The sequence below is a fragment of the Coptis chinensis genome, chromosome 9, assembly GCF_015680905.1.
Source record: "Coptis chinensis isolate HL-2020 chromosome 9, ASM1568090v1, whole genome shotgun sequence".
Classification (NCBI taxonomy): Eukaryota; Viridiplantae; Streptophyta; class Magnoliopsida; order Ranunculales; family Ranunculaceae; genus Coptis; species Coptis chinensis.
This window is the reverse complement of record NC_141464.1, coordinates 75,600,283-75,672,371: the sequence shown is the minus strand read 5'-3', so window position 1 is coordinate 75,672,371 and position 72,089 is coordinate 75,600,283. Positions and strand designations below refer to the sequence as shown.

The window sequence follows — 72,089 nt, the reverse complement described above, 5'->3', positions numbered from 1 at the left end:
GGTTTACATGGGTCATGCATGAATTGACTCACGACACTAACTGCATACGTAATATCTAGCCTAGTATGAGATAAATAGATCAGTTTTCCTACAAGTCTCTGGTATCTCCCCTTATTGATTGGAGTTGTATTCAAACACAGAAACAACTTGTGGTTATGCTCAATGGGAGTATCACCACCATATCATAAACATAGATAATCAAAGCAGTGATTTTACCTCTTCTATGTTTTAAAAACAAAGTGTGATTTGAGTTGCTATGTTTGTAGCCGAACTTCTTCATAGACTTGGTGAACCTGCCAAACCAAGCTCTTGGGGACTGTTTCAACCCATACAATGCCTTCTTTAGTTTACAAACCATTGTTGTACCCAAGTATTCTAGTATACCTGGGGGAGGATCCATATATACTTCTTCAATAAGATCTCCATGCAAGAAAGCATTTTTCACATCAAACTAAAGAAGAGGCCAATCTTTATTAGCTGTTAACGACAAAAGTACTCTCACAGTATTGAGTTTGGCAACCGGTGGAAAAGTTTTTTGATAATCTACACCATAAGATTGTGTATACCCTTTTGCAACTAGCCGAGCTTTGTATCTCTCAATACTCCCATCTGCTTTGAGCTTGACTATAAATACCCATCTGCACCCCACGTTCTTCTTTCCTTTTGGTAAGATTACAAGTTCCCAAGTAGCATTCTTTTTCAGTGCTGCCATTTCTTCTACCATAGCTTTGGTCCATCTAGAATCTGCTAAAGCTTCCTGCATTTTACTAGAAATAGAGACAGATGATAACTGAAATACATAAGATGCATATGACTTGGACAACTTGTGAGATGACACATGGTTGCAAATGGGATATTTCACTTTAGCTTTAAAATCAGGTTCATATTTAATTGGTGGTTGGCCACGGTTAGATCGAGGTGGAAGATGATATTGAACTAGTTCAGAATCAAGATTAGGTATATTCACAACATCATTAATATTAGAATCAACAATATTATGAATATTGGAATCATCAATAATAGTGTTAGGCGATACCTCTAATGGGTCCTCTGGAGAAGATTGGATAAGTGGATCCGTTGTAGGAGGTAATGTACTATCATGGGTTTGATCTTCACATCCTTCACCTAAGCACTCAGGAGAGGCTGCATCGACTTCTTCTATTGAAATTTTATCATTCGGTGATCGTGGTCTCGATAAATCAAAGACCATTATATCATCATGATTATGAATTTCATTTCTATTCTCCCTCTAAAGTGAAGAATCAGTGATCTCTGTGATATAAAAAAAGTTTGTGTTCATGGAAAATGACATCCATGGAGACATAAAATTTCTTAGAAGATGGATGATAACACTTATAACCCTTCTAAGTTGAGCCATACCCAACAAATACACACTTCAACACACGTGAGTCAAGTTTGGTGCGTTGTTGTGCATGTAAGTGAACATACACTACACACCCGAACATATGAGGTGCTAAATGAACGATGGGAGGAAGTGTATAGTGGTCAGAAAGCACATCTAAGGGTCTCTGAAATTTTACAACACTAGAAGGTGTACAATTAATCAAGTAAATAGCAGAGTTTAAAGCTTCACCCCATAAGTGAGATGGGACATGACCACCAATTAATAGAGACCGAGTGACCTCCAAAAGGTGTCTGTTTTTTCATTTTGCAACCCCATTCTGTTGAGGTGAATAAGAACAAGATGTTTGATGGAGAATACCAGTTGAATGCCTAAATCCAGTCAATTCTTTCTTGAAATACTCACCCCCATTATCAGAGCGAACAACCTTTATAGAGATACCAAACTGTGTGCGCACCATCTTATGGAAAAGGGGAAAAACTGTACATACATCACTTTTATGTCTTAGAAAGTATACCCAGGTCATCCGGGTGCAATCATCAACAAATGTAATGAACCATTTCATTCCATTATGTGTAGGACGTGTTGGGTAATCTGATATCAATCGATCCCCACTACACAGATAACTTGTATTTGAACTCACTTCAACTCCAGACAAATTCAAAATATCAACTACAACCTAGCTAACATGCCCAACTCTCTAAACAACTATTAACAACAGATAATAATGTAAAGAAGTAAAACGCATACCACAACACAAAGATATACCGTGGTTCGGCCAATGGTGCATACTTCCACAAGAGCTAATCTTTTTATAAAGTGGGAAGGAAGATTACAATCACTCCTTTTAGTCTCTCACCTTACTAGATCACTCCTATCTCTTTACAGGCTTGTCTCTCTATAAAGGTTATCTCTCAATCTTGATTGCTTTCAAGATTGGGTTTTCTCTCTCTTGTGTTGCCTTGGTTCGTGTTGGTTCTGTATTTTCGTGTGTTAGGTTTGGCCAAACACCCAAACATTATACTGCAAACTAGCGGTTTTGCAAAAATAGAAATCCTGACGAAAATAGGCATGGGCGCGGGCATGCCTTGGGCAAGGCCAAAGTCGAGCGCGTGCGCCCTCAAAACACTGTAAGTTGTCCACGGCATGGCCGCGTGCGCACCTTGAGCAAGACCAAACTGAAGGCGCGCCTTCGGCTTTCACGCCAGAACTTCTTTTCCTCCTCATGTGAGGGATAACTCCAACAATCTCCCCCTCTCGAACAGTGAGGGGGGATACCTCCATGCAATTTCCAAATCAACAGGAGGAGTCTGCTACCATTCCAGCGATAGCACATCAAACATAAAACTTACCTTTCGGTAAGACTTTGGTCATCATATCTGACCCGTTCTTGTCGGTATGGATCTTCTCAATACACAAATGTTTGTCTTCGAGTACTTCTCTAATCTAATGATAATGCACATGTATGTGCTTGGATCTAGAATAAAAACTCGAATTCTTGCTCAAATGGATGGCGCTCTGACTATCACATAGAACTACAAACTGTTTCTGCTTTCGTCCTAGTTCATCAAAGAACCTCTTCGTCCATAGCATCTCTTTGCAACACTCAGTGGTTGCAATATACTTAGCTTCTGTAGTGGAGAGGGCAACACACTTTTGCAACTTAGATTGCCAAGAAACTGCTCCCCCTGCAAAAGTAACTAGATAACCGGAGGTGGACTTTATCGAGTCAACATCACCTGCCATGTCTGCATCAGTGTAGCCTTCAAGTAAGGGTTTACTTCCACCAAAGCACAAAAATGATTTGGAAGTGCCATTGAGATATCTCAATATCCACTTAACACCTTCCCAACGCTCTTTACCTAGATTTGACAGAAATTGGCTTACAATACCAACAGCGAAAGCAATATCCGATCTTGTACACACCATTGCATACATCAAGCTACCCATTACGGATGCATAAGGAATATTTTCCATGTGACTCTGCTCATGCTCACCCTTTGGACATATCTCTTTGGTCATGCGGAACTGACCACCAAGCGGACAACTGGCTGGCTTCACTTGATCCATGTTGAATCTCTTCAACACCTTCTCAATGTAGCTTTCTTAAGAAAGCCACGCACAACTTCCCACTCTTTCTGTCACGAGTGATCCACATCCCAAGTATCTGCTTTGCTTGACCCAAATCCTTCATCTCAAAGGACTTACTCAAGCCTTTCTTTAGTTTGGATATTTTGTTGATGTTTGGGCCAACTATCAATATATCATCCACATACAACAAGAGCACTATGAAATCCCTGTCTTGAAATTTCTGAACAAACACACAGTGATCGGAAGCAGACTTCTTGTATCATTGCTTCACCATAAAGGAATCAAACTTTATGTACCACTGTCTTGGTGCCTGCTTCAACCTATACAAGCTCTTTATCAGCTTGTATACTAGGTGCTCCTTACCTTTGACCTCAAACCCCTATGGCTGGTCCATGTAGACATCTTCTTCAAGGTCTCCATGAAGAAAAGTTGTCTTAACATCTAGCTGCTCAACCTCCAGGTTCATACTTGCAGTAATACCCAATACCACCCGGATAGAAGTCATCTTCACTACAGGAGAGAAAATCTCATCAAAGTCAATACCTTTCCTTTGACCAAATCCCTTCACAACAAAGCGAGCTTTGTGCCTTGGGTGTGGATTATTCTTCTCATACTTGACTTTGTAGATCCACTTATTCTTGAGAATTTTTCTTCCTTATGGTTTCTCAACTAACTCATAAGTGTAAGAACTAGAACAACTAATAGATTAGATCCTCCAGAGCAAATGCAATCGCCCCACAATGGGAGTAATGGAGCGCATCAAGATAAAGTTTGCCCAGAGATGCAATTAGAAAAATAGATCCAACACTTTTCAGGAGATGGCAGTCCCAGTTTAATGATAATATATCAAAGATGTTATGCTACACATTAGCTAGCTTAATGATGACCTCATTATCTTATATCTTTACTATATAGAAAAATATGGGATCGATGAATATTAGATTGAGAAAATCTACTGTACGTAGGCCGTCAAAGATATTTGAATGAATATTTATGATTATCTTTATTGATATATCAAGTGGGTATATATACAAGAAGGATTCTATAAATACATAAGATCTCTCATTATTATAGGAGATCTATATATCTAGAGAAAGATTACGATACATTTGCTAAAATTACAATATACTTTCTAAGTATACTACATACTATAATATATTGTTACTCCAACATAGGCTGTAGGTGTGCACGAGAATCGAGGCCACTCACCACGGCAAGAGGTGCGTGTGTATTAGATTCATGCACTTTGCAATGGCCACTCACGAGAATCGAGGCCACTCACGAAGCACTTTGCAATGGCCCAGATTCATGCATACTGGTGCGCAGGCGAACTCTAGAATTGCTATATTAGATTCACGTACATCACAGGGGTAGTTTTGTCATTTCACATTTTTTAAATATTTTTTTTATTTTTTTGAAGGGTAAAATGGTAAAGGTTAACTAGTATTGCCCCCCTAGATGAGCTAATTAGGATTTAATTGATTTTTTTTTTGTGTGTACTTAGGGGGAGACCCTAATTTCCCCATATAGTGGGGGGAAATCCTAATTGGCTCATCTAGTGGGTTGGGGGTGATAAACACCCAAAACTGTAATGGTAAACCCCGAGAGACGTAGCATTTTGGTCGATTATGTGTTTAATAATCATGTAATAATTATATTTTCGTACTTTTGCAGGATTCCGCAATTAAAATAAATATAGTGATAAAACATGCATCGAGTACGGAATACGGGAATAATTGAAGTTTCCCACTCGACCCGCGAAGCCGAAGTTTCCAAAAGAATGAACCGGTCTTGAACGGGTCCACATATAAAGAAGCAAAGAAACTTCCGGCTCAAATCGGATAATTCTAGATGCCGACGTTGGCTAGTGAAGGCTGCCAAGTACTGAATACGAGAATATTTGGAATTCCCACTCAATCCCCCCGCGAAGCCCAACAAAGCCCGACTAGAGACGAAGTTTCCAAAAGAACGTAACCGGTCAAGCGGGCCCACATATAAAGAAGCGGAAACTTCCGCTCAAATCGGATAAATCTAGGTGCCGACGTTGGTTAGTGAAGCTTGCCATAGCGACGGGCGGCGAACTTCTGCGCCAAGGACAAAAAGTCGTAAAAATGCCAAAATCAATCATAATTGGACACACTAAGTGGACACACTCTGGCGGGCCGAAGGCATGATGAGTCGATAAGCGGTGGCAAATGATGGTTTCAATTTGATACCACCTGGCAAGAGAGAAGAGATCGCACCAATTCAAACCAGGTGGTTTGAATTGAAATGAGCTACAAGACGAAACTTAAAACAGCAAAAAGACGAAAAGTTAAAACAGTTAAAACAAAACTTTGATTCTCAAAGTTTCGAACCATTCAATTAGCATAAGGCCAAAAGCCAATTAAATCATTCACGGATACTCATCCTATGATGCCTATAAATATGAGGGGGTGGCCTTCATATATCCTCCTTCAGCATATTAATGCTTTAGCTACGCTTAGTTTTTTTTTTTTTTTCAGTACTTACCTTCCGCCATTTCCATTTCAGCAGCTTAATACTGTAAGTTATTTTACCTTTAATAACAGTCACTTCTTTTCTAGTTTAATTTCTGTCCCCCGCATTTATTTACTTAATGTATACAAAGAAGTTTTATTATTCCTTCTATGATGATGAGCTAATCCCCTCGGGGAGGGTTATCTTTGCTTCGTAAAATCCGGATTGACTTGTTAATATTCTAGAATCACTACTTAGGAATTAGGCATAGAATTAACATCCGTCCCAAAATGATCGAGATTGCATAAAGTTGGATCATTGATGCCAGATGCTCCAGACCATGACTCGTAAAATGTCGATGTCGGGCCGACTCTCCAACTCGTCCAGCTGATGTGAAATCGAGCTAGGAGCTTAAATAATATACCAGAGATGAGGTATTATTGAAACTCCTTATGCTAGTGAAATGCGACCTAGAGATGTGGGCATGCACTAGGGATCAATACTCGACGTCGTCTCCGAAACGAGACGAATTAGAGATGTAGTGATTTGGTAATAAAAACTGTTGAAAAATGATTCTTGCATGAGCATGATTAACTCTCTCCCTGTTTCTCTACTTTTGTTTACCTACATATAATCGCCGTAGTAATTTATATTATTTGCATTACCGTTATTTTAATTAAAAACCAACTAAAAAGAAACCTAAAAATCCTACTCACCAAGTTGTAATTCCAGTTGTGAACCTATCCGAGCCCTAAGGTTTGGACGATCCCTTACTCGACCTATCCTACCAAACCCACGTGAGTAAGGTAACTTGACTAAAACATACGACTATACGGACGTTGGACTTTGGACTGTGGACCTCGGACTTAAGAAATTAAGTAACTGAAAGCCAATAAACGGACTGTAAATTAAGTTTTATCAAATGGCGCCGCTGCACGCCGAAGGACTCTGGACTTAACGTAATAACTGGAATACATCCATAAAAACCCCCCTCCCCTATCTCCTCATCTTTTTAATTTTCATTTCTGTTACAATACTAACTCTTTACCATAATTTTTTCTACTAACAAATATTTGTGAGCCAAGTTTTGTTTATTTTCATTAGCACAGTCTAAGTACTCCGTAGGAATTTGAAGTACTAAACAGACAAAAGAGTCTAGTAAGCAAGCGAAACTAACCTGGAGTATCAACACTCCGGTTTTCAGGTACATGCCACTTTCCTTTTCAGTACTCTTTTGGGCTCTTTGGTCCTATTTTTCTAGTAAGCATAAGTTTGGGAGTAGTCGATCGCTATACGAGGAATCGCGGGACGCCAGGTTTCAAACTCTTAAACTCCTCAAACTTTGTCGAGGATATTATTTGCTATAACCTGTTTTTTCCTCAGATAATGATATGTTGGCATGAGAACTCAAAGCATGTAAAGATGGTTCGTCATTACATATTCACGTAACACAATTAATATGATTCAAATATATTTTGATATATCGTGAAGGTCAAACCACCTGCTTAGAATATTTTTGTATGTGTATGTTACATCAATTCACGCATTAACGGTATTCAATTGCATGAGTTCGTTTCTTGACATCCCCTAGCTCACATATAACTTACATATAGTTGCACGATAGGTAATATAGATTTGCATGGGTAGACTTTCAAGGAAATTAGTATATGATTAGTTAGTTCTATTTTGGCATCTATCGCTTTTAATTGCATATTTCAGTAATCACGCCTCCATAATACCCTAATTACGTAAATTAAAATAAAAAATAAAAATAAAAAATAAAAAATAAAAAAAAATCATAGTAATTAAAAATTTCATCTAAATCATCTTAATAACACCCCGCATAATACACCATCATAAATCATCATCCTATTCCATCAGTGCCTAGGAAACTTGAAAAAAAATTGAGGTTGCCTAATTAAGGAACGTGCTAGCACGAACAACCTCCCTCAATTCTCTCAGGTAACCTGGCTGCTGGAATATTCACACGTTATCCTAGCTTCCCCGCGCCGAAGTTAGCAATGTTTCGGAAGACGCGTGCTTCAACTCCTCCTTCCTAACTTCTAAAATCTCCAAATTATTCGTTCCTTATGAGCACTAAATTAAAATTCATATTTGTATGAGACTACGGTCTGGTAAACATAAGGAATTAGAACTTACATATCATCGTCGAAAATACAAGAAACAACTGTTTATGTTATCTCCTAGGCATAGTTCCTCCTCCTCCGTAAATCAACCTCGTCAAACATCTCCGCTTCCATTATCTCCTTTAATTATGGGTGAAGAAAATCTCACAATGAAAACCCTTTCGGTTTCTATATCGCCCTACAGAAAGGACCTCGCTTCTGCATTAAACTCGATCGCGATTGTAGGTGATTTTCAGATTCCGCCAAACATTTTCGGTTTGTTACCTGCTTTACCATGGTTTAGACCATGAAAAACCGTAGATAATCATCTTCGTCGAATGCAACAAGTAGTCACCACTTTCCGCCATCCGACCGCTACCAACGAACAAGTCTTGCTTAGGTTGTTTCCCTTCACCTTAGCCGATAAAAGCTTCAGTTTGGCTCGCCGGACAAGCGCCGCCATCCATTGACACATGGGCCAAACTTGTTCAAGCATTCATGATAAAGTTCTATACTCGAAGAAAACTACGAAATGCTTCAAAAGATTCAATTCTTTTCGCCAAAGACACCCCGTGAATCCTTTTCGGAAGCGTGGAGCAGATTTATCGATCTACTTCTCGAATGTCCCCATCATCAACTCGACACCACCAGATTAGTCCGTTTCATTCTTTAATGGTCTCTCTCGACCATCAAAAGGAAACATTAGATATCATGAACGGCAGTTGTTTCATGGACAAGGGCGCCATCAAGCATACACTTTTCTTGAGAAACAGGCCTCACGAAGCACCCATTGGGAAACACCGATTCTTCTAGATCTTCTAAAGACACTCCTACCAAAGTTACGCCTATGTTCGAGGTCAAACCCGATCCGAATTAAAACTCTAATCGAGTCCCTAAACAAAAAGGTCGATGCTCTTTCGGTACAAGTAAATGAACAAAACCCAAACAGTCATGGCTGCCAACGCTTCCCCATGCCCTCTTTGCTTAAGTCCCGAAAGCACCCGATTCTTATTGTCCTTTGGTATACGAAAGTGTTCTCCCCAACCTTCTGAAGAGGCTTGTGCTTTCAACATCCCTAATGCACCTTGGCGACAACATCCGAATTTAGCTTGGGCAACCCCTGTCCAACAACAAGCTCCTTCAGGTGGCAACAACGCTCTCAGTTTAACCACCCGCGAACTACAATTCCTATCGTCAAGGAAATCCTCCGCAATTTCAGCAAGGGCAAAGTAATTTTCCCAACAACGCAAATATGGGATACCAAAACAACTGCAACCTTGTTCCCGCTAACCAAGGATATGGCTACCAAAATCAACCCATGAATAATAACCGTGAACTAGTTCCCCGCCGCTCCTTGCGTATAATCCACACCGATAAAACGGCCAAACTTTCCCCGACATACATGAATCAACAGAATCAAATCCTAGCTTCTATCCAATGCGGTCTCTTCACCGTTAGCTCGGATAAAAGTCAAAGGCGCGTGTTCCCCCGCCAAGCAGCTTCCAAACCCTAAGCCTACAAACACCGCCTTTGAACTCAACAATGCACCGTGACCTAGTAATCCAAGCGGTAGAGGTAAATGCCGTTACCACTCTTCGTTCTGGCCGAACCATCGACAATAATATACGTATGCCAGACGAGGAATCGACGGAAGCCACGACTAACGTCCTTCCAACTCCTACCTCGCAACCTATAACGGACGAAGTTGTACCATCAAAATCTACACCTACGTCCCTAGGAAAAGATACCATTGATCCTTGTATGCGATTCCGTCCAAAAGCTCCGTTCCCTGCCCGTTTGGTAAAGAACAAACATGACTTAACATTTTGATGAGATCCGTGAAACCTTCAAAAATTTGACCATAAACTTACCTTTCCTAGATCGCTAAAGCATTTGCCCAAGCATGCCAAGTTTTTGAAGGACATGTGCACCACCAAACGACGCATCGAATGTACCTCAACAAAGCATTCCTCATCGAAAGCGGTTTCCCTCGATTACCACTACCAATGGTGTGGTAAAGTACAGGACCGTGTCGTCGAACCGCCGTTACCATGCGCGTTAAAGTTACAAATATACCGCTATCGCGACTTTTAGACCTAGGTGCCGTGTTAACCTACTTCCCTACTACTTATTTAAGCGGTTAGGCCTTCATGAATTGAAACCTACCAATATGACTCTGCGAACTCGCGGATCGCTCCATCAAGTACCCAAAAGGCATAGTAGAGAACGCGTTATAGTAAAGGTCCAAGATTTTTACTATCCAGTTGATTTTGTCATTCTAGATAATCAAGTAGCCTCGTGACTTCATCCCTATCATCTTGGGGCGCCCTTTCCTTGCAACCGCCAACGCCTCATAAATTGTCGACGGTTTAATGACATTGTCTTTTCGAACCTTTTCTCATTTAACTCAACGTGTTCAAATTAATGAAACAGCTTTCGATCCTATAATGGAGGGCTTAGATTAGCTTGGTTGATAGTCCGAACATGATTATTTCACAAACTCTTTTCCCCCAGACGAGATACACCAATTTCTTTCTTTTGATAATCCGGAGTTTGACGATGACTCGTACATAAGGGATGTCCATGCATTATTAAAGTCAGTACCACTATTTGACCCTAATGCTTCGGTGCAAACTAATTCAGAAGAACCGGATTCACTCTTTTCCATTGAAGAGATGATCCCTCACGAATCCTTGATCCCCAATCCTCCAACTCCGGATTTAAAACCTCTACCCCCTGATTTGAAGTACGTACATCTCGATCCCGATGGTAATCACCCTATAATAATTTCTTCTCACTTGACTACAGAAGAAGAGACACGTTTGATTCATGTCATTCGTGAATACCGCTCCGCTATCGGATGGTCCTTAGATGATATCAAGGGAATAGACCCTAGCATATGCACGCATCGTATACATCTTGATGGCACACAAAGACATCATGAGAACCACAACGCCGCCTTAATCTCGCCATGAAGGAAGTAGTGAGAGAGGAAGTTCTACGTTTACTTGATGCGGGTATCATATACCCTATCTCGATAGTGACCGGGTTAGTCCCGGCCCATATTGTTCCCAAAAAGTCCGGCATTCAAGTTGTGCAAAATGAAAATGGTGAGTGCATCTCCACTCGCATTCCTTTGAAATGGAGAATTTGCATTGACTATCGCAAACTTAATGCCGTAACCCGTAAAGATCACTTCCCTCTCCCATTCATTGACCCGGATGCTAGAAGCGTTTAGCGGTCATGCCTACTACTGTTTTCTTGATGGCTATTCCGGATACTTCCAAATTGTCATCGATCCCTACCGATTAAGAAAAGACAACTTTCACGGTCCCTTTGGAACCTTTGCATACGCATCGAATGCCTTTTGGTCTTTGTAATGCCCCGTGCACTTTCCAACGCTGCATGCTTCACATTTTTAGTGATATGGTGGAACGTTATATGGAAGTCTTCATGGACGACTTTTCCATTTACGGAAATTCCTTTGACGACGTTTATCCAACCTTTCTAAAGTATTAACGCAGCGTTGAGAGAAAAATCTGGTACTCAATTGGGAGAAGTGTCATTTCATGGTTACCAAAGGACTTGTTCTAGGTCATATTGTTTCAAAAGACAGGATAGAGGTTGATAAAGCTAAAATTGTTAAAATTTCTTCGCTACCCTTCCCACGTACAGTTCGGGATATCCGTGCCTTTTTAGGCCACGCTGGGTTTTACAGGAGATTCATTCAGGATTTTTCTAAAGTTGCTCGACCCTTAACCAATCTCCTACTTAAGGATGCAGTATTCGATTTCAATTTCAATTGCAAACAAGCTTTTGATACTCTAAAAACCGCTCTGACTACCGCTCCTATCATTCAACCCCCTGATTGGTCTCAACGTAATCTCCTACTTAACGACGCTCAACGTAATTATACCACAACTGAGAAAGAGTTCCTAGCTGTTGTCTATGCTTTGGATAAGTTTTGCCCCTACCTAGTTGGAACATCGACCATAGTATATACTGACCATGCAGCAATTCGGTACTTACTACCGCGAAAAAGGACGAAAAACAACGATTGTTCCACTGATCCTTCTCTTACAAGAATTCACCCCGAAATCAAAGACAAGAAAGGAACCGAAAATATCGTAGCCGACCATTTATCATGGCTGGTTGGTGACATCGATAGTGATTCTGAAGCTATCGGTGATTCCTTCCCAGACGAATACTTGTATTCTATTTTCTCATCTCCATGGTACGCAGATATCGTTAACTACCTAGTTACTGAGGAAGTCCCCTCCTTTTGGTCACGTCCTGATCATAAAAAGTTCTTATCCACTGTAAAACATTATTTCTGGGATGAACCCTACCTCTTTAAGTATTCTTCCGACCAACTCATTCGTCGCTGCATTCCCGACTGGGAACACACCGACGTATTATCCTTTTGCCATGAACAATCTTGTGGAGGTCATTTCAGTGGAAAGAAAACTGCGGCCAAGGTGTTACAATGTGGTTTTTACTGGCCTACCCTTTTTCGCGATGCACACAAACATTGCGTAGCTTGCATTCGTTGTCAACACCTAGGTCGAATTACCAAACGAAATATGATGCCCCTAAATCCTATCTTAATTGTGGAAATTTTTGATGTTTGGGGCATTGATTTTATGGGACCCTTCCCTATTTCTCAAGGTTTTCTATACATTTTAGTCGCTGTAGACTATGTGTCCAAATGGATTGAGGCACTCGCGATGTCACTCAAATGACCATAAGACCGCCGTGAGATTTGTAAAAGAAAACATTTTCTCTCGCTTTGGTGTTCCCAAAGCTATCATCGATGATGGGGTACACATTTTTGTAACAAAATTTTTGGGTTTTAATGAAGAAATATGGAGTTACTCACAAGGTAGCTACTCCATACCACCCACAAACAAGTGGCCAAGTGGAAGTCTCCAATAGAGATAAAGTCTATTCGAGAAAACTCGCCAACCCATCAAGAAAGGATCGGTCTCTCCTTTTATCGGATGCCTTGTGGGCATACCGAACAAAGATTTAAGACACCTATAGGGATGTCTCCTTACTGCATTATTTTTGAAAACCTTGTCATCCGCCAAATAACTTGAGCACCGTGCCTTTTGGGCCATCAAAAGCCTCAATTACAATATCATCGAGGCAAAGCGAGAAGCTTAAAACCGCAATTAAATGAGCCGGAGGAGATTCGAGTGATGCTTATGATCTCTCAAAATCCTACAAAGCTAATATGAAAAGAGTGCACGACAAGCACATTTTGGTGTAAGGATTTCAAAATTAGCCAAAAAGTTTTACTATACAACTCCGTGATTACACATCTTTCCCCGTAAATTGAAAACACGATGGTCCGGTCCTTTCATCAGGTCACCGTGAAACATTATGGGGCAATCTCTTTGCTTAATCCAAAAGATAATAGCTTAATTTCAAGTCAATGGACAACACCTAAAACATTACCACCTAATTACGCCACCGGATGTTGAACGGACTCTTTCTTCGTAATCCAGTTTACAATCGACTAGATGTTTCATTTCATTCGTGCTCAATCTTGTTTCTATAGAGGGTACGCATTTTTGGTAGCCGGGCTATCTTCTATCTTATGATCTCCAAAGTTCTTTGAAGTGTGTGGTTGCAAGCCGGAACCTTAGTCCACGAAAACTCTTTTACTAACCGAGTATAAATGTCTTCGTAGAATACGAGCAAACGTGCTTTTTTTCAAACGATGGGTACCTAAAATTTCACCTCCTTCCTTCTCTTCCCTTTTCTACTCTCTACCTCGCGAACTTCAGCTAATCATTTGGTGTAAGTCTCACTCATCACAAATAGGAAATGGTCGTAGTTCTTTTTGCTCAAAAACGACATCTTGCTTGAAGGATGGGCCGGTGTATGCATTGCCAAACACCCTTCTCGTCTAGGCCCGGACTTCCTATCCGATACTAGCCGGTTTAAGGTATACTTTTGTCTAACACCACCGCGCAGATAATCTTCATCGCCGCGCCGTTTCTCCCACAGGATGGGATTCGTCTTGAGAATCTGACGTTAAAAGACTCGATTCGTCTTGAGGATCTGACGTTAAAAGACTCACCTTGTAAATATGTTTATTTTGTTACCTTTTCCCTTTGCATTAAGTTTTGCACAAGGGATTCGTGTCAAACCTCAGATGTTGCATACTTAGAACACAAACGGGCAATGGATTCCACCAGACCAACCCTAGAATTGGTTACTTTGAGTCCCTTTGGGCGGTTTGAGGATAGCCGTATGTAAAAAGGGCAATTTTATTAGACCGTAGCCAAGACGGGTCCAGATGGTACCGCCCTGCCCTAACCCCATAATACATAGAGGTGAAGCCACAGTCTGGCTGGATTGGGTTCGCTCTAGAGCCGACATGACAATTGTCTATGATTTAAGATGGTGACTCCCCTGAACATCTAGTGTTTTTCACGTATATCTCCCTTGTATGTAAATAAAACCTTTACACTCTCCTTCTCTAACAAAAAAAAAATGTGACTTTCAAGAATGACTCATACAATTGGATAGAATTTTTCGTGCCAATCGTTTCGATATCTCATTCGCCCAATTCGGAGTCCAAACGAGTCGTGGGTACGCATTTAGATTTTTAGGTTTAAATCAGGTTATAGGCTTGATTTGGGCTTCGAGAAATTTTTGGCCCAACCAAAATATCGATTTCTCGGTCCATTTAAACCCAAAAAACCCGATAACACACGTCACAAATACACGATTCGTCTTCCTAAAAAACCGGATCTTGCCCCCTCTCGAATTAGTCTCGCACGAGACAGGCCCACACTAAAACCAGGTCTCGCGCGAGACCCTCACAGCTCCGATCAAGAATTCCTTCCGTCAGATCATCCCAATTCTCCCCCTCATCAGTAATCAATATCCATCCTCTCTATACAACCAGAAATGGCCCGAAACAGGCGAATTTGTGTTGAAAAAAAATTTGGACATTTGTTTGAAAACGGGATGTTTGCACCATTCTTTGATCACGAAATTCACTCTAGAGAATGGGAGAGTTTGTTATATGCCAATGGAGGGCTTTATTCCAAGGATTTGGTGATGAAATTCTACGACAATGGGAGCTTTAATGGCGACCATTTTTGGTCACCGTCGAGGGTGTGTTTAAGTCAGTCACACCGTGTTGCTCTCCCGGGATCACGGGCATTCCACTCGGTTGACCCACGACGCATCGACTTCGGCAGAGTCCGCGTACCCACGGACTTTTACCTAATGCTCGACACGCTTAATCGAGGGAGAGTACAACATCGACGGAAATGCGCATATCAACGCCGGGTCGCGATGGAACCAGCTAGCAAAGACTCAATGGTGGGACCAACGCCATTGGCACCTCGAAGCCTTCCGACATCAACAAGACCTTCCTCCACCTTCTCTCGATCCTCCAGAGTGAAAGGGTAACTTCTGCATCGTTACCTTTCTTTTGATATTATCACACATGCCACTCTTAGGTCAGCCCCCTTGCCATTCTAGTAACGCAAGTCATGATTAATCTGGGGATTTTATGCGCCACCCCACTACTCCCTATACCACAATATGAGAATATGTTGGTCTTTAAGAAATGCATACAAGACCCTTGGGAACCCACAAAGACCTAGGGCTGTCGAGCACGCTTAGCGGATCCTCTCACCCACCATACTTTGATGAGACTGCCATGAGTAAGATCACCCAACCCATAGAGGCCCTACGTCTTTGTGAACGGTGGTCCGAGAGACATGTACACTTTCGCCCGGTATCGATGAGACGCACTTTGGGCGAAGTTAAGGACAGATATGACCACTCGCCACGAAGTCGATGACGCATGATGGGCTTAATTCCAGCAGGAAAATGAGAGCCTCCATGATCTGCATTTCAAGACAATATGCTTACTCGCCGAACCAGTTCGTGGAATGATCATGGCGAGCCAAAGATCGATTTGAGCTCGTGATGGATACTCTTGGTGATATCCAGAGCGTTTAGCCTCCACGGAGCTCGTATTGCACGACGTCGCCAGGACTCCTGGTTCTTCTTCGCAGCCCGAGGATTACTCGCTCTGACACTGAGGATCATCAAGAGCTAGATTTATTTTTCCTGGTCTTGTATAATATTTTTATTAGATACTTTATTTACGTGTTTGCATTTTCCAAATTAATAGTAGATGGTTCCTAAATATTTCTATCTTAATATATTAGCTATATCTAATATTTTAGTATATAGGTAGGAACATATATTGGTAATAATAAATTATATATATAAATATATATTTTAAATGTCATACTTAAACAACAAATTTTAACGTAAACTAACGCTTTTATAAAACATTCAGAAACCGATAATGAAAACGATAAAAAAACGGTCGAAAACGGTCATGAACCACATCGAAAAAAACGTCGAAAACGGTCATGAACCACATCTAAAAACGGTCGAAAAAGCGGAAATTTTCTTTCTATAAATAAGTTCAACCCTTCCTCCATATTCACTCATTTCATATTCTTCCCTCTACACTTCTTATTCTAAAAATCGTTTTTGGATCACTCCAAGCTCAAGATTCATGGATGCACTAGAAAAGTTTGAGCAGCCAGCCAGATTGAATATGCTACTCAAGTCTTCATGCTTTCGGTTGTTTTATTATAGTTATGTTGTTCATGTGGCATATAGTTCTATCTAACATTTAGGTTTGTATTTAAGTTATCGTATCATTATGTTGTGTTTCCATACCGTTGTACGTTCTTACATCTTTTTGTAATCATATATCTACAGTTTCCTTGTCCTTCTACTTACGTTTTTCTAAAAAAAAAAAAAAAAAACAAAGGGGCACTCCTTGTCACATGCCCCATTCTTCTCATCCACACTACATCCACTTTTTAAGATAGCTTAGAAGATACACGTGGTCTAACTACCCTGTGACACCTCGAAACGTATCTTTTACATTTCGGATGGGTGCCTATTTATAACAAGGATAGGCACCTCAAAAATTTAACTTCCTTTCAAAAATAACTTTCACCACTCCATCTTTAATGGCCCTCACTTGAAGTTTCGTGCTCGAGCAAAATTTTATGGAAAATTTTCAAAATGGTCTTTTTCATCCCTTTTTTGACATTGAAATATTACGTCGAGGATGGTACCCTCTTTTGCACCACAAGCAAGCATTTTATTCCAGAGAATTGGTCTTGTTATTTTATAAAAGCGGTTATTTCCAAAACGGACAATTCTTTGTCCGTGCTAACGGATGCGAAAATGAATTGACTATGGAAATCATCTCTGAGGTACTTCAAATTCCTATTACAAACCAAGGAGTTCACCTTCAGGATTCACCTTTCGATAATATCCGGCATCTGATGTTTGCAACTATCCTTCACGGCGAATACAACCGGAAAAACCGTATTGTTTATCAGAGATCTTTACAAAAGAACCAATTATCTGTGATCCAATGGGTAGCTCATAATGTCCTAGGCACATCTAAGACTTCCGAAATAACCAAACCCTCCTCCATTTACTCACGGGTCTTGCGAGTAACTGCAATGATTTTTGCATTATTAAATTTCTCTGGAATGCAATCGCACGTGCCAGGAAAAAGGCAGCCCCTTTACCAACCATTGTGACACTTATCATGATACATTGGGGTTTTTCTAGCACTTCTCCTCATACACCTCTTCGAACAGCCAACATTCTTACCATTCACTCAGTATGTAGGAACGGATTCTGGAACCCCGACGTCGCAAAGAACCATGTCGGTACAGGACCAAACGAAGATTGTTCCACCGACAACATCTTTACTGAAAATGCATTATGTAACGTATTTAATCCCATGGAAGGGCTTCGCTTAATTCAACAAGGACTGATGACATTATTCAAACGTCAGAACATTATTATCACCAGCCTTCTTGAATTTCGGGACTGCGGGACAATAAACGAAGAGGAACAAGCACAATTCTTGCACAGCCACAACCAATTCTTGGCAAATCACACTCTCATAATGGAGAACCACGCCGATTTTTACCGAACAAAAACAAAATGTTGCAACAAGTCATTTGCCGCGGATTAACGGTATAGAGAATCTTATAAACGGATTCCTCCCACAAAAGGATCCTCGCCGTTACTTGGGCAAATGAAACCATTTATATTTTGCAATTTTATATTATTTATCATTTTCTTTTTAGTTTTTAATTTTCGTATGGTAATTTGTTTTTACTTAATTATTCTCATCATGCTCTAATATTTGTTTATCCTTGTCTAAACAGGTCACAATTTTTTCACACAATGGAAGCTCCAAAGATGATTCCAGAACAATCTTTCCATTCTTTGCTAAATTCTCCGGCATATGGACATCTTTTCAGAGACTACATCACTCAAGTTGGATGCTCTCATTCTACACCCGGAGTAGACATACTCCCCAGGTTTGGCAACTTATTTTTATAATAACATGGAAGATCTACCAGCTGTCCAGGGTTTCCCTTTGAATGGGTTTACACTACGTATTGGTAACACCCAACACGCCTTTTATGAGCCAACAGTGGCTATGGCTCTAGACCTTCCCCCTCTTCAGCTAGATCTCCCCACCCAATACATGATAGAGAATGACCTTAATGACTACTCTAGGGAAGATTTTGCTGCCCGCTATGGCGATGGCCTTGCCCACGTCAAAGAACGTGCCGAAGCTGGCCGATGGCCAGAATTCACTATTCCACTAGCCAGTATGACTATGAATGTTGGAACTGCCATGTTATTTATTCTTCTGAACATCATGGGAGATTGGCATTTTTCCACGGCATCAAAGGCAGCGTGTAAGACATTCCATGCATTGGCCCGAACGCACCACCTTCGACATTCTGAGAACTAGTAATTGAGAATCTTAAGAAGGCTCGGTCTTTTTCGGCAACACTATATCACCCCGGTTACAACATGCGGGATAGTGAGGACATACTTCCACGAGTTTGCAGCCACCTTCGGAATTTGGGTAAAGGTCGACTCTATGTGTCCAACAAACAAGATAATTCGTTCCTTGCGATTTGGACATGGACACGCCACCGCAAGGTATCTTAAGAAAGTTCGTTCTTTCCCTAATGATGATAAAATGATAGCTCATCTAGACAATGCAAAGAAGAGGAAGTGGAGTGAAGTCCGGAAAGCTATGATAGATTGGCGGGATCTTGAAGGAATGACATTTCTACGAGGGACGAGGCAAGGAGGGACTATCCCCGCCTCAAGGATGGGGCAATGTGAGTTGATGCATGTACATATTTCTTTTATGTTTTGATGTGAAATAAATAAATAACCTAACAAACATTGTGCTACTCTAACAGTGTGTTTCTACTTTTATGATGTATAATATATAGTGTGTTACAATAAATTTACGTGGAAGATGTCGACTTTATTTTTGCTCAAAGCCTCTCGTATACTCTTTCTTCCTCTTAAACACTTTGAGGACACGGTGTGTCCACTGTTTGGGGTGGTGAGAACCTTTTGCAAAAATTAGGCATGCATAGTTGTATATAGTTACTTAATGTCTAAATAAACGTGTTTAGTGACAAATTCTCGTTTCTCTTTCTATGATGAAAAATATTTAGAAATCTCACCCTAGCATCAAAATTAGGACTTGTTCTTAGAAACTTAATTTAATAATGATGCAATAGTTTTTACATCTTTTCATGAGCATTCATGCAATCGACTATCATTAAATGTACACAAAGATGAAAGTTTAAGGACCCACGGTTAGACAACTTAGTTTTCATATCCCTGTAAGAATCTAACCAAAAGCCTCAAAATGTATGATATATGAGTAATGACCGCGAGGAGTAGTTCTTCCGAATAGAGAAGTTCACACGCCTACTTACTTGATCACTACCCAAATCCTAGGCGAATTTTAGGGCCTTCTTTGGATCGATATAGCCAAAAATTCGCGACCTAAATTTTTTTTTTTTACGCTAGTTTTAATCGAACCTTTCATTAATCCTTTCTACTTCACCAATAAAAATCATTACCCATCTAGTAACCACAAATAAATAAGCCTACCTAGATGATGAGTATGAGAAATAGGATGAAGTCAGAAAAAATGAAGAGAAAACCTTATTACAAATCAAAATCGGGTTACTGTTTTTTAAGAAAAGAAAAAGAAAATAGAAATATGTTTCCAAAAATCAAAAGGCCAAAAATCAAATCAAAAGGGAATACAAAAGCTTGAAAAATCCAAGTATGGAAACCCATGTTAGAAGCAGGAAGGAAAATAAGGATTCTCTAGTATAAATATCTCGAAGACTTTATTCTCTCATACTTATCTTTTTTGAACTTTCCATTCCATTTTCTTCTACACTACCACCTAAGCCCCATAACACCTAATAAAGACCTCTAGCTCAATTAGGAATAGGATAGTATGATAATAAGTAATAGTTGTGACTTCTCAACCTCGGCTCCTCTAACTGTCATTGAGTATGTGAGGAAACGTGTGCCTACTGCACACTGGAGATAGCAAAGCTTGAGTGGAAAAATAAGAGAGAAATTGTGTTTCGACACATACCTGTGAGAACCTACTTAAGGACGCTATCCAAAGGATCCGGAACTGACCCTTTTTCATTACATTTCATTATTAGATTCCTGCATGCATGCTCATACGTAGATGTTTCAATTATTGTATGTATATTAACTTGAATTTGAAAGAATAAAATCCTTGTTTCCCTGCTGTGAGATGTCTAGATACACGAGATTAATTAAAGAAAACAAGCCTTTGTTCTTGAAGTCGTTGTAGTATAAATGAAGTTTGTGAGTATCTTCTCTCGAAAAACTCTCACGAGGCTATAACTTCGTCCACTATGGAATTCCTAGTGGTTCAAGGCTTTGTTGCATCTGGTCAATGCAACCGCGACTCTGCTTGAAATGAGATTTAGCTTAGGACAACACATTTTTGACCACTTATCGTCTTAATGTCTCTTCTTTGCTTGAGGACAAGCAAAGTCTTTTTTGGGGTGGTGTGATAAGCACCCAAAACTAAATATTAAACCCCGAGAGGCGTAGCATTTTGGTCGATTATGTGTTTAATAATCATGTAATAATTATATTTTCGTACTTTTTGCAGGATTCCGCAATTAAAATAAATATAGTGATAAAACATGCATCGGAAGTCAGAATACGGGAATAATTGAAGTTTCCCACTCGACCCCGTGAAGCGAAGTTTCCAAAAGAACGAACCGGTCTTGGAGCGGGTCCACATATAAAGAAGCAAAGAAACTTCCGCTCAAATCGGATAAATCTAGATGCCGACGTTGGCTAGTGAAGGCTGCCAATCTGAATAATCTGGGAATATTTGGAATTCCCACTCAATCCCGTGAAGCCCAACAAAGCCCGACTAGAGCGAAGTTTCCAAAAAACGTAACCAGTCGAACCGGTCGCGGCCCACATATAAAAAGCGAGGAAACTTCCGAAAGCTTAAATCGGATAAATCTAGGTGCCGATGTTGGCTCTTGGGTTTGCCACAAATGACACAGGCGACGAACTCTGCACAACACAAAAGTCGTAAAAGCGCCAAAATCGGTATAATCGACACACACTCTGCGGGCCCAGAAGGCATGATGAGTCAGCATAGGCAGGTGGCAAATGATGGTTTCAATTTGATACCACCTGGCAAGAGAGAAGACACGTACCAATTCAAACCAGGTGGTTTGAATTGAAATGAGCTACAAGACGAAACTTAAAACAGCAAAAAGACGAAAAGTTAAAACAAAACTTTGATTCTCAAAGTTTCGAACCATTCAATTAGCATAAGGCCAAAAGCCAATTAAATCATTCACGGATAGTCATCCTATGATGCCTATAAATATGAGGGGGTGGCCTTCATATATCCTCCTTCAGCATATTAATGCTTTAGCTACGCTTAGTTTTTTTTCTTCTTCAGTACTTACCTTCCGCCATTTCCATTTCAGCAGCTTAATACTGTAAGTTATTTTACCTTTAATAATGTCACTTCTTTTCTAGTTTAATTTACGTCTCCGCATTTATTTACTTAATGTATACAAAGAAGTTTTATTATTCCTTCTATGATGATGAGCTAATCCCCCGGGGGGGTTATCTTTACTTCGTGTAAAATCGGATTGACTTGTAAATATTCTAGAATCACTACTTAGGAATTAGGCATAGAATTAACATCCGGTCCCAAAATAACTAAAGATCGTATAAAGTTGGATGCTGATGCTCCAGACAGACGATCTGTAGCGACAAAATGTCTCGTAGCGCGACTTCTGGTGTCGAGCGACTCTCAAACTCGTCCAAATGATGTGAAATCGAGCGAGAGCTTAAATAATATACGAGAGAGATGAGGTATTATTGAAACTCCTTATGCTAGTGAAATGCGACCTAGAGATGTGGGCATGCACTAGGGATTAATACTCGACGTCGTCTCCGAAACGAGACGAATTAGAGATGTAGTGATTTGGTAATAAAAACTGTTGAAAAATGATTCTTGCATGAGCATGATTAACTCTCTCCCTGTTTCTCTACTTTTGTTTACCTACATATAATCACCGTAGTAATTAATATTATTTGTATTACCGTTATTTTAATTAAAAACCAACTAAAAAGAAACCTAAAAATCCTACTCACCAAGTTGTAATTTCAATTATGAACCTATCCGAGCCCTAAGGTTTGGACGATCCCTTACTCGACCTATCCTACCAAACCCACGTGAGTAAGGTAACTTGACTAAAACGTACGACTATACGGACGTTGGACTTTGGACTGTGGACCTCGGACTTTGGACTATGGACCTCGGACTTAAGAAATTAAGTAACTGAAAGCCAATAAACGGAATGTAAATTAAGTTTTATCGGGGGCAAACACTACCTAACCCAAACCCAAATGGTAATTTGACTATTTTAAAAATAGTCTTTTGATAAATGTGTGGGCTTCGGTGGGTTCCTGTGTTAAGAGAAAGGTTTGCACCTAAAGGTACAATAGTAATTTTAAAGCTCCAGCTACTTCGAAGATATCCTCATAGGGATGAAGATCCGAGACCGTTGGATGTGTGATCCAACAGTTCGAAAATCAAAAAACAAAAAGGATGAGAGAGAATATGAGTTTGTTCTTGATTTTCGATCTCGTCCCTATGAAGACGTCCTCATGGTAGACAACCTCAATTAATGTATAAATTAATGAAAAAAGTAAAAAAAACAAAAAAAAAAAAACAAACTCCAGAATGGCCCCATGTGGATACCACGTGCACAGTGACTAGTATCTACTATCTATATACTAAAGCAGAGACCTGTAACGGAGGATTTTCTCTCTCCTATGTGGCACTCTAATATGAAAGATAGTCTTTTCTAATAACCTACAATCCCACGTACATGGAACATCTTTGGAGAGTTTGAGTGTATTTCTAATTCTTATATTTGGAGAGTTTGAGTGTATTCCCAATTCTTATATATTTGATCAAATAAAAAAAATTGCTAAAAAAATAGGTGATTTGTAAAAGGTAATTTCCTATTACGAATCAAACACTTTTAGTGTTCCAATTCTTATATATTTGATCAAATAAAAAAAATTACTAAAAAATAGGTGATTTATATAAACTAATTCCCTATTACAAATCATATAATTTACGTGTCTATAATAAAGCACCGACTTATTTCGAATACATCCTTAACACGGCCTCAAAACATAGTTAAAAACAATTATACAAAAAATAACATAAAAAAATATATAATAGAAAATGAAAAAAAATAAATAACGGCAAAGCAATAATGACAAAATATTTTAAAAAATATACAATAATGAATGAAACTAACGTCAAAAATCAATTAATGGGAAATCGAAAACTGGATGCAAATGCATTGAACTAACCCTCAAATAATATTTAACGGAAAATCGGAAACTGGATGCAAATGCAAGCATTAAACTAATCTTAAAAAGTAATTAATAGAAAATTTGAATATGGATACAACTGCAAAACGTGGATGCAAATACATCAAACTAATATAAAAAAATAATTGTCAAAAAATTGGAAACTGGATGCAAATGCACTGAGCTAACCCTTAAAGATTAAATTAGCGGGAAATCGGAAACTCGATGTAACTGCATTGAACTAACCTCAAAGAAAAATTAATTATAAATTGGAAACATGATGCAAATGCGTGGAACTAATCTTAAAAAATAATTAACGGGAAATCAAAAATCGGATGCAACTGCACTAAACTAATCTAAAAAAATCAACTGGATGCAAATGCATTAAACTAACCTAAAAAAACAATTAACGGAAAATCAGAAACTTGATGCAAATTCATTGAACTAACCTCAAACAATAATTAACAAGAAATCGGAAACTAAATGCAAATGCAACTTTATCAAATAATAAACGAGAAATCAAAAACTAGATGCAAATGCATTAATCTAATCTCATAGAATAATTAACGAGAAATCAGAAACTAGATGCAAATGCATTGAACTGACCTCAAAGAACAATTAACATGAAATTGGAAATTGGATGCAAATATATTGAACTAATCGAAAAGAATAATTAACGAGAAATCAAAAACTAGATACAACTGCATTGAACTGATCTCAAAAAATAAATAACGGGAATTGAAAATTGGATACAATTGCATTGAACTAATCTCAAAATATAAATAACAGAAAATAAAAAACTGGATGCAAATGCATTGAACTAACCTCAAAATATAAATAACGGAAAATCAGAAACTGGATGCAAATGCATTGAACTAATCTCAAAACATAGTTGGGTTATATGTTGTGGGAATGTCTCGATAAGTATAGTTTTGCATTTAAAATGGTGTTTATCTTATCTCTTTCCGTATGATTGTAAACTCTTTGCTATTCAAATAGCTTCAATATATATGAACTTCACCTTATTAGGCAATCTCACAAAACTTTAATCATATCAAACTTCTTTTGTTAAACAACAAAATAAAGTTGAAGGGTTTTATCAAAGGTAAGTTCTTTTTTTTTAATAGAGAATGAAGTTTTCACGTTATAAGAAATTTGGTTGAGTGATCAATATAATATTAATATATAATAATTCTACATATTTGTAAATATTTTTTAGAATAATTAATATAACAACACCCGTTCGTAGATAATATTTGAAGATTCCACATAGTGAGTCACGCATAATTTAAAGAATAATTAATGGGAAATCGGAAACTGGATAATCTTCGATGATTCCACATAGTAAATCAAACATAATTTATTTTTTATGTCATGTTTGCAAGGACACTACATATGGATCAGTAGAAGTTAGTATCATAGTACAAAATATCAGGATATGGGTATTTATCGATACTCAATTTCTCGATATGTATCGTGGATATATCCCCCTCTTTGGGGATATTTGACATTGTTTTACATGCAAATATCGTGGATATATCGACCAATATCATGGATATTTCTTAATATATCATGATATATTATTTATATTTATTTGAAATATAATGGTAAATATTAAATAAAATTGTTATATACACAAAATATCCCCAAATATCACAAATATCATAAATATCGTCAAAATATCACTGATATTTGCAGTCGTATATATCTCTGAACATATCATGATATTTATATATCTTTCTATAAAATCTGGATAGATATCTCCAAATATCATGATATTTTGTACTATGGTTGGTATTACACTCCATATTGGATAATTAAAAGAAAATCGGAAACTGGATTCAAATACATAACTAAGCTCAAAGAGTAATTAACAGGGAATTGGAAACTTTATGCAAATGCAATATACTAAACTAAAAAAGTAATTAACTAGAAATCGGAAGTTGAAATTGCATTAAACTAACGTCAGATAATAACTAACGGAAAATTAGAAATTGGATGCAAATCCTTGAAAAATATTTAAAAGGAAATCGGAAACGGTATGCAAATACATTATTAAACAAACCTATGATAATAATTAATAGGAACCCGGAAACTGGATGCAAATGCATTGAACTAAACTCAAAGAGAAAATAAAAAACCAAAAGCAACTGCATTAAACTAACCTCATACAATAATTGGTGGGAAATCAGAAACTAAATGCAAATGCATTGAAATAATCTCAAATAATAATTAATGGGAAATAAAAAACCGGATATAATTGTATCGAACTAACCTCAAAGCATAAATAATCATAAACATGCAGATGTATTGAACTAACCTTAAAGAGTTATTAACGGAAAATCGAAAATTAGATCCAAATGCAATGAACTAATCTTAAAAACTAATTAACAAAATATTGAAAAATGGATAAAACTGCACTGAATTAATCGAAATGAATAATTAACAAGAAATTATAAATTTGATGTAACTACATTGAACTAACCTCAAAAAATAATTAACGGAAAATCGGAAACTTGATGCAAATGCATTGAACTAACCTTAAAAAACAATTAACATAAATCGGAAATTGGATGCAACTGCATTGAACTAACCTCAAAGAATAATTAACGGAAAACCAAAAACTGGATGCAACTGCATTAAACTAAAATAAGAGATTAACTAACGGGAAATCAGATATTTGATACAAATGCATTGAAATAACCTCAAAAAATAGTTAATTGGAAATCAGAAGTCGGATGTAACTGCATTGCACTTATCTCAAAGTATAAATGTCTACTTTTTTAGCCTTCTCACATGGGTAATTACGAGTAATTAGAAATCCAAAACGAAAGTGAGTTTATAAAAATAGACTCTTACATGTATGCAAACTATATAGAAATTGTAAAATATCGAACTAACCTAGAAAAACAATTACCGGAAAATCAGAAACTAGATGCAGATGTATTGAACTAACCTTAAAGAGTAATTAATGGGATATTGGAACCTAGATGAAAATGTAATGAATTAATCTCAAATACTAATTAACGAAACATCAAAAACTGGGTACAACTGTACTAAATTAACCTTAATGAATAACTAATGGGAAATCATAAAGTGGGTGCAATTGCATTGAACTAACCTCAAATAATAATTAACGGAAAATCGAAAACTTGATGCAACTACATTGAACTAACTTCAAAGAATAATTAATGAGAAATTGGAAATTGGATGCAATGAAATACATTAAACTAACCTCAAAAAATAATTAATGGAAAATCAGAAACTTGATGCAAATGCATTGAACTAATAACCCTAAAACATATTTGTATTATATGTATGAGGAATAAATGTCTCGACAAATATAGTTTTGCATTTTAAGTATTATTTATCATAATTCTTTTATTGTGATTGGGATGGTCTTGCTATTCAAGTAGCTTCAATATTATCTTCGTCACATTGGGCATTCTCACAAAACTTCAATCAAACTTCTATTGTTAAACCTAACAATAAAAAGAAGTCGATGAGTTTTATCAAGGTTTGATGCTTTCTTTTTATAGAGAGTGGTGCAAGAAATTTAAAAGAGTAATTAATATAATTTTCATATCTCATAGCTATGCATAGTTGCTAATATTTTTTAGAATAATTTAATATAACGGCACCCGTTCGTAGGACACGTTCATATGATAAATCATTTCAAGTGGGAGTAGTGTATTCTTTGAGGATATGGAAACAATCAATCTATTTTAATAATTTGTACACATTAGTACGTAAGCCGAACAGTGATGATTTACCGCTAAATCACCATAAATCTAATAAAACTATTATACAAGCTAGATCGAGTTTAAGATAATTCTATTTGAAAATTACGGATTAATATCCTAAACCACAAAGTGAAGAGACTATCTCAATTTGATCCCTTAGTTTCCAAGTACTTATGCACTATAATTGCTACTCATTAACGTATTTTGGTTTATTTTCAATAAAAATATATTATGATTCGAAAATTTGCCGCTAAATCACCATAAATCTAAGAAAACTATTATACAAGCTAGATCAAGTTTAAGATAATTCTATTTAAAAATTATTGATTAATATCCTAAACCACAAAGTGAAGAGATTATCTCAATTTAATCCCTTAGTTTTCAAGTACTTATACACTATAATCGTTGCTCATTAACATATTTCGGTTTATTTTCAATAAAAATATATTCTGATTCGAAAATTTATATGAGACATTTTGTAAAGCCTTTTCAACACACAAAATATTTAATATATCCCAGGCATATGCCCGGGTCCAAAGTCTAGTAACTTCTATATATACGGTGTTTCACCGTCATAGTGTGTCGCACCTTTACATCGCTAACCATAAGCTACTGACCACGAGATATGACCAAATGCAACTAAGATTACTATTCACTGCAAAAGATTTGACAATTTTTACCTTTACAATTTTACATTATTAATATGACAAAATAACTTTTTCACAGTCTATTGGTGCAACGGAACTGCAAACTGAAGCATGATTTTCAGTGCTAAGCATGTTTAGGTTGGAATATTGACAAATCTCTTATTGGAGATTTGACATTTCACACTAAAATAGTTAGATAATTTCTTTTGAAGACAAGATTAGTAGTCGAAAACTCCCTAATATTCTATTAACAAAAACTGGAAAGAATACAGAAAAAAAAAAAATCTCAAATCTCAAATGTCTTTTACTAGCAACTTTGCAAGATCTCCTTTCAATTTCCAGTTCCAACTTTGGGATTATAGCACTTTTTAAGACATGTGATTACTGAACGCAAAACGAGTTCAACAAATCTAGCATTAGTCAACTCTTAACTACTTTAGACACTCAGTTACACACTGACACTGACATCTTGTATTTCCCAATATTTAATACTTAAGTTAGTTAACCACACTCGTACGATCGTGACACCCACGTTCATATCTCTGTCTTCTGTCTCAAGGGGAGCACAGATCCTGTACGCCAAGTGTTCTATCCGCTTTCCAAACTGCATCCCTATAATCTGTCACGAGCATTTATCTTCAAGCAATCATCCATTCTTTTTGGCTGTCCACTTGCGCCAGCACTAGCACTAGCACTACCTTTGCTTTTGAATTTCTAATAGTGTGTCGAAATAAAAAAAATCTTCTTGAAAAAATATTGCTAGCATGTCCAATTTTGCACCTCTAGGAAAAATCTGACAAATTGACATAAGAAAAACTTGAAAATTCATTTGAAATTACTGTGGCATATAAGTAGAGATTTCGAGGTGAAGTGATTTTTAAGACAATGATCTTCATGATGTTAATTCATGTCGAAGCCTCGAAGTGCACTTCTGTATCAATCCGTGACAAGTGCCTCAAAGTCATTTTCTACTGTTTCAAGCGAAAACAATGTCAGCATGTTTCGTACATTGGTTGTATAGAAAGCCAAATGCTTCTAGAACTACAGGATTCTAAAACCCAACCTAATCAAGGACACCCTCGTCATATTCCACACTAAATCAACTTAACAGTCAAGGACAGTACAGTCAATACAACAACCAACAAAGGATAATTAAGTAAAACAAAAAAGATTCGATTCGCAGTAATGATAGTTTATCAAGTATATGAAAAAACATATGAAACTAAATTCGAGGAATGGCTTCAAAAGTTGGCAATGTATCATTGTATATTTGTATATATAGTCTTAAAAATGTCACAAAAAGTTGACAGTTAACCTGCTTCCATCTTCCCACCTAATCTTCTCTTTCATTTTTCTCTCTTTTCCTCTTTTTTTTGTTTTGCTTCTGAAGCTCTGTTTTTGAGTTTGTAAGAGAGAAAAGAAAAATGCCACTTGTAAGATTCGAAGTTAGGAATGAGTATGGGTTGGGAAGTGAAGAGTTGTATAGAGAAGTGGATAAAGATGATACAAAAGATGTTTTAGATGGAATTGCAGTTGCTGGATTAGTTGGAGTTTTAAGACAGTTAGGAGATCTTGCTGAGTAAGTTTTCTTAGTTATGAATTCCATCTTACTGTGAAAGTTATTTTCTTTTTCATGCTGGGATTAAGTTAATGTGCTGAGTCATCTCTTGAAATGAGTATGGAACTGAAAATCGAAATTTATAATATATATAGATAGGTAAAACAATAGATATTTTAATGAAAGAATCAAGAAGATGAATCAATTTCACAATTTGTGGGAAGAAGAAGACCTTCTATTAATTACACTAAGAAAGGATAGAAAGTTATGTTGAAAATGTTATTCGAATTTTCGATTATAGATTGAATCTCACTAACTGATTAGGCTATTGTTACTAAGATAATGCTTTGATCATGCTATAGGTTTGCAGCAGAAGTTTTTCATGATTTACAAGAACAAGCGATGGCCACAGCTTCTAGAAGTCATAAGATGACGATTCGTGTACAACACATTGAAGCAGCACTTCCTCCTCTTGAGAAAGCTGTTTTTTCGCAAACAAATCACTTGCATTTTGCTTATACAGACGGTATGCACTTTGTAGAGACCACTTACATTTTTCTTATAATCTAGTAGACATCTATGAGGATTTGAGGTTTACTATCAATGTTACAATATATATAGCTTGTGGAAGTCGAACAAATGAACAACTCCTTTTTTTCCTTCTTTTTCGTTGTGTCTACGAGTTACCCGTTTGCACTACAGCAGCAACATAAATAACACTTTTGAGGTATCTGTTTGTGAGGTACCTGACCTATATCGTTTTACATTTAACCCCCAAAATACTCGGTATATATCTCATTCAATGCGATTACACTGGAAGTATAAGCTGAATCTATTTTGTAACTTATGGTAGTTACTTAAAGGAAAATATTGTTTTATAACTTGGTAGATGTTGCCCTGGCAGTAAACTTTATTTCCACATAATGAAATTGGTTTAGTATCTTTTTTCATGGCATATGCTTAGTGTAGATATCAGATTTTTTGCAGGTCTCGACTGGCATCCCAATCTTAATAGAGAGAATATTCACATTGTCCAAACTGACTTGCCATCATTCATTATGGACTCATATGAAGAATGCCGGGATCCACCCTCTTTACACCTGCTTGACAAGTATGAAAAACTAATCTCTGCTTCTCTAAAGTTGACTGTTTTATACTGAAAGATCTAGGCTTTATTTGTCAGATTCGATATTGGCGGTCCTGGAGCTTGTTTAAAGAGATACTCGGATCCATCCTTTTTCAAAAGAGCACTGCCTAGCTCTGAAGTTCAACTTGAAAAGAAGGTCCATCAAAGCAAGGTATTGAAATAGTCAGTGACCACACTCTTCTCAGCTTTAATAGACTTTTGAATGAAGTAAACATATTTGTGTAATTGAAACAATATTAGTCCACGAAAACACAGAAAAAATAGTTCTGTAATTGCTACAAGTTTTCTGTAAGTTCTGTTGAAACTCAAACATTTATAGCCAATGCTCCTATAAGATTACAGATGGATCCTTGGTTCTCTTTGGAAATTTTTGGCATCATTTGGAATAGAAAAAAAAACAATCTTATATATATTCCAGTGAAAGAATCAGTGCAATACGTTGAGTTTCCGAGGACTGACCAAAACTCAAGTTAACTATTAGAAATGATTTCATATTAATTCTTACATGGCTTTTGCACCAGATTTCTTTCAATTATTTCTAGTTAACATGCTAGTTACATTTACCATCTCTCTTGGTGAATGTTTAATGTACAGAAAAAGAGGGTTCAGCAAAGAAATATAGGAATTCCACGTGCTGAGTTGATATCCCAACTGAATGGCAGGTATGCATCTCTGGTATTAGCAGATTGAATATAGGCGATGAACAATATGAATTTGATTAATTGTTTCTATATTTATTTCTTTTGGATTAACAAGTTGGTGAAATCTGTTAATGCAGAATGCAGTTCACTTCACCAATTGTTTCTGAACAAAATTCGGTATCAAGGACAATTTCAGTGTCTAGATCGGAACTGGGAGACAGATCCATATCTTTTGAGTCAAGGTCAGATTATATTGAGTGTGTTTTGGAGGCAAACCACTGTATGCCACAGAAAGAACAAGAGAGTTTTGATGACACCCTTGGATCTATTTGTCTGCATGAACAAAATGGAGGTGCAAATGATGTTTTACCAAGCCAAGAAAATAAGGTTGTTAATTCATCGTCTGTTACCTGGCATGAAAAGACAGAGATATTGAAGCCTACAATTCAAAGTTCTAACAACATTGTTGAGGATCAGAGGAGAATTTCAGAGTTAACTCCAGTCACCTCCAACCAAGACAAATTGGAGAGTGAAGTTGTGAGGCTTGATAATGCCGTATCAGATGATGTCATGTCTTATAATGTGAAGATGCTAAAGCCACTATCTGATGGAAACTTATCTGAAGAGGTTGACAGTGAGTCAGAAAATTACATGGATGCACTCAATATGACAGCATCAGAAATTGAGACTGACGCAGAGAAGCAAAGTAAAATGGAAGTACAGATACCGTGTACCAACTTCAGAAATAATGGGACAGATTGTGGAATCGGCACAACGAATGCGATGACAGCTAAATTCTCAGATTTATTTACTGTTGAACCTTGTACTGAGCCAGTGTCCCAATATTTGTCCAACTCTTGCCAGGATTCTGTCCTCCCAAAGCTACCTCAAATTATCGGCATGTGCTCAGACACTAACCTTAACATTGACACCAGTATTACAGAAGTTAGTCATCTCCATGATCCTAGAGTAAATGGTTGCAGACCTACCACAAGTGACCCATTGTCTTCTAGCTTCAGCATTACCAGTTCACTGACCTCACCTAGTGAGAATACAAGCAGTGTCCACAACCCTCGAGAATTTTTAGTTGAAGTTTCTGACAGATCTTCCATAAGGTTATGGACAAATGGTGGCCTCTTAGGACTTGAACCTTCAAAACCTCCAGACATAAGTGTGCCAGATAGTGCAAACCAAAACTTGGCACCTATTGTGAAAACTAACGAGCCCGGTCTTTCAAGTGACTGTGTCACACCGGAGTCTCATTTTGATGGTCCTCCAAGGCAATTGGCTACGCCAGTTGAGACTTCTGAACCCTCAAAGAACTTAAGATCAGAAGGAGGTAAAGTTAGATCACCCGCTACTGTCATTCCCAATGATGTTCTCCAGGAAAGCTGGTTACAGATGCAGGAAACAACGATCGGAGAGTTGATTCTTGTGAATGCTCCACATCAGGTCATGACAAGAAGGAGAACTTTATGTCAGTGGGTAGTTCCATAGAATCTTCGACTTCATCCAAGGCCATGTTGGGGAAATCCAAAGGTTCACTTTGCTATGATAACTTTAGCAAGGCCAATGGACATGGTTTGCCAGACACTGGAGTGACAAACCTTGGATGTGATTTGGCATTCATTCCTGATGTTAGTGAATCACCAAAGGAACCAAGCCAAGACACAAAAGTCAGTTCATCTAGTATGTTTTTTCCGAGATTGCTTGTAAATGGTTTCCAGAAGAAAGTATCCCTAGCTCATGATGACACGTCCAAACCATCTTGCATTGTGAAAACTGACCTCAGTGAGCATCTAAGACATGCATCTCCAACAAACTCAATCCCTTCGTCACCACCTCTTGAACATATGAAAATTTCCTACCACCCTATAGATGGTTTTGAAATGTCCAAAATGAAATTGAAGTTTCACGATGGGCATTATATCCACGATAATAACAAAGATGCTGAATTTCCTTCATTCCAGTTGCTTCCGCAATCTGTTTATTCTCTGCAAGATTTTAGCTTTGAGTCTGACGATGACACATTCTCTCGATCATCTGAGTACATGTCGGATGAACTATTGAGCGAACTCTCTGAGTCTAACTCTGAGCAGTGGACATGTGGAAAAGCGCCTGGGAATGAGGACAACGAAATATACAATGCTCTAAGTAGAGTTCCATCATCCGAAACCATCTCAAGGTCTTCTGAATTTGAGGGGATTGATGACAATGGTGTCTATCCAGATGGTGATTACGAAGATCCAGACGCCAATGGTGTCCAGCCTTCTTATAATGGATCTCTAAACAGTCTTCCAGTTGAAAAAGACATGGGGTTGGTGTTGCAGTTTTCTGTTGAGGCAATGCCGCCACCACCCCCACTCCCCCCGGTGCAATGGCGTGCAGTGAAGCAACACTTAGAAAATGAACAATTTTCTATATCTGACGTTTCCACAAATCAACATAGTGAACAAGTACCAGCAGCCAACACATGTCAGCAACCACATATGTCAACACCAAAGCAACAAATGCATATTGAGGAGACCAATCCATGTCCACCAGAGAGCAAGGTAATTTGAGAACCTAAGGAAATTCTAGCTGCATGTCATCATCATCATGGGAGTAGTTTTCTTTGTGATTTTCATTGTTAAAGCATGCAAGAATTCGGAAAATGATTGTTGCACATGCTTAATGTTGTCATCATCATGCTTTATTCTCGCATCAGGAAAACACCGTTTTCTGTCATTTGCCAAGTACATGACCGAAACACAAGTCTTCTGGTATTCTCTTGCCTTAATCCAAATCACTTTCAAGTTTCAACCTTGCTGTACCTGCTTCCATTTGTCTTGAAAGTCCCATTTCATAACTGATGTCTCGGTTTATAAATTTTTTGTAACCCCAACTACTTGAATGCTGGAATAGTGGTGACCGGTGAAATGGTAAATTGATTAGTCTTTCTTTTCCGGATTTTCTATATGCACTGTGTCTATTTTCCCTTAACAAAATTATATATATTATCCTACTATACCTGTGTAATAGAACATTTTTGAATTGGTCCATTCATTTGTCATTAGCCTTAAAGAGTATTTCACGATATTGCCTGAGCACATGGCTTATTTAAACTATATGGATGGAATGCTATAATCCGATTCTTTTGAATACAGAACCGGGTTCAGGATTTTAAGAATATGGATGAAAAGGAAGATTTTCTGCATCAAATTAGAACAAAGGTAAACATTCAGCTACCTTCTGCTTCACTTTATTATATTGGATCTAGGTAACTTGGATATCCTTTGTTATCCTGCTCACTTAATCAGTTGGCAATATTGTGTATCTTGTAATGATGTTACGGTTTCTCTGCCATAATCCATGTATTTTTGTTGCTTCAAGTATAAGAGCACATTGACCAGGATAGTCTTGCTCCAGTCTGTCTTCCTAAGGTTATAAGTTCGTCCTAAAATCCTGTTCGCTCCCCATGCTTTCACACCCCTGCGTCGGTAGGGACCCAGAGAGCTGCCTTCGCTTTTCTGTGAAAGAACATGGTTCAACTAAGTTAATGTCGAGCAGTAGGTCTTAAAAGTTATTGTACATATTCTTTAATAACTGCTCCAATCGGTTTTCCATTTTTCTGCTTCAGTAAAGATACTTATTAGCTGTGAAGGTTGTTACATACATCGCCAAAACCTAGAGTTTAGCTTACAATGCTGCATCACACAACCTAGGGATCCTGTTCACAATTTTTTACTTCATCCCAAAAAAAAAGTACCCTACAACAATATTTCAAAAAGTTAAGTCAATTCTAAATTTTAGTGAACTGCTCATTTCTGTAACTTGACATTTTCTGGTTGGGTTTCTAGTCTCTCAGCCTTAAACGCACTGTATCAGCGAGGCCAACAGCTATCTCAGGTCCCTTTGCCAACATCAAAGTGACTGCAATTCTACAAAAGGCAAACGAGATTCGCCAGGTTCTCCATAATCAACTTGGTTTCCGTTTTCAATTTCATTTTAGCTGAATGCCTGAAGTTTTACTTATTCCAGTGTTTGATGCATCTAACTGCTATTCAAAAAAACTTTCAGGCATTTGTAGGAAGTGATGAGGAAGACAGTGACAATTGGAGTGATGGCTGATTTTTCTCATGCATGACTGCTTATAGCCAACTGGGGCAAGGTGCATGTATATTTTGGATCGACAATTCTGTATTATATATGTCAATATTCTCAGTTCCGTTGTGTAATTAATTTGTAGGGGCTTAATGTACTGTTTTTTTCGCTTTTGTAATTAGGTTTATAATGAGTTGTAAAAAAATTATTCGCAACTCCTGATGCTAAATCAGTGGTAATCAGTCAAAATAATGCTTGGCTAGTTGATAACACACCGAACCACATTAAATCTCGTGTCACTTTCGGTGTGTTATTTACCTTTTCTCTTTGCTTATTTTACGCTTGGCTAGTTGATATTGTTGATTTGGTTTGTGCTGAGGTTGTTGTTGCAACATTGTTTTCAAGGTCAAGCTTTTGTGTTTGGTCTTTGTTATTAGTTACAAGCTTCCACGCCGCCAAGAAGAAGGGATGCTACCTAATGAGGTAATCACGGCTTCCTGTCAAGTCTCTCCTAAATTTAATCACGGCTTTCTTCGTTGGCTTGCATGGGGCGGACTCAGCATTTCAACTCTCTCGGGGCTAAACAAGGATAACCAGTCTTAAACAAAAATAAAATAATAGACACATTCCAAAGAAACAAATGAAACACTAGAATTCACAACTAACCAAATATATATACTAATTCATCAAAATATCTAATTAAGTTCGACTACAAATCTATTTAAAAAGCAAAACTATTTAAATGGTATTTTGCGGGTCTTGCGGGTGTCAAAATCATCTATTACCAAATCCAAATCAATATCATTAGCAAAATATCTTTCAATGTAGATGACCATTGAATCTGCAAGAAATTCATCCTCCATCTTGTTTTGAAACTGTGTTTTGATAAGTTTCATGGCTGAGAACGCCCTTTTTGTAGTTGTTGTAGATATGGGAATAGTAAGTACAAGACGAACCAATCTATCAATCAAGTGGTAGAACTTCGACTTTCCAGTTTCAACTAATCTTCTACACAGCTCAGACATCGTCGACATATTATGGAAAACTGAATTACGACAAACATCAATCTCATAGTGCTGCAGCTGAGTTCTCAATATAAGTAACTCTTGATCACTGAAATCTCGAAAGTAAAATCTCTCAGCAAGACTGCAAATATCATCAATCCTAAATGATCTGAAAGCATCTTTAGGGGTCAAAGCAAAGCTAAGACTAAAAAGCTTTATTGTTTCCTCGGTGAATCTACTTTTCAACTCCATTAACTGAAAATCTATGGCACTGTTATATATATCAACACGATACCGATGCTCAAACGTTATGCAATCATGTTGCTGACAAGAACGACCCGTGCCCATCGTATAATGTGCATCCATATCAGGCATATCAATGTTATTCTTCTTGCAAAACAAGTCAACTTCACAAAAAAAAGTGCTCCAACCATCGTCTCTCTGGTTTTGAAGGAGTACTTTTGTGGTAGAGACTAGATGCATAACGTTAATAATGTCTTGAGATTGATCTTGCAGAGCTTTGCAAAGTATGTCAGTGATTCACATAGTCTTATGTAGCAAATGTAACATGAAAACAAACTCAAACGATTTAAGTGCAATAAGATTACCCTTAGCTTCCCCCCGGTTAGAATTAGTTGATCCATTTTTTGTGTTGTTCTCAAGAACACGAGAAAGTGCACTAAATGAAACTATCAAACTCTTTACAGATCGAAAATGGGAGCTCCAACGAGTAGACCCAGCTCTCTACAATGTCGTAATCTAATTCTCCCCTTCCCTCTCTCCGTTCACCATAATCAATCAATTTTTGAATTTCTTCGACTTGAACAACTAGTAACTCAGCTTGGCGCTTAGGAGAAGCCTTAAAATAATTGACAATTGTGCCCAACTTCGAAAAAAACAACCAAATATCTGATACATCTTTAGCAGCTGCAACCAATGCTAATTGTAAAAGATGAGCGAAACAATACACGTAATACGCACTAGAACACTCCCTAAGAAATAAAGCTTGCAATCCATTCCAAGCATCATGCATGTTGCTAGCACCATCATACCCTTGACCCCTCATATCATCAACAAAGAGATTGTTCTGAACAAGAATATCACATATTTCATTCTTGAGGGTTTGTGAACAAGTGTCATCAACACAGAGAACATCTAAAAACCGTTCACGTACAAAACCATCATAGTCGACAAATCTTAATACAATAGCCATTTGTTCTCTATTTGAAACATCTTGTGATTCATCAACAAAAATACAAAACTTAGCATCTCCAATTTCCTCGCGAATCTTACCCCTCGCATGATCACTAATAATATTCAAAAGCTCTTTTTGAATATTCGGAGAAGTATATGTGGCTTTTCCGAAAGCACTATCTAAAACACGATCAATATCAGGATCCAATTCAGCTAAGAACTTAATAAATTCAAGAAAGTTTCCACGATTATTTGACTTGATTGATTCATCATGTCCTCTAAGTGCACAACCTTGTAATACAAGCCATCGGAGAGTCCGTAAAATAGTTTTCAACATAAACCTATTCTTCACTACCTCCTGTTTGTATTGGGCATTTAAAAGATTACCAATGTGCCAAGATGAATTCACTAGATCCTCACAAGCAGCTACAGCAGACATATGAGCGGAACAAGGGCCTCCAACATGTTGCAAAAATGCACATTTAACTCCACAATGAACTCTCTTCCAACTTCAAAACCCATTAACAACAAAATTAGAACGTCTAGAACTAAAGACAAAGCAAGGAAAACAGAAAACACTATCTTTTTCTTTAGAATATTCTAGCCAAGGAAAATCGTCAAACCAATGATTATTAAAATACCGGTTTTGTTTTCCAACAATGGTGGGCGGATATTCGTCGAGTCTAGAATGAAGTGGCCCCAATGTGACATAAGCTCGTCTGATCTCATTACGCTGATTAATAGGATATTCACTTATTTGACGGCGTAAACCCGGGTCACGTACCAAAGAACTAGTAACACCGGTTTGACTAGATTCAATCCCTTGAGAGTTGGGACGAACTTGTTCAATGGGTTCAACTCTTTGGAACTTTGAACGGCCTTGATCATCCTTTTCAATAGTACTGGCAACATTGGATGTGTCGGCCGTTTCTTTTGGTTTAAAAAAAGAATCTATCTTTCACACTCCCTTTGACATTGAACGTCTAAAAAAAAAGAAAAAAAATCACACATTTATCTATAATTGTTTGATGAAAAGCCTAAATGAGAACTACATGGTTTCAATACACTTGCACAAAAAGATCCTACCCAATACCCATGGGAGAGGCAGAAATGGTTTTGCAATTTATGAAATAATTTATTCACCCAATTCTAATTCAAACAACCATAACAAGATTATACTATAATCAGACCAACTCATGCAACTGAAATCTATCAAAAACAACAACTAAACCAATGTAACAAATGAACAACAAATCTAATTACCTGCCAATGAGCCAATCTTGATAGCAAAATCACCACGAATAGTTCCAGGAGCAGACTCATAAAGGTTAGTTACTCGTTGCTCCAATAATCTTTCGACTAGTAAGATAACTGTAAGAGTAATAACAACATTCAAATTCCAACCATATATATTGTAATAATAATAATAATAACCGGAACATACCTTCAAAGTTTGAACGAGTCAATGTGTAAAAAGCTTGAGCCAGTGAGCCTTATAATCAATATCTGAGAATCATATATCTGAATAGCATAATAGAAGAATCAAGATTCAAGAGACTGAAGAAAGAGAGAGAGCGGGGGTTCGTACTTCGTAGTCGTAGAGTCGGTAGAGAGAAAGAATGGGGTTCGTACTTTGTAGAGTCGTAAAGTCGTTCGTATTTTTTTTTTTTTTTTTTTTTTGTTCTTTGGGCTGGCTAATGGGCTTTCAGCGATGCCTACTAATTTTTTTTTTAAGGAAAGGGACCCCGGGCTGAAGCCTGGTGTAGCCCTCTCCTGGGTCCGCCCCTGCTTGCATGGTTTGTTGTTTCTGCTTCTCGTATAGTTTCATCCGAGGTAATTTTATCATTCTTTTTTTTTTCGATAACCCCATCTTCTTTATATAGATCATAGAGCCAAAATAGATGTTACAGACTCCAGACATGAGGGGGGCTGACTTCCTGGCACTTGTTTGAGAGCCCAAGAAGCAAGGCCATGAGCCAACCCCTTCCTCGCTCGACAGACCCATACAAAAGAAACACCTTGAAGTTTTGCAACTAAGGACTTAACAAAACATACAATGGCAGAGATGTTCCAGCTAACAGACATATTACATGCCTTAAAACTAGAAATAACAAAAGAAGAATCACCCTCAAAGATGATTGAAGAAAGCGTCAGATGAAGGGCCAAAAGAGCAGCTACTTCAGCTCCTATTGCCTCAGCTTGTTCCACATCCTTAGCATAGAACCTTCTAAAAGCAGCTCCTAGGATCAAACCATCTGCATCCCTGCAAATAACTGCTGCTGCTGCCTTACCATTAGACCTGTCAAATCCAGCATCGAAATTAATTTTAGTCCAAGGGGCATCAGGAGGACACCAAGATCTAATAGTAGTTAGAGGCAAAACTTCAGACAAAAAAGGTTCATTGTTGGGAAGAAAGGCCTTAAAGCATCTCAGTCTCGATGCTTCAGTATGCTGTAAAATCCTACTAATCTCTACTATTGCCTGTTCCATCCTAGCTTTATTCCTACTAGACCAGATCTCATAAAGGAACAAGAGACAATAATATCCTCTACATGATAAGACCTCATTCTTCACCCCACACCATCCTATGAATTCATTAATCCAATCCAAACATTCCAATCTGGATATACCCCAACATCCAACATAGCATCCAAGACATACCATAATCTCTTAACCCAATCACAAGAGAAGAATAAGTGTTGAGCAGTTTCCACACACTTCAGACAAAAACCACAGGAAATGTCACCCCCCCAAACTTGTGCTTATGAAGTATATCACCAGTTGGTAACCCATTAGAATAGAGCTTCCAAATAAACAGCTGAGAAGCAGCATCTAACTTTAATCTCCAGAGCTTTTTAAGGGTAAGAGGGTTAAAAGATGAGCTTGATAGGGGATCAGACTGATTTGATAGGAATTTATAAGCCAGCTTAACAGAAATTTGACCAACCTTGTCAGAAGGCCAAATGATTTGATCTGGAAGAGAATGTGATTTGATAAGAATTTGGTTGATAGACAAGACAATCGGATTAGGAAACAAATCTCCTAATCTATTTTGATTCTAAGAACAATCTTCTTGGGAGATGAGGTAGTTAACTTTAAGATTAATGGCTTCTGGTCCAGGATCTAGTAAATCCTTAAGAATGAGAGGTTTCCCAAGGTGAGAAATCCATGGATCCTGAAAAATAGAGATATTACTTCCATCTCCAACCTTCCACAGAAACCATTTTTTGATGAGCTTGAGGGTTCTCACTATACCTCTAAAGAAATAGGAGACATCCCCAGGAAGAATTTTCATATCTACCATTTCTTTCCAAGAGGATAAGCTGCCTTAAAAATCTTGACCCACTTAGAGTGTTCATCTTTCATGAGCTTCCATCCATGTTTGCTAATCAGAGCTTGGTTCATCTATCTAGACTTCCTAAAACCCAGTCCACCTTCTCCCTTACTCTTACACAGCTTGTCCCAACTAAGAGTATGATAAGATCTAGACTTATCAGTCCCATTCCACCAAAAATCTATGCTGAGCTTATCCAGCTTATTTGTAATTTTTACTGGAAGAATATAAGTGCTCATAGTATATATTGGAACAGCTTGGGCAACCATTTTGATAAGAGTGGTTCTGCCTATGGCAGAGAGAATTTTAGATTTCCATCCACTAATTTTCCTGTGCACCTTTTCCACAAGATATATGTTAAGTCATTTGCTTTCTTTCTGCCCAGGAGAATAGGAACACCTAGATAAATCTCCTTCTCATCAAAATTTTGACTTTCCACCTTTTCATGAGCATCCTCTGGTGCTTAGAACCAACATTACAACTAAAGAAAGCTTTAGATTTATCAAAATTTACAGCTTGACCTGAAGCTTTATAATATTCTTCCACCACTCCTCTCATATTTGCATATTCAATGAGATTTGCCTTACAAAATATGAGAGAATTATCAGCATAGAGAAAGTGGCTAATGCCAGGGGCTTTTCTTCTAATCTTAATCCCAAAAATAGAACCTTCATCCTCAGCTAGGGCAATAAGTCTTGAGAAGGCTTCAGCAACCAAGATGAAAAGATAAGGAGAGAGAGGATCTCTTTGCCTAATGCCTCTTTCAGGAAAAACTTTTTCTAGGGGGGGGTCCACAAAGCTCCATTCAACTCTGTCAAAGGCTTTAGCCATATCCAACTTAACAGCCATCCATCCATGTTTTTGTTTCTTAAGCTTCCTCATCCTATGCATAATTTCACTAGCCAAACCAATATTGTCCCCAATAGATCTGCCTTTAACAAAAGCCCCTTGCAGAGGTGAGATAAATTTATGCAAATGAGCTTTCAACCTCGAAGCCAGGATCTTAGAAATGATCTTATAAGAGAAGTTACAAAGACTGATGGGTCTAAATTTTGTGATATGTTTAGGATTAGGGATTTTGGGAATGAGAGTGATAAAGGATTCATTGAGACAGGGTGAAAGTTTCCCATAGATAAAAAAATCTTTAATAGCTAAAGAGATGTCTGGACCAATAATATCCCAATATTTATGAAAGAAAATACCTTGAAAGTCATCAGGTCCAAGGGCTTTTAGGGCTCCTGTCACACCCCGAATTTCGACAGAATTCGGAAAAACAATATTTGTTCCTGACTCTTCGATCTCCGAGGTGTGACGCACTCTCAACTTTCAAAAAACCCATAAACAATTTAACTATGCGGATAATTAAAAACCAATAAGAATTTAACATTTAACAAAAGTCCTCTTCATTACAAAACTTCACAAATAAGATTAGGTTACAACTTTCCTTTCAATAACTCTTTAATTAAAATTACAAATGAAAATATAAAACAACATTTGTCTCAACTAAAAATCTATTACACCTTAAGGAAAAACAAAACATATCTTGAATGCGACGCTAAAGCAAACCACAATCAGCAACCAACCTTCTTCAACATGAAACCTGTCAAGACTTATCGGGTGTGTTCATTTAATGAACACACCCGATAAGCAAACATGCAAATCGGGTCAGCATTATAAAAATGTTGGTGTGAGTAGTTCTAAAATACAACATATACTTATACATATACATATACATACAATCCCATAAGGCGCTAGTTCCTCTACCGGCGCTTTTAACTTCCAAATGACTAATCGACATTCTTAACTACAATAAGTAAGGCATGTAGTTCCTCCACTGAGGTGCCTTAACTTCTCACTAACCACAAAACAAACCATACGCATAATTAAAAGGCATTTAGTTCCTCCACGAGGCTCTTTAGATTCTAACTAAACTAATAACCCGAAAAACATATTTTATACTTACCGCATTTCATGCTCAATTCTGAGTGGTCGAGTCGTCTCTCGCGAGTAATTAGTTTGACCCTTATACGCAAAACCATATACAATCATCTATCTAAAGATATATCATTAACCAATATATTACCATAATTATATTAATTAAGGCTTTCTTTGCGTGTCCCTAAAATCCGCGTCAGATCTATGTCTTACCTAGTTTCCACGGCTACCACAATCGCTTCCCAATGCCGAACATGTACATCCACATGCCTCCCCACATAATGAAACCACTCCGTGCGTAACTACCCCCCGGCGGGATCACGCACACGCACCGTAACCCTCACACGAAAGCCATTATGTAAGTATTGCCACTATTCGGCATAAAATATCGCACGTCTCGTTCTAATTTTGCGAACGGAATAATCAAGCCACCATTCGGCTACGATTGCCCAACACATGGGTCAATCAGCATCTTATATATACACCCTACACAAGGGTCAATCATATCACATACGCCCACACAAGACAAATCACATGAGTTGTGGTAGTCAGGTTCTAGGATTTTCGTTACGTAATTTATTCAAGTGTCATACATTTATGACTCATAATAATTCCACTATATCACGTGCAGGTCAAGTATCTTATTGCACTAAGCCACAATATTTAGAAATATCTCAATTATATCTCGTAACCACTTTCATTCTTTCACGTGTCAATATATTATTGCATTACGCCACACTCCCGTGGGAAATATCCACAAATACTCTACTACCTCCTAGTAGCATCTCACAGATAAAATAATGTAGTGTTTATACATTTATTTCTCCAAAACTATTGCATTTAATATATATATCCTAACATATTATATAATGTCACAATATCAACGTCAAATCTTAATTAGATAATGACAACCAAATTTATACAAGCTTCCACAGCATTTTAACATTTGATTTGTCCATACAACTTACAACATAAAACGTAGCACAATTAAACAGTCCACAGTCCACAATCAAAGTCCATGAATCTAAGTCCGTATATAATTTAATACTCATAAAAACATATATATCAAATTCTTATTATCATAATTCCCCTCTAGTTACGTGCCAATATTTATATGTTTTACACACTATTTACGTCAAATCTTAATTAGATAATGACAAACAAGGTTATACAATGTTCGACAATATTTTATTACTACATTTGTCCATATTCTTAAATATGTGAAAAACTGGAAAAACAACATTCCAAAGTCAACGGTCAAAGTCAAAGTCAACACGTCATTGTCAAAGTCAAACTGTCGTTTCCAGGTTCAACAGGTTCAGGGTCATAGCCATGGTTCATGGCTAAGGGCAAAGGTGCATGGCTCATGGGCTCATGACCAAGGTAATGGTTCGGACCCAACTGGCCAAGCCCAAACCCAAACCTTAAAACCCAAAAGTTTAAATGTTGAAAGACCCATTTGGATCTCTATTAAGTCCTATGGACTGGCCCCAAACAATATTAGAAACTGACCCAAAACAGTTAAGTGGTTCGGCCCAAAAATTGAACTGAAACCGGCCCAAACTAAACAAATAGAAAATGGCCCAACCCACTAACTAATATCAAAACCGGCCCAAAACTAAAATAGATTATTGGGCCCCAAACAAAACCAAAAGGCTTTGGCCCAACCAAAATTAAAAGAAAAGAATCCGGCCCAACCACCTAAGGCCCAAGCCCAGGAGAGACCACCAGGTCGTCTTCTTCAGGCTTCTTCCTCCACCAGCCACCACCGATTCGGCCACCGCCAATACCGATCGCCACTCCTCCCAATCTACTCGAAAATGCTCGGGGAAAAACCCCCACAACACATTAACAAAACTGAAACCCTCAAATCATTCAATTCATATCTTCTTCAAAACTAGATCTAGAATTTTCCGACCGCCATTAACGTTCTTGGAGCTTTCAACCCCCCACAAACTCCCCACTACCACCATTCATCAAACCAACAACCCGCAACACAAACCAAACAGTTCACAACAACGAAAACCCATAAAAATCCAACCCTCAGTACACAGTAATGAAAATATACAGGGGAGGAGGTTTGGGGCTCGCGCCTCCATTGACGCTCCCTTCAAGGTTCAACAGCCCCCTCCAAACATCCCTAACCAACCTCAAACCAACAAAGCTAACCTCACCACAAAAAGTTCAAACAAATCAAACGCCATTAACGTTGGTTTGTGGGCGACGCCATTAACGCCTGTCGTCGCCAACACACCACATACAAAACATAAGAACAGTTCAGCCAGTATACAGAGACGACTTTTCTGTCTCGCGCCGCCATTGACGACTTCTTCCGAGTTCCAATAATTCAGACAGTTTCAATAATAACCAAAACAATATACTAATAATTATCCAGTTTAATAATATACTAATAATAACGAAGAAGAATGAACGAGAAAAGCATTCGTATACCGATGGCGTAGAAAAAACTAACTACTCACCTGTATTAAAACTCGACGAATCCCTCATCGTCCGAACCATCGCGCTCCCACACTCTAGCAATCCAGTTTCTATCTCTTCCTCCATTTCTATTATATTTTATTATCTAAAAACCCTATTATCTAGAACAATGTGATTATATACTTGGGTTTGAAACCCAAGCCTAATATAGACTCGGGCCCAGAAATCAGGCCCACATATCCCAAATCCAATCCAACGAATTTTATATAAATAATTAAATTAATTAATTAATAAATAATTACGTATTTTAAATATGGGCGTTACAGCTCCCATGTTTTTAACAGAGTTCCAGATATCCAAATCAGAAAGAACTTGGGTGAGGAGAATGTTTTCATTAGGGGTGATACATGAGCTAAACAGATTGAGAACTTTCTCATTTGGAGGAATATTATCTGAAGTGGAAATATTCTTGAAATATTGGTTGACATTCTCTCCTATCTCTTTCCTATCACTATCCCATCCTCCTTCCTAATTTCTGAGCTTCTCTGTATTATTCTTTCTTCTTCTGTAAATAGTTGATAAATGAAAAAATCTTGTGTTTCTGCCACCTTCTACTACCCAGTTTAACCCAGCTTTCTGTTTCCAGCAACTCTCCTCCTTTTCTAATAAATCTAACAGCTCTTTTTTTAAAGAACTAATCTTATTGTAATTATCTTCAACCTGCATATCCTCAGACATAGCCATTTCCAAAGCTTGCCTAGCCTTTTTAATATTCAAGGAAACATTCCCAAAGACTTCATTATTCCATTTCTTTAGCTTCTTACTGGTAAACTTCATTTTTCTGTGTACAGTTAAGGCAGGCATACCCACATAATTCTCAGGGGATGAATCCTTCCAAACATTTGCAATGGTGTCCTTACAAGAGGGATCATGAGTCCACATTTCAAAGAAACGAAAAGGTTTACACAGAGGAGAGGTAGAACCATCCAATTTGATAGTAAGAGCTGAATGATCAGAAGAAGCATTGGGACTATTATGTATAGAAACTTGAGGGAATAACTCAAGCCAATCAGGTGTGGCTAAAGCTCTGTCCAATCTCTCCAGAATATGATTTCCAAATAACCGATTATTAGACCAAGTGTATTTAGGTCCTCTAAAGCCCAGATCAATTAGACCAATATCATCCAGCATCTCATTAAAATCATTCAAGCATTTAAAGTTAATACCATTCCCCCCAGTTTTTTCATTCTCAGAGGAGATAACATTAAAATCACCAAACAAAAGCCATGGACCTAGAATAAGGGGAGAGAGGTCTTTAAGCTCATCCCAGACCCTTTTCCTATAGGCAGCAATAGGTTCACCATATACAAAAGAAAAAAACTAATCATTACTAGAAAGATAATTAGAAATCTTGCATGTGATATGATTAGAGGTTGTCCCCATGATATCAATCTGGATACCTTCTTTCCAAAAAACAGTAAGTCCACCCTTTAAACCAGCAGCAGGAACAAAACAACTACCACTATACTTAATCCTTTTTTTAACTAACATCAACTTTTTCTCAGAAGCCTTGGTCTCAGCTAAACATATAATATCAGGATTTGAGGCCAAGATTAGGTCCTTTAGTGATCGAATTGTCGTGGAGGAACCAATTCCCCGACAATTCCAGGCTTCAATCGTCATGGAAACCGAGGCGACTGAGAAGGGTCAGTCACCACGAACCCACCAGAGCTAGAACTGTCAGAGCTATCAGAAGACCCCTCAGAAGGATCAGAACCCTTGTACAACACAAAGTTACTTGTAGATGAAGACTCCTTCTCAGTGGACATACCTCCATTCTCATATGAACAGAAACTGGGATTACTATAATCATACTCATTAGCAGATACAGGATTAAAGGGAGCTACCAAGAGATGATACCAAAATTGAGCCCTGAGAAACTTCCTTTAAAAAAGGATTTTTGTAGTGAGAACCCAGAGTATCCTTATGCTGACCACCACTATCTCCAGAAACTCCTCTGTCAGCTTTATGTTCAACAGCACTAAGATCTCCACTATCAACAGCATGACCAACATCAGACCCTAGAAAACCCTCATAAACTTCTTGAGGAGCAGCATGCAAATCTGACTTTCCATGTTCAACAACCCTGTCACTTTCTTCTGCAATATCTAGAGGACCCTTACTCAAAAGATCTCCATGAAAAAACTGCCTCCTGATCCTCCTTCCATCTTCTATAACTTCATCCTCATAAAACCCATCCATTTTCATTTTCTCTCTGTTATCTTTTACTGAAATTTTTTAGGCTTCCAGATCTTTTTTTAACCCATCCTCCCAATGCCTATTGTTTCTTCTTTTCCATCGTGCACTAGCTGAAGTCCATCGTACACTAGCTGAAAGAGGAAGCTCCTTCTCTACTGGAAAAGGAATAACATTACTACTCATTTTTTTCCTCTTAGAAATCCTTTCTTCAACCGTAAGAATTTCTGAAAACTCAAGCACTCTTTTGATAACCGTTCTATGAACCACCAAGTTATCTTCTCTAACCAAGGAAAAGACGTGAGTAATGAAAGCATGCATGCGCCGAACTACCAGCTTTTCCTTCTTCCGAGGAGGCCTCCTAAGACTCATAGTCTTTTTTCTCGATATACTCAGAGATATTTAGATTGTAAGAAGGCAACCCATCAAAAAAATTGGGTACAACCTTAGCAAAATTTAAAGGACCAGATGCCAAAGAATGTTTTATGTAAGATGGATTCTTTTGTTTTGGAGAAGTAAATGCTCTCCTATGAGATTTTGAGATGGGTAAATGAATAACCGGACTATATAGGTGGGCTTTGTATTTCATATGGGCTTTTGAAAGGGCTAGTTTTTTTTAGCTTTGAAGGGCATCTTATTGAAGATGGGCTTCTAATACTATTAAAAGAAATACCCGAACTTATATCCATATTAGGAAAAATATAAGGATCTGAAGGAGGCTTTGGGCCTGGATCCAAGCCCAAATCCATATCTAGAATATTATTGCTTTTTATCAGACTAGTACCAGAGGACACAGAATCAGCTGATTCCAAAACCAGATCAAGACCCTCATTCTTCGTACGACTAACCAAGGGGAACCCACCAATAGATGAGGAAGCATCCAAGAGAAATCCCGAAATGTCCATTGAATTGTATGCCATACCAGGGGTAACCACATTGCCAGATGGCAAGCCAACATCGATTGAGCCCTCAGAAAAAGTAACAGAATTCTCCACCGAATTGCAAAGCATATCAGAAGAAACATCCTTGCCAGATGTCAAGTCCTCAATAAATGTAACAGGATTTTCCATAGAATTACATACCATATCAGAAGAAACAGCATTGCCAGATGGCATGTTGTCATTTATAGAAGCTCCAGAAAAAATAACAGAATAGTCTGCAGCATTACCTGCCAACTCAGAAGTAACAACATTGCCAGAAGTCATGCTAGCATCTACTGAAGCATCAGAAACGGTGACATCCATATTATGAGCTAGACTGTTAACCTTAGACGGCAACCCACCTTCCTCCATTACCATCAACTTTTCAACCTGAATCTCATCAGAAAACCCAGAGATAGACTCAGAGGAAAGGTTAGTAGCAATGGGTTGCTTACCTTTCCTATTGTAAGCTTGCATATATCTTGAACTCCATAGGGACACTTTTTCCCGAATTTTCTACCTTAGGATCCCATTTGAGAACTTTCCTAGACTGAATCCCAATACCAAACTTAAAAGACGTTGCTCTAATCCTATTAGAAAAAGAAAGAACAGAGGCAGCCTTGGATTTAAGCCTACCCTCTTTACCCAACAACGGATGATGAATAAACGCCTTACACTCCTTATAATCATGACCAATTAAACCACAACAGTAACAGAATACCAGAAGCTTCTCATATTTGAAATAGATCTAAATATACTTATTCCCATGAAGATTAACCATAGTACTAATCATCCTCCTCCTAATGGGATACATGACTTGTACACGAGAAAAGGAATTCCGAGCATCTGAACCACCAACTTAATCAATTGGCACTACTAAGCCAAAAGCAAAACCAATTTTATGGATATTCTCCCATGTAGACCTTTCAAGAGGGAGACCAAAATTTTGAATCCACAGCCTAAATTCCTGGAAACAATAGTTATTATTAGTATAATTATCTGGAATCCATTGCTTTAGAGACATAATGTATCCATGAACAGACCACAGACCATTTTCCAGAACAAACCTTAGTTCATGTTCATCCTCAAAACTAAATTTAAATAAACACTTAGATAAGAAAGTAATGGTAATTTTAGAATTTGAATTCCATGATTTAACTAATTCATTACGAATATCCATTTCATCAAATTTCCTTGAAGAAAAAAGTTTACCAATCAGGGATTTCTCCCAAAGCTTACGCTCCTTATCATTGATAGAATCCAAATTAATCTCATTTGGAAATTTGTTGATCTTCCACATAGACTCCATCTGGAGATGAAGACGGTGAAGCTCATCCTCTTCACTCTCATCAGGAATGAATTCTAGATCTGGAATGCTCATATTTGAAGAACCATTTAGAAGGACAAGAAGATCTGAAAAACTTGTTTGAGAAAGAAAGCTGGAATGAAAACAAAAAGTGAGAGAAAAGATCTAAGGTGTTATATGAATCAGGTGTGGATTAGAAGGACGAGAGATATAAGGTGTTATATGAATCAGATGTGGATTAGAAGGACGAGAGATATAAGGTGTTATATGAATCAGGTGTGGAGAAGAGAAGAAGAAGAAGAAGGGAGAAAGAGTTGCTACGCTCATTTTTCCTCTCTCAGCGTAAAGAGTTTTCGGATTCTTTTGTGTATACAGGTAATTTTATCATTCGATATTGGAAATGAGGAGTTTGCAATGTGCCACTACCAAAATTTGAATATGAGAACCATTACGTGGGCTCCTTGGGGACATTCAGAGGTTGTCTTGGTATTTTTCATAATAATCATTGCGATACAAAAAAATTGAGATATCGGTGATGAAGGACTATGGTGTTACTCTTAGGGAGCTTGGAGTCGTCAATTTACCATCGATTTAGCAAGTTTTTTTGTTCCTTTAAAATTGTGCATGCATTGGAAGTTTTCAGATACGGAGAAACTTTTACTGGAGAAAGTGATGGAAAGTTAGCTATCTATGACTTGAAAAATGGAAGTATCAAGGACCTTAGTACTCTTGGTATTACATGTTTGGGAACAGCATCATATGTGGAAAGTCTTATCTCACCCAAGGAGAACGAGAAAATGGAAAAGAAGCTGATTAAGAAATTGAGATGGCGTAGGTAAGCTTGTACTTGCATTTAATTGCGCATTCTATTGACTTAGCCTTTAAATCTGCTTATTCGCAATGAAGTACGCCTTCTCTTGTTCATTCGCCTAGTGATTACGCCAGGAAAAGAAGTTGTGAAAAACTTAAAAATTGTACGAAAATTAGGTTAAATTGAAATAACATAGATTTTCTACTCCTGTTATGGAACTCTTTTGCACGCGAAAATTTACTACTGCATCAACTTTTAAGTGTGTCTCAGGCTCTCAGCAACTTTTGAGTCAAGTAATGTACTGCAGATCTAATGATACTTCCACCTTGAGCTTGTCGCTTTAGCATTGGTTCATATGTTATACTGCTGGTGCATGTGTTTTGCATTTATGTTTGTAAGGGAAACCCCCTCTGGATGCTTTGTTGGTATAGTATGAGGATGACTGCGCAGGCGCCAAAAACCATGTCTTAGTTCCATGCCATTTGTTTCATATATAAGCCTTCTTGATTCGGCGCTTCGCGTGCTTTCTAGTGTTTACATCAACTATACGTAGTGTACCACACGTATACGAAGTTAATCAAAAAAATTGTTTCTATTTTTAACACCCCACGCTTAGCAAAGTTTATATCAGTCGACATCAGATAATTTTTTAGCATGAAGTTATAATGGATCTTGATGAAATAATAAAACTCTTGTTTGATGACATAATTGAATTTGCATTATTAGGTCAGGGTTGACTAATTGTAAATTTTCCAAAGAAAATCAAATTTCTCATAATAAGAGTCGATTCATAGTCATTGACAATTAAGTAGAAGCATCTTTTTCCTAACATGATCATGTAAAAATTGCCTCTCAACAGTCACCGTAAACGTGGAAATTTGCCTAAGAGGGGCCAAGCTAGGTAAGTCTACTGATTGAGGAAAATTCCTGTGATTACAAACCGAGCTAAGATTAGACATGTCTTTTATATTTCCTACCCGAGATCAAAATGGGACGAGTAGAACCTGAACCTTAGTTAGAACTTGGAACTTAGAAGTTAGAAGCCCTTCAGGCTAGCATGTTGTCCACATAAAGTCATACACATTAGCATGAATAATGAATTGGAATATGCCGTAAACTGCCCAACTAACCATCTCTTTCAGTGCCTCGTCTCCTCCAAAAATTGTGATATGTAACATGATCTCATTAGCATGAATAATGAATTGGAATATGCTGCAAACTGCCCAACTAACCATCTCTTTCAATGCCTCGTCTCCTCCAAAAATTGAGATATGTAACATGATCTCACATGTAGCATGCCTTAATTAACAGAACATGTGTCCACCTACCAATCAAACATCAAGCATGGTTGATTTTTAATGGAGGTCAAACAGCTTACAAGTTATTCAATACTACTCGAAGAAAACTATCGACATTATTTTTGTCAATAGTTTTGTGGACCACATCGCACTTTTCATTTTTTTCAACTTATCTAACAATAATTTCCCCCTAGTGCTTTAAACCCGGAAATGTGGGTAATGACTCTAGTCTTCTAGAACTTAGGTTCTGCTTGGTCCAAGGAAAAGTGAGGAAAAAAAATGTTTTAATGGAAATTGAAAACTTTCAACTGTTTGGTTCAACCCAGAAAATGAAAAATAGGAAAACAGATTCTTTAAAGAGGACTTCTAGCATGCGCATGCCTAAGAGGACATAGATCCAGTACTTTGTGGAGCAATACACCTTCAACTTCTGTGTATAAGTGGCCCAGATTCACCCTCACTTTCTCTCTCTTGACGCACACTAGATTTACTTTTCTTTAAATGGGTTGAAAAGAAGGAAAACAACCTCCACTTTTTTTTTTTAAAAAAAAAAAAAAACAAACAAACAAACAGAAAAACTCTCCAGGACAGATCGAGAGAAAAAGTAACTCGTAAGGACACATTTTTTTAATTACTCACAAGAATGGAGTAGATGAAAAGTCAAATATACCCTTGATACAAAATTAAAAATGGCTCGGATAGATAAAATGTCAAATATACCCCTAATGTGAAATAATAAGTGGCCTGGCCCAACCGAAACGACCTAGTGTATATAGTATGAACAATCATTGTTCATACCGATTTGGGGTTTGAACAATCACTATTCGTATGAATATTCATTGTTCATATATATTTGATTGTTCATACCTCAAGATAATATATGATCAGTAAGAAGACCTATTATAGTATGATTGATTGTTCATACTTTAACATGAGCTATGAACACTCATTGTTCATATGAATATGAACAATCATTATTCATACCCGAACCTATTTGAAAAACAATCAATGTTCATTGTTCATACCTCAATATAATGTATGATTAGTAAGAATATCTATTAGAGTATGAACAATCATTGTTCATACTATTCATACCTCAACATAATGTATGATCAGTAAAAACACTTATTGGAGTATGAGCGGTTGATGAATCAATTTGAATGAACATCATTGTTCATATCTATTTGGGGTTGAAGAATCAATGTTCATACAATATAATGTATGATGATCGATAAAAACACCTATTGGAGTATGAACAATCATTGTTCATATCTGCTCATAACAATCATTTTAATATACCATTTGGGGTATGAACAATCAATGTTCATACCTCAATATAATATATGATCAGTAAGAATACATATTGGAATATGAACAATCATTGTTCATACTGTTTATACCTCAACATAATGTATGATCAGTAAGAACACTTATTGGAGCATGAACAATCATTGTTCATACCTATTTGGGGTATGAACAATCAATGTTCATACCTCAATACAATGTATGATCAGTAAGAACACCTATTGGAGTATGAACAATCATTGTTCATATCTCAAAATGAGCTATGAACACTCATTGTTCATACTTATTTGGGGTATGAACAATCAATGTCCATACCTCAATATAATGTATGATCAGTAAGAACACCTATTAGAGTATGAACAATCATTATTAAATTCATACCTCAACATAATGTATGATTAGTAAGAACACTTATTGGAGCATGAACAATCATTGTTCATACCTCAATATGAGCTATGAACACTCATTGTTCATATATATTGGGGGTATGAACATCATATCTTAATATAATGTATGATAAGTAAGAACACCTATTGAAGTATGAACAATCATTGTTCATATCTATTTGGGGTATGAACAATTATTGTTCATATCTCAACATAAGTTATGAACACTCATTGTTCATATAAACAATCATTGTTCTTACTGATCATACATTATGTGATGTATGAACAATATGGACAATTATTGGAGTATGAACAATCAATGTTCATACCTATTTGGGGTATAAACAATCACTGTTCATACCTCAACATGAGCTATGAATTAACATTCATTGTTCATATCTATCTGGGGTATGAATAATTAATGTTCATACTTGAATATAATGTATGATCAGTAATAACATCTATTGGAGTATGAACAATCACCTTAACATGGGCCATGAACACTCATTGTTCATACGTACTGTTCATACATCAATATAATGTATGATCAGTAAGAACACTTATTGGAGTATGAACAATCATTGTTCATACCTATTTGGAGTATGAACAATCATTATTCACATCTCAACATAATGTATGATCAGTAAGAACACCTATTGAAGTATGGATAATCATTGTTCATACTTATTTGGGTATTAACAATCACTGTTCATACTAATATATATGAGCTATGAACAATCACTGTTCATACCTATTTGGGGTATGAACAATCAATGTTTATATCTTAACATAATGTATGATCAGTAAGAACACATATTGGAGTATAAACAATCATTGTTTATATCTCAACATGAGTTATGAACAATCATTGTTCATACCTCAACATATTGCATGAGGTACCTTAACCTATTTGGGTATGAACAATCAATGTTCATACATCAACATAATGTATGAACACTTATTATTCATAGCAAAACGACTGAAATGGTAAAATTGGAAAATATTTATTTCAAATTCGGGCTATTTGTCTTTATGAGTTATTTTCACTTGAAAATTGGTTTTTAGGATTATTTAGATCCGAAAATTGTTCTTGAGAGTGATTTAAAAAAAAAAAAAAAAAAAAAAAAAAAAACTGGTTCTGTGAGGGATTTTGACTCGCAAATGGGACTTGGGACCAATTTCTTTAAAAAAAAATATTTTCTAACTTTGGCCACCCACGACTCGAAAGAGAGAGAGAAGAGGAGAGGAGAGACGCAAAGATAAACTTTCCCATTTATAACCAAACAAACATAATCCAGTTTCTTAAAAAACTAATTTATGGAAACATAAATAAAAAAATCTAATTTCAATTTGAAATTGATTTTCAGCTAACCAAACACAGCCTTAAAGAAGAACCAAATTCAGAAGTGAACGAATAAGCAGTCCAACAAACAATGTCCTGTCGGGTATTTTTTCTTACTCTTTACTTAAATTTCCCTTTTTTTTTTTTTGATAATGACTAATTGAATTAGTCCTGATAGTTCGCATAGGTTCATGGATTTCCACTTTCTGAATACGAAAGTGAGTGTGATGGGAAAATGAAAACATTACATTGGCAAAAGTGAGCATCTATAAGTTGATTTTTTTTCCACATTTTATAGCCTCTATTTTGTCTCTTCTGCATATGCTATCATGATATGATAAGCAAGCTGAGATAATTGACTAATAATATATTGATCTGCGTATATGATAAGCTAACAGTATATTATTTTTGCATGCCCAATAATTTGAACCATTTATCCACATCAAGTCAAAGAAATGCATAACTCGGAAGGTGATGGCCACATGGGTCTAACAAAACCTTCCAAAAAAGCTCGTAAGACTAAGAAAAAATAAAGGAAGCCAAAATGACAGCACGTACAACGGTACAAGTGAATCTTACTGCACGACAATTCAACAAAGCAGTTCCGTTTTCTTTTCTTTTTTTTCTAAATTATAATTTTATTTCTCCACGTAACTTTTTAGCCTAAAAAAGGTGCGTAAAGCTTACAAGAGCTTTTAGAAATAGCTGGTAGCAAATGTGAAACTAGTTCTGTCAAAGTCAAAGTTGGCACAGGGAAAAGTAGGCGAGAGCAAGGCTCAAAATATCGATATCGATGAATATATCGGTGTATTTAAAAACTGATATATATCGGATATATCGGAAATATCGGATATATCTATTTTTTTTGTGACTAGTCAAAATTTTGTTTTGTATATCGATATATAGGAAATATCATCTATTATATCGGAAATATTGTCTATTATATCGAAATATCAACAATATATCGGTCAAAGTCAACAATATTTGGTCAAAATCAACAATTTCTATCAAAATCAACAATTTATATCAGATATATCGTATATATTGGTCGATATATATCGTTATATCGGAAATTCCAATATATATCGGAAAAAAGAGTTTTATATTCGGTAGATATATATCGAAAATATTAATGTCGGTGTACCAAAATACCGATATATATCAGTGATATATTGAATATATCGGCGATATTTTGATCCATGGGCGAGAGGGGTGTCCATGGTTTCGGTGGATACCAGTGATGTTCTTACCCAGTCACCCACTCACCCTGCAACCGCACAACTCGCCTTAGTCTATGAAATATTGAAATTCAGCACAAAGTAAGATGTACTCATGTAACCTTGGTGCGGGTTCAATTGGGATCTATCATCTATCGCCCTTTGGAGAAGGAACAAACTATCCAAGTCTTTTCCTTTCCCAGCCACCAAATGCGCCATGAAACATGACCCCATAAACTATTGATGGAGAGGGTCAGAGAATAATATATACAATAAAATTAGAGATGAACCTCTCACCTTATAACAGAACGTGTATGGAAATGATGAAAGAAAAAATTAATATAAATAAAAAAATTATAAACTACTATTTATTTCATTTCTCTATTTGAACGTCATAGCTTATGGTTTTATTATTTTCTAATTTAACAATTTAAGAAAATTGGCTTGTGATCAATTTTTATTCTCTTTAATCATAAATTCATAATATGCTCTTTGAGCATCTCTAGGTGGTAGTATAACCTGCCTTTTTCTTCATATTTGAAGAAAAAATTCGGAATTTCTCGGAATTCCATCTCTAGGTGGCCTCATTCATGGTCGCATCATTTGCTTGTTTTTCGCAAATTTGGCAATTTGGATGCGGATCGGATGGCGAGCGACAATAGTAATGTCGCGCGCCATTACAAATGTCGCCCCACTTTTTTGACTTTGACCACAACTACTGAGCGCCATTACCACTGTCGCACGCCACTATTATTGGCGCACCACACTCATAATGTCGCATGCTCCAACGGAAAAAAAACGGGCAAAAAACGGTCGATTTCTACATCCATATATCAACACTCATCTCCTTCTTTATTTTCACACACAACACTCTCAACCATTTAATACACAACACTCTTAATGTCACAACTAAAACAAGGAAGGGGTCCAAATTGGACAAATGAAGAAAATATTGCTCTTACTAGAGTGTGGATTGGGATTGAAGAAGATCCTATAGTAGGGAATGATCAATCGGGACAAGTTTATTGGGAACGAATTATGGCTAGGATGAATCAAATTCAAGGTTTTGACCGCAACCGTAAGTGAAAGGGAGTCTCACAACGTTGGTCGATTATTTTACCGTTATTCAACAAATATCATGCTATACTAAGAAAGCTTGAAGAACAACCTCCAAGCGGGTGGGGACGTGAAGACATTGTAAGATTCGTTTATACTTCGTTTAATTTATATTTCATTTTATATACTACTTGATATTGATCATTTTTTTTTTTTAATAAACGTAGCTTTCAGATGCAGCAACAACTTATGCAGCTATTACTGGAAAATCATGGATATGGCAAGATTATTATAATCTAGCAAAGAACTCAGTTACGCAATGAAACGCGTGCTCCAAGACCAAAGAAGAAAGCAAGATCCGGAGATGTTGAAGGTTTCGATTATTCACCCTCAACCCCAACCCCTTCAACGCCTTACTCTACCCTTCACCTTCACTGTACTCGAAATACGATCCTAGCAGTACCAAAGGTTTTTTGGAGAGGTCGGTCGGTAGAAAGCAAAGCAAAGAAATTAAGAAGAACAAGAAAGTTGCTTCTACTGTCGAGGGTAATGTTGCATCCACTGCTAAAAATATAGATGAATTTTTTGAAACTTTTAAAGAAAGTCGAAGAAATAAAGAAGAGATTCTAAATGGGCAATTTCAAAGTATGATGAAATTGAAGCAAGAGAAGATACTAAAAAAGTTATTTTTGAAGCAAGAAAAACTCCGTGTTAGAGAGGAGGAAAATGAGACTAGGTTGTTGGCAATGTCACTCGACAAAGTCAATCCTCGTTTGCGAAGGGTTTTAGAGCTAAAACAAGATGCAATTGTAGCTAAATATGACAAAAAAGGCTGGAGCAAGTAGTTTAAATGAAGCTTCCAACGACGAAGAAGCCAATGATGAAGAAAATGATGACTGGCTTGATAACTAGAGTAACTCTAGTAGTATGTAATAAGGGTGATATGTAATAGTTATCTTTTTTATTTATTTATTTTTATTTTATGTTTCATGTATTAGTTGTCGTTCTATTAATAAAAATTGCAATTCATTTGCTAAATCAATGGAAGTAAATTAGAACATATCAAAATGATCAAATGAACAATTCTAAATCACACAACATAATAATAATCGTCATACAACAACCTCCTCGACTGTCCTACATACGCCTCCTCTGCCATAAACTCCTCCTCGACTGTCCTTGTGTTGAACTCTCTCGTCTGTCCATGTTGTGACACCCTTGGGCGATTAATCTGAGACTGTAACTCATCAATCTGGCGTTGCAAATTGTCATAATCCACATGAGCCCTGGGAAAGAAGTCTCTCTCTCTCAACACTGTAGGCGAATACCGAGGAGCGCAAGCCATAATTTACATGAATGCTTGTCTCATATCTCATGCGTAGGTCATCCTGAAATAATTATTCATTAATAATTTATGACATTTTCATAATAAACCAAAATAATAAACCAAAACCAATAAAAATAATTACCAGAGATAGATGTCCAAGGTCGGGGCTCTAAGCGTATGCGGCCGCGAAAGTGTCATCAATAGAAGAAATGGGCTGGTAAATCGTCTGGCCACTCGGATCACTCAAATTGAAAACCCAAGGCTAGGCCACTCTGACTGAGGGGGATCTGGCGCTGGAACAAATGTGTGTACAGGTCCATGCTGAAACGTCGGCTGTGACGGCTGGCCAATCTGGAATTCACTTTTGACACCCAAATTGCTAACTGTATGAATGTTGCCTGTACGACCCACAGCTGGGAGCAAATGACCAATAGACACCCTAAACCAGTAACGGTAGTACTGCTCATAAGTCTGAAATGTAACTAGGTCAGAAGCCTGTAGCCAAGTCCAATGCACGTTACTCTCGATGACTTGCTCTAAGGTCATGTCCTTAGCCTCTGATACATGGGTAGGCAGATCAAGGGGGATACCAAAGTATGGTGTGAGCTGTCTGTAACATCTATCCCCTAAATACCACTCCATATCACTCCCACAAGTGAATACCATCCTCCTATGAGAAATGAACAATGCATATCTACAGTCATTCGCGCCGATGTGCACAGATGTCCTCCAAGGCCTCCAAACAATAGAAGCATGTGTGCTAAGCTCGATCTGGGTTTAGACAAAAATTATGTTATGACTGATCTCACTGGTTAGACGAGCTCGACGAGGTCCGTGCCAAGCCCTGAGCCTGGGCCTCTCATCGGTATACTCTGTGAGAATATGATTTACAGTATGGAAATACTCATAAAACCATACCTCTAAGAGAATGACAAACCCTCCCATTTGGGGACTACTGACAACACCAGTTTGTCGAGAAGCCCTATCTAAATAACGCAACAAATGATAGTATATAGCTCTACCAAAATCAATACTGCCCAACTCATGCAAGTGCTCAAAATTGGCTAGATACGTACCCCAAGTTAATCGTGGAATGGCGGAAGGAAAAAGAAGACGCTTCATCAAATACATACGAAAACTCTTACATACTCATCAACATGTGCTTGACCATCATCGAATCAAGTGACAAATAATTTATCAAAACTGCAACCACCTCAATCGGTAGTCAGTCAATGTAATGTATGCAGCCTTGATACCAGAAATCCTAACACCAGCACTGTCATATGACTCCTCGGTCAGACAAGAGAAGAAAGTCATCATTTGGGCACAACTCTGGAATTCAGTGCTACATCTCAATGGATTACCTAATCTTATACTCAAACCAGATATCATGCAAAAATCTAGTAGAATGAAGTCTAACTCTCCCTGAGGAAAGTGAAACGTATATGTACTATCCCACCATCTCTCAACTAAACCATTAATAACTTCCTGAATATCAATCTTATTGTAAGGGATGTCAACTAGATTAGCAAAGGGAGTCACTAAAATTGCATCTCTAACATGGTCAAGTGCACCGAATTTTTTAATAGCATCCCACCACGTCTTAAGCGCACGTGGAGTGCACCGAACCCGATACATAACACATCTCTTATGTACGCAAAATGAAACTAAAATTAAAAAAAATAAAAAAAAAATAAAAAATAAAAATGTACATATTGAACTACTAAAATTAACTACTAATACTAATGTATGAAATTAAAAATATATGAAATTAAAATACATACATGTTGTTCAAGAACAACTCTTGAGACATGCCTATCATGAAACCTCTTAGACACCGGCCTAAGATGGCTGAAATCAATAGCCTCCGCAGGAAATTCAAAATCGACTTGCTGATATTGAAACAGCAATGGATTGTCAGCCTCAGCTCCATGATTTCCAGCACCAGAAGTGGTTGGTTCATCATCTAGATCACCAATGGGATTGTTCCAAACGTATGCACTATTACCACTGTTTTTTTCTTCCTCACCATCACAACTCCATCGTGTTTGGTTATTATAGACGTATTCGTCGTCGGAACTCATTTTTTTCCTAGAATTAGAGTGACTAAGTTGAAAAAAAAGTTGTGAAATGACAAAAGTTTGACTGTCGCGCACTAGTACTAATGTCGCGCAGGGTGGGCTCTACAAGTAATTTTGCGGTCGAAATTTGCGACCACCTAGAGTTGGTCGAAATTTGCGACCAACTTCTTCAAATTTTTTCTTCAAATATGAAGAGTATGCTACCACCACCTAGAGATGCTCTTAGGCTCTATTTGGTAGTACGAATAACAAATCCTATTCATGGGTTTGGGCACACTATCCATGTTTTTCTGTTAGGTCCATCTGAAATATGTACAACTTGTTAATATAGTTGTTGGTGAAACTACAAAAAGGTGGATATTGGTATCCATGTGGGAACATGGGATTACGATCTACTTGTTAGTTAGAAGGCTCAAAGACAAAATAATAAAACAGATATCGACGAAAAAAAGAAGATTGTTGATGGTCTTGAGAGGGAGTTTGAATTATCTGCTCGTCAAAAAGCAGTCATTGGATGCTTGCAGTCAGAACATGCAAAAGATTTTTTACTTGTTATTCCGATGGAGGGACTTGGATAGCGTATGTCACCGGTGGAGTATCGTTCTATTCTTCGGTACCGTCTCATGATTCCTTTGTACTCTGACGGTGGTCTATGCCCTATTTGCAAAAATAGTAGATTGGATGCTTTCGAGGACCATGCAGCACACTGTCGACACTTTCCAGGTTTCAAATATCAACATAATCATGTCAGAGATATTTTATGTGATACATTTTGGAGGGTTGGGGTACAAGTGAAGAAGGAGGCTCCCTTCAATTTTCTTACTGATCCGAATGAGGGAAGATCGACACTTCGGCCTGCAGATGCATTGATCTATAATTGGTCTGAGGGGAGGCATGCGTGTGTTGATGTAACTAGAGCCTCTCCGTTGGTAGGGATTGGGAATGGAGTCTTTGGGGTGGGTGACGCAGCTAATAGAGTAGCAACAGGAAAGATTAAGAAACACGAGGAGGCTTGTAGGGCTAACTAACATTGTTTCATTCCGTTCAGTTTCGACACTTTTGGTTTTTTGGCACAACAGTCTGTTGAGCTCCTTAAGAGATTGCAGAAAGTTATGGACTGCAACGTAATGACAGCTAGTTCTAACGAGTTTGTTTTTAGGAGGATAGGATTTGCCATTCAGAAAGGACTTGTGGCGTAGCTTGTTGCACGCTTGTCCTAATTATTTGTAAAACTCGTTATCATTATCAATAAAATTTCTACTTAAAAAAAAAAAAAAATCTTCGTTCACTAAAAATTAGTCTCCTCTTCTCCCAATCTCCCATGATGAGTATCAAGCTTCTATTCAGCCTCCATCCCACTACCAAGTAAGCTCTCCTCTCTAGCGCCTCCAATTCATTTTTTTTTTTCCAATCAAAGACAAAGTAAAATCAAAATCAAAATGAAGATCTCTCTATCCCAAGTAGTCTACTCTCCTCTTCAAGCACTTTTCTAATCTATTGGAATCAATCAAAATCATTTTGGGTTAAAGTAATATTGGGGCTTTTGTGTTTATGGGTTTGAAGAAGAATTTCATACTCTATGAATCAGCTTTATGATGTATTGAGAGAATATCTAAGAAGAGAATGGAGATGTTGTTACTTTTGTGAGATGATTGATTGTTGATTGTTGAAACATGGGCACAATTTTGAATATTTATTAAGTTTCTCTCAAACCTTTGGTTTTTATTTTTATTGATAACAGAAGTACGTGAGGCAAAGCAACTTCCCCACTAATTTTGTGTTGTTTATACATCTAATGTATTAGTTTTCATAAGCGAGGTTATCTACTACATATTCTTCTTATGCCAAACAGAGCCTTAGTATTAAACTGTTGAGGAATCAAAAAGATTGTATATAATCATCCTAAATTCCTAATCCTTTCTATCGGAGTTATTACAATATATATGTCCATATTTTTTTTTATATATTTTTCTTTTGTTTTCAAGTGGAAATTTTATTGATAACGAGTTTTACAAATAATTAAGACAAACGTTGAACAAGTTGCATCGTAAGTTTTTTGAATGACAAATTTTATCCTCCTAAATACAAATTTGTTAGAACCTGCTGCCATTATATTATTATGCACAAGTTTATGCAATATTTTAAGGAGCTCAACATACTGCTATGCCAAAAAACCGAAAGTGTGTTAAAATTGAACAGAATAAAACAATGTTGGTTAGGGTTTGTACACTCTATCTAACTCCCAAATACATAAGGTATACATTTACAACGTGTAGCTCTTCCAATGATAGGTGGAGGCAAATGTGTAAAAAAAGACAACGACGACCGACTTAATATGTTGTAGCCCATTCAAAATAATGAAAAGTGACGGGCTTGTCGCAAATGCTTAAAACAAATAGTGGTCCACTTTCATACGTCTTTTAAAACAATGTCTATGCTTTGCAAATCAATTATAGCAAACAAAAAAATAAAACTTCAAACATGATTTTAAGTGACATCTACGTTTTTAAGTGAATCGAACGTGACTACAAATGACAACCGAGCTTTTTTATTAACTAACTACAACAATTCAACAAATTGTTAATTTCCTATAATGTTATAAGTCTATATAACATTATATAGACTTATAATGTTATATATAATGTTATATAGACTTATAAAATATTAACATTGAAAATAAAAAATTACTTTGTTTTGTTTTGTGTTTTTTAAGTGAAAATTTATTGATAATGATAATGTGTTTTACAAATAATTAGGACAAGCGTGCAACAAGCTACGCCGCAAGTTGTTTATAAATTTGTGTTTTTTGTTTTTTGTTTTTTTTTTTTTAGGTTGAGGTCTGACTGTTTGATTAAGAATTGAGAGTGAAAGGAAGGAATGAGAGCATACGAGTTTGTTATTGGTGATTAGAATTATACAAACTGACCGGTTGGGCTTTGGGCCTTTAGCTATTTGTTTTAATCTCATCAACCCATCAAACATTCAAAGACACATTTGTCCCTCTTTAATGGTTTTGAACTCAAAATAAATGATAAATGATAATTTTGTAAGAGCAAAAGGAGAAGTAAAAAAAAGTTTGTTTATTAGAATATTTTTTATTAGTTTTCTTTTTCATACTATTTTTTTTGTTGATAATATTCTTATTATAGTTGTGAAAATTTTGGGGGTGCGGTAGTGGAAGTTTGCTAAAAAAAATTAGGGTGCGAGTCCTTATAGTTTGAAGATTTTTCAAGGCAATTAGTTATATGGTAGTGGAGCTTTTCTAATCTCAAGGGGTGCGAACGCCCCCACACGCACCCCCCATATCCATATATATAAGAAGGGCCCCATACCTCCTTAATAATAGAGATCTACAGAGCTTTAAGACTGAAGATGAGTACGGTCCTTTTTTATGAGCGTTTGCAGCCTTCTGCTGGAACAAGTCCGTGCACATTGCATTAAACTATAAAGTAAGTTACCGCACTTTTTGGTTTTACATTTTTGCAATTTTAGGTGTGATAAGATTTTAATTACTTTTCTTTTCCTCATGTAGGGTAAAATAACTCTGGACCAATTCACAATAATAATTATTTTGTATAGGTTTCCAAGGCTCTTTAGGGAAATATTTTTGTTCCACAACTCCTTTCATGGAATGGAAGCAAGTTGTTGTTGAGAATTTATGATGTAAAGTTACGTTCTTCAATGAGGGACAATAACAGATGTTAGGACATTTTACTCTTATGGATTGTTAAGTATATAGAGAGAGCTTGTATTATTGTACTAGAATTTAACCCGTGGCTATGCCACTCTAGCTATATGGTCAAGCAATCCAGTACAAATGCTTCTAGTAACTAAAGCCAAATCTTTACTTTTAAAAATTTTGTCCCACAATTTTGATGGATGTATGTGTGTAACGTACCATAGAAATTTTCTAAGTGTCTATCAATCCTACCAATTTTTTTGAATTAAAATAGCAAAAAACATGTTATTGCATTCCTACTTTACTTAAAAAGATAAGTAAATTGTTTAAAGTACAATAAAGTATACTAATCTTAATTATGAGGTACATACAATCTAATAGAATGGTTTTAGTAGTCGTTTCTACGGTTGAAAAGGAAATGAACAAACATATATGCATGCAAAGAGTCCTTTGAGTAGAGCAGATGATAACGGTTAAAGGGTGGTCTAGTATGATGCCCAAATGGTATATATAAAGGACTTGAAGTATAACCTCGGCGTCTATCTGAAGTAAAAAGGACTAACGCCACTATATATCGCTCATTATATATTCAATAACCTAGTACTAAAGCACCCAACATTAAGCTGACCAAGTGTCGCATGTCACAATGAGCTGACTGAATTCACCTAAGTGTCTGTGTGTTGGATTATTCAGCTTGAACAATCCCAACTTTTTATGGTTAAAACCTTTCAACCAGAGCATAACCGAAGCTAAGATAGCTTAGGTAGCTATTGATCACACATACCTAAAAAATATAAAAACCAAATAATGATTTAACATTGATAATTAAAAATCAATCACAAACATACCACGATACTAGTTAATATAATTGCCTGGAAGGGTATCTCCAAGGAAACTTGTTGTTTGCGGCAATAAAGCCTTGAACAAATTAGCAAAATAGTTCTTACCCTATTAGAAATCATCGGAATAGTCTCCCTAATATTGGGAGCTATCGTGGTATTTGAATAGGCTCACGGCAATTCTCTTTGCAAATGCTTCACCAAAGCCTTGTCAGACATTACTACATTGAGCACAACTTGCAAACAAAATGGTGTTTCTCGACTACTTTGGGTGACTTCTTGCAGGACTGATTGTACAAATTGTGGTAGTTCTTGCATTGCCTCCTAAGGAACTTTGCAGAATGTGTGGAAGCTTAAATTCTCTACAAGGAACATGTACATTTCGTCCTTTGCTACAATAATAGAATCGCACAACAAAGTACATCATATTAGTATAATTTTCTTTGAGATCAGATTTCCATTAAAACTAAAGTGAATCAAATAAGACAGGTTAAACACCTAAAATAATTTCCTGAACAAAGTCATACACTTAAACTCTCTTCAGACTGCAATGTCAAATAAAGAGATGAGAAAAATGCAATAAATCCACTTGAGCCAAAAACAGATTTTCCTCGAGGAACAAATGAAGATAAATTCGACGTTTCCAACAGTTCACCCACATATACATTTGAGTTACTGAAGCTCCACGCTAGTATTCTGTGACTTTCAACCAGTCGATTTGTTGCTGCATTAAATCCTACATACATTTTGTCTAGAAAATCGCGGACAGATCAATAGAAACATTTAGTAACGCCTTTCTACTCCCACTGAAAAATCTATCATCTGCTTTGGAACCGAGACTGGTGAACACGTTAGCCAAATTATATCCTCGAGTGTGTTCTCTAAATGATTTGGCCTTTGCATTGTTTCCAACATATAAATCTTGAATGGCGGAAGGTAGGTGGCTGAGCAAAGGGAGACTGATTTTTCCTTGCTTACAACATGACCCAAAAAGAAAAAAAATATATATGAACGTAACTGATATCTTAAGGATAATAGAATGAGAAGATACTATATAAGAGCACGTTCGATAAAGATTAAATAACTTACAAATGGTGAGGAAGCATATTTTGGATAGGCAGAATGATTTCCAAAGTCGTATTCCAAGTGATTACCATCTTTGTCGGGTTTTAGTTGTGTAGGACTCTTTGCCGTTAGAATTGGTAGTGTTTTAAAAAGAATGAATGACTAAACCTAATTAGAAAACTTAATAGGACTCTCAAAGTATTAGCACAAATCCCGAGAAAATTAGGACTACCACTTAAGCCCTTATAACTCTGCTTAAAAACTGAGCTGTTTTGTATTATAAATAGCCAGATGGGGAATTCTCCACCCCATCCATCCATTGACTAATAGCCTATTACCTCCGATATACAACCCTATTATAGAATGAGTTTTTTTTTAACATTTGGATTTATACTATTTACACCCCCAATTGGAGATGCCCTTCCAATACAAGTCATAGTCTCCCATAAAAATGTAAGTTGATGCGTAAGGCTAATCATTTGGGTTTGCTCTATAGTGTGCAAGAGTTGTGGGAGGAATATCAGAGGTTGTCATATCTATGGGTGGTAGGTAAGGTATAACAATCTCTCTAGATACTTGACGCCAACATCGGACCCCAAGGTACCATGCAATTACAAACCCTACAAGTATCACTCGTCATTGAGAAAGAAACTTTTCTCTATGACACATATATGACAATCTACGATTCTCAATATTCTCTGGAACATCTGGAATATCTTCATAAGGGGTCGAAAAGATGAAAGAAGAGGCCCAGGGTTGCCACTCAATTCGTATAGCTCATAAAAACTCAATCTGTTGACGAATGTTATGAAAATTATGAGATGGATCATTACCTATTCCACATACTTGAATATGTGGAATAGGTAATGAGTCTCATTTTGTTACAACGGTTTAAACACAAGATGCATTACACAAAAATATTCGTACCACCAATATTAAATCAATAGATAAAATACAATATCAATATAAATATAAACATGCCAAAATCAATAACTAACTAGATAAATAAATAAGATGGAACAATAACTGAATAAATGAGACTTACCGATATAATCCAAACAAAGCCGCACAAATTGCCTTTAACGGCTTTAGTCTCAACTGCGAGGTATAGCCAACGGTAAATGTACACCAATTTTGATTGACCCCATTCATAATCCCACATCCTCTTTACGCCTAAGACAACAACCATCCACCCAACACGTAAGAAACTATCAGAGTTTCCAAATAGTGCCGCAACAATAAAGTAAAAGAAGAGTGCACGTATATATTCTTCGATTGACTCAATGCCAATGTGATAGTCCCTCGGCTTATCCTTTAGCCTATTTAAGTATCTCGAAGTAAACCAACTCATATTTATACCTCCTCCCTTAAAGTGCTCAACTGATAATCTAAAGAACATGTCTTCTTCATCCTCTTCTACAAGATCAAAACCTTCAAAGAAACTCATTGCAGACGTAAAACCTCCAAAATTTCATCAAAATGAACGACATCTCTATAACCAATAGGGATACTCGTGAGCATAGTAAAATCAATAGGGGTAATCCCAAGCTCACCCCATGGGAAATGGAACGTGTGGGTAGATTGTCACCACATCTCAACTATTCCAAACAACAATGCATGATCATTTTTCCTCAAATTTGAATTTAACAAGTTCCCAAATGGTGTGGTGGCTATAATGTTAGTAACTGTGATAAAGTTAGGGTCCGTCTTCAATCTCAAACAATGCCACCATGACATGACATTTAATAGGTGCATTGTCTACACTCATTTTACACGCAATACAACAAACTATTCAACACGATATAAATTCAACTCAAATTTTTTTAACGCAATACAATAAATTCAAACTAATTACACAACAACAAACCTGATATCAACTAACAAAAATAAAAATAAAAAAAATTATAAAACTTACTTGAGATGCCGCCACTCTAGCTATTTGCTACGTGTTGGACGGATGTTGACGCTAATGGTGGGTGTTGGTCGACCCACAACGTAGTGGAAAGTTAAAGCCAAACTCAATTTTGTCCTCCTCATCCACATTGGGGGAGGGAGGGGTTGAGAAGTCATTAAGTGTGAGGTTTAATTGAAAAAATTGAAAGAAAATCGTAATGGGGGTGGAGAATATGAAGTGATTGATCTCATTTGTTTGGAGTTTGTTAAATTAGATTGAGGGGACGAGATATTTTATCCCGTCTCGTTCTAAAATACCAAATGTGATATTTCATTCCGTTTTGGTCTAAAATGTATTGATACTGAATGAAACATTCCCTCCAAAGTTTAAAATCAGATTTGTATTGGGCAACCCTAATAACTTTTCATGAACAAGATAGCTATGCGAGAAAATAATCTTATGTGGCGTCTTAGCGTCTATGTAGAGGTAACAAGTTGGGCTGCTTCTTAGAAATTATTTTCTAGTTCACATTTCTAGTTATAACGACGTTGTTAATAGAAAGTTAAACGTTAAAAAGTATCAAATCTAAGTATCAATGGAAAGAAATAACATATAGGATCAATAAGCGAATATTCTCATTAAACAACAGAAAACAACAAAAAAATAAAAGTCTTCAATGGACCAATAAACAACTGAGCTCTCTCTGAACTCGTCAGAAGCCTTTAAACTAGTCTTTGTTTTTGTTTATAAATAGACACCCAATCCAATCCAGAGTTCTCAGTTCTGTGTTCTGCAATATAAGAGACAGCCCCATTCTGGTGATACTCATCTTTTCTTCTTATATCAACATCATCAGGTGTCCATTCATGTTTATGTACCTTTTATGCATCTGTTTAAAGAAATTGACTTTTTGGAAGTGTTTGTTTTCTAATATGATTGTAGGGGTTTTTTTTGGCTGATCTTATATATCTGCATTGGAAAAATTCAATTTGGGGTGCTAATGTATATGTTGTTGTTGTTGGCAGGTTTTTTCAAGATCTTCTTGGTTTAGTAGTAGGATTTACCGTACCGTGCCCCTTGGCGCATTGGAAGGGTAAGGATCTGTAGTGAAGTTGAGTGGAGGAAGAAGGGATGGCGAGGAATTTGGAGAAAATGGCATCTATAGATGCTCAGCTGAGGCTTTTAGTTCCTGGAAAGGTGTCTGAGGATGATAAGCTTATCGAGTATGATGCACTTCTCTTAGATCGTTTTCTGGACATTCTTCAGGATTTGCATGGTGATGATATTAAGGAAACGGTATGCATCGATTTCTCCTTGTAATGGAATTTGACTTTTAAGTTTCAAGTTTTAGTTCTGACTGGTGAATAAGAAAAAAAAACAGAGTCTACATTTCAATGTGTGACAATGTTTCTGAAGTTTTGCATTTTTTATTGTTTGTTCATCCCTGAGCCGAGCCTGATTCCAAATTCTTAGAATGGGGCACATTGAACTCCATTTCTCAGAGTGTGGTATAGTGGATATGGTTTTGTATGTACTCCAATGACACTTGGACTTAAAAACTTTTGAGGATTCCACTTGGATTAGTAGATTTATGTTGCAATTTCTTCCAGGTTATCTTAGTTGTAGAGAATAAACTCTTTATGGACCTTCTCAATTTTAGTTCTCTAATGATTGTATCTTTATTTTTTGTGATTTACTATTGTTAGCCGTGTTTCATTGAAATTTGAGACTGGGGAAAGATTAAATTCATTCTATTTAGTTGGCAAATGGCTTAACCTATTCCTCATCATGTTCTGCTTCAGGTTCAGGAGTGCTATGAGCTTTCTGCTGAGTACGAGGGGAAGCATGATCCACGTAAATTGGAGGAGCTGGGAAGCATGTTAACGAGTTTGGATCCTGGGGACTCTATTGTTGTTGCTAAATCATTCTCCCACATGCTTAACTTGGCAAACTTGGCTGAAGAGGTTCAGATAGCTTACAGGCGACGGATCAAACTCAAGAAGGGTGATTTCGCGGATGAGAACTCTGCAACGACTGAATCTGACATTGAAGAGACTTTCAAGAAACTTGTAACACAGCTGAATAAATCTCCTGAAGAAGTTTTCGATGCTCTAAAGAATCAGACTGTTGATCTGGTTTTTACTGCGCATCCTACTCAGTCAGTCCGAAGATCTTTGCTCCAGAAACATGGAAGGTTTGATCTCATATTATTGTTGTCTATTACTGATATGTTAAAATTACTTATATTCTTTTTCTTTTCTCGCCATCTACGTTTTCCTTGAACAGCTCTTAATATGTTAGTTAGGCGCTTAATGGATGTAGGGTTTTTGTTTTTCTCTTTTCAGGATACGGAATTGTTTGGCTCAACTGTATGCCAAGGATATTACTCCTGATGACAAGCAGGAGCTTGATGAAGCTCTTCAAAGAGAGGTAATTTTAAATCCCAACTTATGGATATTACAAGTTGAAGGGCACTGGATGTACAAGAAAACCTGAAGTACTTGTTTCCTTAATAGTGTCCTGCGCACAGAAACCAGCATGAGAATTGACCACCATTTTCCATTTGCAGTATGATTTTAACCCTCCCCCTCCCCCGGCAAATGCCTGGTCTTTTTTATAATAAAAAAAAAACTGGTATATCCTTTTAGAGCCAAAAGGAAGAATTTAGGTGAATGCTCGATTGCAGCATGCTGATTTTTCTTTCCTATGTGCAGATTCAAGCTGCATTTCGTACTGATGAAATCCGTAGAACTCAACCGACTCCCCAAGATGAGATGAGAGCTGGGATGAGCTACTTCCACGAGACTATCTGGAAGGGTGTCCCGAAGTTTTTACGACGAGTTGATACAGCTTTGAAAAACATAGGGATAAATGAGCGTCTTCCTTACAATGCTCCCCTCATTCAATTTTCTTCATGGATGGGCGGGGACCGAGATGGTAAGTTCCCTTGTCAAGACTGAATATGTACTATCTACCGCCAATGCTTATGTTTTGTCAATTAGATTTCGATGATATCATATTACTAGCATTTCGGAAGAGGTGATTTAGAAGACCACTCATATTTGATTACAAATTAGCTAGAATTAATACCTTGTGCATTGTTTTTGTTTGATATACTAGATCGTTACGGTCTTCTTGAAGTTGAATGTTTTTTATCTGATTTATCTTTTGAATGTGCTTGTGCTTGTGTGCTTTGTCCTCCCAAAACTAGAAGATCAGTTAGCCTAATATATTTTTCATATGGAATGTGTAGGAAATCCAAGGGTAACTCCTGAGGTTACTCGAGATGTATGCTTATTGGCTCGATTGATGGCTGCTAATTTGTATTATTCCCAGATAGAGGAGCTTATGTTTGAGGTATGGAAAAGCTTTGTTCTCTTAGATCCAACAATTGTTTACGTACTTGTTATATTCTGTTTCAATTCTTATCATTCACCATCATAAATATTTCTGTGCAGTTGTCTATGTGGCGTTGCACTGATGAACTTCGTGTCCGCGCTGAGGAACTTCATGCGTCCACCAAGAAAGATTCAAAGCACTACATAGGTATGTCATGTACTCTATATTTCAATAAACTACTTTTTTCTTCAGAGGGTATTATTTCAAAACCTTATTATTCAAATAAAAAGTGGAATCGCAAAGTATTATTGTCTATCAGGATCCACATAACTTGTGCTTTTCTTATCT

General features: G+C 37.1%; 7 protein-coding genes across 7 annotated transcripts in view; 2 read left to right on the top strand and 5 right to left on the bottom strand.

The window, feature by feature from the left end:
- Positions 1–29,569: 29,569 nt before the first annotated feature.
- LOC147478100 (protein SCAR3-like) lies at positions 29,570–36,075 on the top strand. Its single transcript, XM_086584252.1, is given in 10 exon segments — positions 29,570–29,864; positions 30,206–30,369; positions 30,831–30,954; positions 31,027–31,141; positions 31,585–31,652; positions 31,769–33,129; positions 33,132–34,183; positions 34,778–34,843; positions 35,471–35,578; positions 35,691–36,075. Coding segments are annotated over 10 exon segments (3,264 nt in total). The 5' UTR covers positions 29,570–29,709; the 3' UTR covers positions 35,742–36,075.
- A 373-nt stretch (positions 36,076–36,448) lies between these two features.
- LOC147478099 (uncharacterized) lies at positions 36,449–37,066 on the bottom strand. The gene has a single exon (XM_086586167.1). It carries the CDS (start codon positions 37,064–37,066, stop codon positions 36,449–36,451), a length of 618 nt encoding a protein of 205 aa, XP_086442293.1.
- Positions 37,067–37,397: 331 nt separating this feature from the next.
- Positions 37,398–38,583, bottom strand: LOC147478098 (uncharacterized). The gene has a single exon (XM_086586166.1). The coding sequence runs from the start codon at positions 38,349–38,351 to the stop codon at positions 37,398–37,400; it is 954 nt and encodes a 317-aa protein (XP_086442292.1). The 5' UTR covers positions 38,352–38,583.
- A 464-nt stretch (positions 38,584–39,047) lies between these two features.
- On the bottom strand, positions 39,048–41,216 carry LOC147478097 (uncharacterized). Its single transcript, XM_086586165.1, has 5 exons — positions 40,979–41,216; positions 40,669–40,885; positions 39,914–40,532; positions 39,176–39,356; positions 39,048–39,061 (listed from the first exon to the last, which is right to left on the bottom strand). Exons 1-5 carry the CDS (start codon positions 41,214–41,216, stop codon positions 39,048–39,050), a joined length of 1,269 nt encoding a protein of 422 aa, XP_086442291.1.
- Positions 41,217–46,148: 4,932 nt separating this feature from the next.
- LOC147478096 (uncharacterized) lies at positions 46,149–47,449 on the bottom strand. Its single transcript, XM_086586163.1, has 2 exons — positions 47,310–47,449; positions 46,149–46,959 (listed from the first exon to the last, which is right to left on the bottom strand). Exons 1-2 carry the CDS (start codon positions 47,447–47,449, stop codon positions 46,149–46,151), a joined length of 951 nt encoding a protein of 316 aa, XP_086442289.1.
- Positions 46,790–51,355, bottom strand: LOC147478095 (uncharacterized). The gene is made up of 2 exons (XM_086584445.1): positions 50,009–51,355; positions 46,790–49,763 (listed from the first exon to the last, which is right to left on the bottom strand). Exon 2 carries the CDS (start codon positions 49,271–49,273, stop codon positions 48,440–48,442), a length of 834 nt encoding a protein of 277 aa, XP_086440571.1. The 5' UTR covers positions 49,274–49,763; positions 50,009–51,355; the 3' UTR covers positions 46,790–48,439.
- A 17,684-nt stretch (positions 51,356–69,039) lies between these two features.
- LOC147478094 (phosphoenolpyruvate carboxylase 2-like) overlaps positions 69,040–72,089 on the top strand; it is a 6,823-nt gene continuing 3,773 nt past the window's right edge. The window contains exons 1-7 of the mRNA XM_086582063.1: positions 69,040–69,258; positions 69,428–69,698; positions 70,205–70,596; positions 70,748–70,832; positions 71,117–71,339; positions 71,656–71,759; positions 71,861–71,948. Of these exons, the coding sequence (XP_086438189.1) occupies positions 69,534–69,698; positions 70,205–70,596; positions 70,748–70,832; positions 71,117–71,339; positions 71,656–71,759; positions 71,861–71,948 (1,057 nt within the window). The 5' untranslated portion in view covers positions 69,040–69,258; positions 69,428–69,533. The remainder of the gene's footprint in view (positions 69,259–69,427; positions 69,699–70,204; positions 70,597–70,747; positions 70,833–71,116; positions 71,340–71,655; positions 71,760–71,860; positions 71,949–72,089) is intronic.

What these genes read in the sequence shown, in the direction of transcription:
- LOC147478097 (XM_086586165.1), bottom strand. Translation starts at nt 41,216, where the DNA reads ATGGTAGATATGAAAATTCTTCCTGGGGATGTCTCCTATTTCTTTAGA. An exon ending in CCTCATCTCCCAAGAAGATT is followed by an intron (nt 40,886 to 40,978) that starts GTTCTTAGAATC and finishes ATTCTCTTCCAG; the next exon opens with ATCAAATCATTTGGCCTTCT. An exon ending in AAGGTGTTTCTTTTGTATGG is followed by an intron (nt 39,357 to 39,913) that starts GTCTGTCGAGCG and finishes CAAACTTTGAAG; the next exon opens with GTATGTTCCGGTTATTATTA.
- LOC147478096 (XM_086586163.1), bottom strand. Translation starts at nt 47,449, where the DNA reads ATGTCCACTGAGAAGGAGTCTTCATCTACAAGTAACTTTGTGTTGTAC. An exon ending in GACCCTTCTCAGTCGCCTCG is followed by an intron (nt 46,960 to 47,309) that starts GTTTCCATGACG and finishes TGCTGCCTATAG; the next exon opens with GAAAAGGGTCTGGGATGAGC.
- LOC147478099 (XM_086586167.1), bottom strand. Translation starts at nt 37,066, where the DNA reads ATGGGCACGGGTCGTTCTTGTCAGCAACATGATTGCATAACGTTTGAG.
- LOC147478095 (XM_086584445.1), bottom strand. Translation starts at nt 49,273, where the DNA reads ATGCAAGCTTACAATAGGAAAGGTAAGCAACCCATTGCTACTAACCTT.
- LOC147478098 (XM_086586166.1), bottom strand. Translation starts at nt 38,351, where the DNA reads ATGTCTGCTGTAGCTGCTTGTGAGGATCTAGTGAATTCATCTTGGCAC.